The following is a 72,089-nucleotide window of genomic DNA, read 5'->3' on the forward strand; positions in this document are numbered from 1 at the left end:
TGTGACCTGGATAGAGCATAAACCTCCCATGATATTTCCCAGCATATTTGATCCACAGAAAATGCAATTTTCAGCTCAGGCGTTTTATTCTTCAGTGTAAACCAGCTATGTTTTTTATTTTTTTTCAGACACCTCTGAAAAAGTGTTTTCATAAATAATACATATATTATAAAATTTTGACTTGGCAAGATTGAGTCCCTGCGCCCCACGCCCCCACCCCGTGCAGACTCTGAAGTAGTAGACTCACTCGGTGCCTTGTGGAAGCTGTTGGCATTCCAGAGCCTCCAAGTCTTTCCCCAAGACAAAGAAGAATTTTTTTTTCCCTTAAGTATAAGACAAAGAAATATCATAGGCCATTTTGCCAGAACTCAAGGGGAAAAGTGATGGAAGGTCGCAAGCTAGTGTTCATTAGTTTCCAATCCTAAGGCAAACCTTGCTAATTACCAGACATCAAGAGTGGAAAATAGCCCCCCAGTTTCTTCCCTTCAAAGAATGAAGATGAAAGAGAGACAGAAGAAGGAAACCTCTGTACACACACCACACACACACACACACACACACACACACACACACACACACACACACGGGCTCGCACTCACTGGGAGGAGGAGGGGCTGGGGCGGGAGGCGGGAGGGAGCAGGTCTGTGCAGGGGAGTGCGGGAGCGGGGGAGTCTGCCCCTCGGACCCCAGCCGTCCGCACCCACGCGCGCGGGGGCAGCCCAGGGTCCGAGCCTGCGGCCGGGCGCAAGGCGATCGCAAGTTTTTCCCGCCGCGGTCTGTGCGCTTTGTCCGGGCGGGCGTCGGGGAGGCGGCGGCGGCGGCGGCGCGCGGGGGTCCGGGTCCCCCGCCCCCGCGGCGCGTCGGGGAGTCCGGGGCGCGCGGCGATTGGCTGTCGGCGGCGGGGCGCGGGCGGCCCCCGAGCTTTGTCTGAGTTGGCCAGAAGTTGCCGAGCCGCGAGCCCCGAGTCGGCGCTGGCGGGGTGCGCGCGGCAGCCGAGCCGCGGCCCGCGCAGGGGGGCGCGCCCAGGAGGACCCCGGGACTCGGCGCCGCGCAGGTCTGCGGGGGAGACGCGGGCCGGGGGGCACCCCGGGGGGCGCGCCCGAAGTTGCGGGGCGCGGCGGGGGAGACGCCGGGGCGGGCGGCGAGAACTTGGCGCGGGCCCGTGGCGGGGGTGGGGGGGAGACGCGCCGCCGCGGCCCCGGGGACCCCTCCCCAAGCCCCCCACCCCGGCGGCGCCCCGACCCCGGGCTCCGGCACGATGCGCGCGCGGCTGGCCCTGGCGCTCCTGCTGCTGGCGCTCGGGCCCCGCGTCCTGGGCAAGAATCTGAAATACCGGATCTACGAGGAGCAGCGGGTGGGCTCGGTGGTGGCCCGGCTGGCCGAGGATGTGGCCGACGTGCTGCAGCGGCTGCCGAACCCCGCCGCGGTCCGCTTTCGGGCCATGCAGCGGGGCAACTCGCCGCTGCTGGTGGTGGACGAGAGCAGCGGGGAGATCAGCATCGGCGCCCAGATCGACCGCGAGCAACTCTGCCAGAAGAACTTGAACTGCTCCATCGAGTTCGATGTCATCACGCTGCCCACCGAGCACCTGCAGCTCTTCCACATCGAGGTGGAGGTGCTGGACATCAACGACAACGCGCCCCGCTTCTCCCGGCCGCTCATCCCCATCGACATCTCCGAGAGCGCGGCCGTGGGCACCCGCATCCCGCTCGACAGCGCCTTCGACCCGGACGTGGGCGACAACGCGCTGCACACCTACTCGCTGGCGCCCAACGACTTCTTCGACATCGAGGTGCGCACCCGCACGGACGGCGCCAAGTGCGCCGAGCTCATCGTGGTCCGCGAGCTGGACCGCGAGCTGCAGGCCGCCTACGAGCTGCAGCTCACCGCCTCCGACCTGGGGGTGCCCCAGCGCTCGGGCTCCTCCATCCTAAAAATCAGCATCTCGGACTCCAACGACAACAGCCCGGCTTTTGAGCAGCCGTCCTACGTGATCCAACTCCCGGAGGACTCCCCGGTGGGCACTTTGCTCCTGGACCTGAACGCCACGGACCCAGATGAGGGCGCCAACGGGAGGATCGTGTACTCCTTCAGCAGCCACGTGGCCCCCCAGATTATAGAGACTTTCCGGATTGATCCCGAGAGGGGCCACTTGACTCTTTTCAAGCCCGTGGATTATGAGACCACCAAATCCTACGAGATTGATGTACAGGCTCAAGACCTGGGTCCCAATTCCATCCCGGCGCATTGCAAGATCATCATCAAGGTGGTGGACGTGAACGACAACAAGCCTGAGATTAACATCAACCTCATGTCCCCCGAAAAGGAAGAGATTTCTTATATTTTTGAAGGGGATCCTGTTGATACTTTTGTTGCTTTGGTCAGGGTCCAGGACAAGGACTCTGGGCTGAATGGAGAGATTGTTTGTAAGCTCCACGGACACGGCCATTTCAAACTTCAGAAGACTTATGAAAACAATTATTTAATACTGACCAATGCTACCCTGGATAGGGAAAAGAGGTCTGAGTACAGTTTGACTGTCATCGCGGAGGACAAGGGGACCCCCAGCCTCTCCACGGTCAAACATTTCACTGTGCAAATCAACGATGTGAATGACAATCCGCCCCACTTCCAGAGAAGCCGATATGAGTTGGCAATCTCAGAGAACAACTCGCCAGGGGCATACATCACCACAGTGACGGCCACTGACCCCGATCTCGGGGAAAATGGGCAAGTCACCTATACCATACTCGAGAGTTTCATCCTGGGCAGTTCCATTACCACCTACGTCACCATTGACCCATCCAACGGGGCCATTTATGCCCTCAGAATTTTTGATCATGAAGAAGTGAGTCAGATCACTTTTGTGGTGGAGGCGAGAGACGGAGGCCGCCCCAAGCAACTGGTGAGCAATGCCACAGTCGTGCTCACTATCATCGATGAAAATGACAACGTCCCCGTGGTCATCGCACCTGCGCTGAGGAACAACACAGCTGACATCGCCATCCCCAAAGGGGCGGACAGCGGGTTCCATGTCACCCGGATAAGGGCGATTGACAGAGACTCCGGTGTGAACGCTGAACTCAGCTGTTCCATAGTGGCAGGGAACGAGGAGAATATCTTTGTCATAGATCCGCGGTCATGTGACATCCATACCAACATGAGCATGGAGTCTGTCCCCTACACAGAGTGGGAGCTCTCTGTCGTCATCCAGGACAAAGGCAGCCCTCAGCTGCACACCAAGGTCCTTCTCAAGTGCGTGACCTTTGACTTCACAGAGTCAGTGACAAGTACAGCCATGACCTCCGTGAGCCCAGCCTCCTTGGACGTGTCCATGATCATCATTATTTCCTTAGGGGCCATCTGTGCCGTGCTGCTGGTTATCATGGTGCTGTTTGCCACTAGGTGTAACCGAGAAAAGAAGGACACCAGATCCTATAACTGCAGGGTGGCGGAATCAACTTACCAGCACCACCCAAAGAGGCCGTCCAGGCAGATTCATAAAGGGGACATCACTTTGGTGCCTACCATCAACGGGACGCTGCCCATCCGCTCCCATCACAGGTCCTCTCCGTCTTCATCTCCTACCTTAGAAAGAGGACAGATGGGCAGCCGACAGAGTCACAACAGTCACCAGTCACTCAACAGTTTGGTGACAATCTCCTCGAACCACGTGGCAGAGAATTTCTCATTGGAACTCACCCATGCCACTCCTGCAGTTGAGGTAAGTCATTCACTGGACCAGTTCACTGAGAATGTTGGCCTTGGTGAAGAATGCATTTGTGCGTGCGTGTGTGTGTGTGTGTGTGTGTATGTGTAAGAGAGAGTTCTTAAACCTTTTCATACATGTAAAATCATATTAAGTATCTGTATCAAATATATTCAACACAAGTTCCACAATGTATATGGAGCAAGCATACTAGTGTTGTTTTTTCCTGAAGATTTCTATGTACACTTCTATGTACATAGAATTGCTGTGTATACTTTTGGAAAAATGAATGTTAAACTTCTAAACACTAATTAGAATCCCCTTGCTTCCCTGATGAAGAAATCCAGAAGCCCCAGATACAAATGCTTGCTTTATTGTTACAGTTGTGGTCTCCCTTGAAACAGAAACCCCCAAAGTCCCCTCCCGGTCCATGTGAGATAGCTTCAGTTTTTGCAGTGTCCTGCCATATGTTTAAATTGCACATGCTTGAATGTTGGTTGTGTTTGTTGTTTGTTTTCATATTTTCCATTTGTGCATTTAATTATGTTTGCTGGGCACTTTCATCTGCACTATCACTATAATCACGGAAGTATTTAGCAGAATCCTCTTTCCAAAAGGGAAAGTCAGTGGTACTGGCTAATCCAAGCCTCTCTGAGCTGTCTTGTCACTGCATTTGGTGGGGCTGCTTTTCTGCACTGTCCAGGCATATGAAATCTTTACTGTGGAGAGAACTTGTTCGTTTGCTTGGGAAGTAGCGGCAGGAAACTGCTTTTCCCTGGCTGAAAGCTTGTGCATGTCTGAGGGCTGGTTTCCAGGAATCAGTTCTGTCTGTTTGGTCTCCAGCAGGTCTCCCAGCTTTTGTCGATGCTTCACCAGGGTCAGTATCAGCCAAGGCCAAGTTTTCGAGGAAACAAATACTCCAGAAGCTATAGGTATGAGTGACCCTCCTCTGCCCTATTCAGTCTCAGATTGCTTGAATGCTGAAGAGTAAAAACTGCACTTTCCCCTCTTGTGTCTGTCTAGATATGCCCTCCAAGACATGGACAAATTTAGCCTGAAAGACAGTGGCCGTGGTGATAGCGAAGCAGGTGACAGTGACTATGACCTGGGGCGTGACTCTCCAATAGACAGGCTGCTGGGGGAAGGATTCAGCGACCTGTTTCTTACAGATGGAAGGATTCCAGCAGGTAAGACGTTGGGGATGGAGGAAGCCTTATTTTCCATTCTGCTGCTCTGGTAATGTGAATCAGTCTTTCCCATGCTTTGTGTTTCTTCACTGTCCTTGGCACGAAACCACCTGTAATTTACACACTATTGATGGTGAACCTAATGCGACCCAGTTGACAGGGAGTCTCTTGAAATTCATAGTAAGCAGCTGACTGAGAGGAAGAGTCAGTGGCTTGCTTAGTGGGACAAGAAAGAAGGGATGGGAAGAGGAGGCTGGGAAGACAGATTATTCCCCTCCTCCTTCCTTTTTCATCCAGCCCTGCCTCAGGACACTCTTGAGCAACTCTATAAAATCGCTGGGCGGTGGTTTTCATTCAGACAGACTGTTTTGGTGCCTTGTGGTGAACAGAACTATAATTTGGAAAACACATTTCCTGTGATGGGAACCAAGTCACAGAATCAGAGATGAAAATACACCAGGGCATGGTATACTTTAACAACTAAAAATAGGAGAAAGGCTACATCTTGGCCGGTGGTAAACAGAGAATCTTTCTGCCATCTTTCATTTTCTGTCTGCCTGGGAGAGGAGTCTGGCTAGCAGTTCAAGGAGGGGATGGCGAAGCCCACGGCTGGTTGCAGGAGATCCCGTTAAGTTAGGAGCCACGTCTTCCTCAGGCTTCCTGCTCTCTAACTGTGCAATAGAAACTCTCCAAACCAATTGGGTGTATACTGGGTCATGGTGGCAGCCCTGGCACCAAAGCCTATCATGAGAACTCTGGCCTAGGGAACACATCCAGTGGACTCCGGGCTCCTTTCATTCCTGCGTCCCACTAAATGTTGATGATATGATTGCCATTGGAATGCTGGATGAAAGAAAGGCATAAATGATTCTGCCGAGTTCTGTGGGGCATCTATCTGCCACGTACAGAGAGGGAGGGAGATTGGGGAACAGCCACTAGGGAGTTTCAGGGAGCCACAGAAATGCTGCCTGTTCAATAATAGTAACTGTCCTTCCTGTAAGGCATTCTGGCAGTGGGAATAGAAGCCACATCCCTGCTGGCATCAGATGAAGGAGCCAGAGAAGTTAGCCACGATGGGCCAGCCCGGCCTGGCCCCGTGGAGGTCTGGCCCTGCCTTGCGGTTCCTCCAAACTCCAGTCTGCTGAAGTTAGCAGTGGGGAGAGAAAGAGTCAGGCTCACATGGTCCTCCTCTTTTTTTTTTCTTTGATTTTATTTTGCATTTGAAAATAGACACATTTTCAGGGTAACAAATGGGTGCCCAGGTCAACCAGTTTGTACCTGGTAGATGTGAGATTTAACACCCCCCAGCCTTTAAATATTAATGTCAAGATGGATTAATGTAAAAATCCATTTTTTAAAATAAATGAGTGACAAAGTTATCCTTCTAAAGTCTTTTAGGAGACTTTCCTTCCATGAATGATTATGTGCTGCTTGTTGAGTTATATGCTCTTGGAGCAAGAGACTGTTCCTAGCAGGATGGGTGTTGGGCATTGATGGCAACTCTGACCTGGAGTTTCATGTTGGCACTGCCATCCAGGCTGTCTTTTTATTAATTCAGTTTAATTCAAGTAAGCTCTCTTAGTTACCCTAGACCAATTTGAAGAGAAATCTGTCAATCTAATGGAATATTCTTGATCGTGGGAAACTTGCTCAAAAAGCAGCAGACTCATATTTTTTTTCATGAAATGAAGCAATTGACTGAATTTATGCATTTCTATTGCAACTTTTTACTTACTTATATAATTTTAATTTTGAATAGTGATCCTTAGTTTTGAATAATTTTCAGAAGTTATGTTATTTGACAAAGTAGGAAAATAGCATCATGAACATAATCTTATATTGCATTAACAAACATTATAAAGTATGAGCTTTGTTAACTAGAAAGTTAATTTATTAGCAGAAATAGAAGATGAATAACTACAATTAGAGGACCTTGTCATCTGTGGACCCAAATGCCTAAGGACCTAAGGTTCTTTAGAATTCTGAAATGGACCTTTTTTTTTAAAAAATAACTGATCATACCCTATTTTTTGAAACTCAAGATTCTCTTTCAGTTTTTCCTCTATTTTCAAAATTACCACTAACAGATATAATTACTGGCAAGAGGGTTGCATCGTGCCTGAATTATTATTTTTTAAGTTGGAGGATAAAATGTTGTCAGTTTAACAGATGCAAACCATTGAGAACATTGAATCTTATTGAGTGAATGACTGACTAAAGATTCCTTCTAAATCTTGTTTCCTTTCAAAGTTAGTCTCACCTTTAGCTACTTATCAACAATAACCTTCAAATATATAAATCCTCATGTGAAAAAGTTTATATTTATGTGATTCCCTCGTGAGGGTGTGTGGTAGAGTGGTGTTTCTGGTACCTGGTGCTATATTCCAGAATGTACATTTGTGTCTTACTAGCTAGTATTGACAGGGCTATGCATATTGAATGTTTATCTATTCAGACTTTACTACTTCTTAGTTTTTTTATTCACCTTGCAACTTCTGCTTGGGATATAAAAACTGAGTTTTCAGAATTGTCTTCCCAGGAAAGATCCCAAGGAATATAAAAGGCAAGTGTGCATCTGAATGCCATTAACAGAAATCAGTCCAGTTCTCTGAAGTGTGTGTATTTTTAGGACTTAAGAGTCTTATTCCAACTCATTTTCTGCATTAGACCGTGATCAAATATAGATTATGTGATGTTGTATTTCCCTGCCAGAGGGTCATTTCTGGTTATTCAATTCTATTAATTCCCACAGAACTATCCTGAATTCTGAGCAGTAAAAGTAACATGCATTTTTGTCTGTTGGCTCATGTTTGTCAAAATACTTTCATCCTTATTCATTCAGTTTTGAATAATAATCTGTCCAGCGGTAGCAAAATCTTCATTTCCCCAGTTAGCTGCTCTGACATGATGTGAGCTTTCTTGATTGAGTTCTTGCTGCTTCTCTGTCATTTGTGATTGCTTCATTCATAGCTCCCTCTTAAATTCTCTGTTCTCTCCTGGCTGAGTTGTTGAACTTTCCTCTCTGTGCTAGCTTCCAACTGATACCCCCAAATTTTCTCCCTTCGTTGAGTATTTCTTTTGTACATCTCAGCCACATTTCTAGAACATTCCAATTTACAGTATTTGTTTCAAAAGCAATCATTGACTTTCGTTGCCTAGCAACGCCACATTCAACGTATAGCATGCCCAGGTCAATGAAATCACTCTTGGTTATTCTCTGTCTATTTTAACTCTTTTTTGGATGGGTTGTTTTTCAATACAGCCATCTCTACACGATACACACACATCATTATTTCCAATGCCTGTTAGTGAGCCAGCAAGAAATCTTTCTTCTCTTTGCTTTGTCTTCTAACTCCTAGTTATTTCTCGGTATGTTTCAAGTTGCCATTTTTTGCTCTATTTTTATTTTGGGGATCCCATCTAGTGTTGCTTGAGTCTGTGTTCAGGGGTCATTCCCAGTAGTGCTTGGGGGATTCTAGGGTGCTGGGTTTTGTTCGTGCAAAGCATATTCTCAGCCTGCTGAATGGCCCCTCAGACCTTCACATCACTCTTGAACTCCTTGACCCTCCTTCTCTGCTCTTTTCTACATATGTGGGATGTGTGTTCTACCTTATAAAAGTGGAACACAGTTTAGATACTTATTTTATTTTCTATCATTATTATTATGTTGGTTTTGGGCCCCACCTGCCAGTTCTCAGAGCTCACTCCTGCCTCTGTGCTTAGGGATCACTCCTTAGAGGGCACGGGGAAGCATATGGGGTTCTGGGGATCCATCCCAGGTTGGCTGTGTGTAAGGTCTTAGCCGCTGTGCTCTCACTCTACCCCCATATTTTAGATACATAGAGTCTCATTTTCTACTCTTGACTCAACTCAGAACTGGATATGACACTGCTCTAGAACAGAGAGCGGAATACTGCTGAGTGTAGACTCACCACTCAGTAACTAGTGACTTCACTGAGGTTTAGGCATGGTTTTCCTTTTTTTTTTTATTTGATGCTTTTATCCCCTACCTATCAGGGAAGAATGATGGCAGAATGGCTAGCCATGTCATGCAAAGAGTGCTTTTCTTTCCCTACACTCCACTCCCCCAGAGGACATCTAACAACGTGTTCCAAGAAGCAACAGATTAGATACTTGCACCAAGTACCAGCGAGTCCTGATTCCTTGCATATGGCATGGGGCATCCTCAGTTCAGGATGATATATGCATTGGGCACACTTACAAACAGCGGAGTCTCCAGGGAAAGGGTTGCCAGCAGAAGTAAAATTGGGAAAGGCCCTGGGTAATTTTTTTCCTTTCTTCTCCATTAGTAATTTTGCATCAATATTTTCTAAATTTAGAATTTTTTGTGCTAATATTTTTGGTCTTAGCTAAGGGATATAGCATCTACTGAAGTTGTAGCAGTGCGTTTTCTAATATAGAAAGCCTAACGACCAGCATTCTTTTTTAGCATGCACTGTCATTTGAATTGCTTAGTTTGTGTTATTGGTGATTTCCGTTCTATCCAGTTCTGTAAGAAGTATATCATTTTTAGGATTCTTAGAAACCAATGAAATTTCCCCTTTTACCCTGACTGTAAACATAAATACAAAATAAAGTCAAGCAAACCAACTTGTCCTCCCCACAGAGCAAAAGACCAGAAAGCAAAGGAAGAGGCACATTGGGTTTGTCCCCTTGTGTCCTACCAGATACAAGGAAGGCAGGTCTCATTTTTTCAGAGACCAGGGAACTCGGAAAAACATTCATGACCACTTGGTTGTTTCACTGATTCAAAACCTCCTTTCTATTAAAGTATTCCAGTTACTTTCAACCCTTTTTAGGTTTTGCCCACCTTAAATGATGAACAAGAAGAACTGAAAAAGGCTTCCAAGTGGTAATAATGCCTGAAATCAGGGCATACTGATATTCAGATTGTCCCTGTGTCTGTAAAAGTGGCCCTCTCATGGCAAATCTATACCCTAGCTCTCAGCCTTCACCCTTTCTCTTGCCCCAAAGTGATTCTCAAAGAATCTGTGTCTACACCGCTGTCCACAAGCTCAAAATTCCTCGAAATTTCTCCCCTGCTCCAATCAGATCTCCTTCAGGACTCACAATTCTTGCTCTTACTCTTGTCCCATAAGTTCCTTTGCTATGTAATAATTCAGTCCTGATTTCATGAACTGTAAGACAGAGCTGACTCAAAGGGTCAAGCAGCAGGACCCAGGGGTGTCCACCACTTTTTTGTTATTCTTTTGGGCCACACCCAGCAGTGCTCAGAGCTTCTTTCTGTCTGCACTCAGGGGTCACTCCTGACAGGGCTTGTTGGGGCTGCCAGGGATCAAACCCATCAGTTGTGTGCAAGGCAAGAGCCTAACCTGTTGAGTTTTCTCATCAGCCCCTTGGAATCAGGGCTATGCCCAGCAGTGCTCAGGAGTTATTCCCGACTCTTTGCTCAGGAGTGACCTCTGGCGGCACTTCTGGGACCATATGCAGTGCCAAGGATTCCAACCAGCTTTGGTGTATGCAAGGCAAATGCCTTACCTCCTGTGCCCCACTTTTTAAAATTCAAATCCCATTGATTGGCTATTGGTTTTCTAAATAAAGTTTCAGAGTCCAGCTTCTGCTTCACTTCTCATAATTCCAGTGTCCTTCCGGCGGTCACAGTGCCTCTCGACTCTGCCCCGAGCCCATTTCTGAAAGGTAACGGTTGTTACCCAACTTCATTTGTTTGTACATTTATTTTACTGTCTAAGAACATTGAATAGGAGGCCTAGTAATTAAGTTTTTGGGTATATAATATGGTATTGTTAACTGGAGGTGTAATATTATGCCCTGGTTCTCTAGGAATGATCCATCTCGCTTGATTAACACCTTATGATGAGGAATTTCTCATTTTTGCTCACCATGTCCCCTGACACTGACCATCCCACTCTTGTGTTCTATAAATCTGATCATTTTAAAATACCTCCTAGGTGTGGAGTCACTTGGTATCTGGCCTTCTAGGATCAGCTTATTTCACCAGCATAATATCCTCAGAGTTTGTTCAGGTAGTTGTAGATGGCAGAATTTTCAAGGCTAATTTACCGTTGTGTGCATGTATCACATTTACCTGTATCTGGGCACTTACTTTGTTTTCTCATCTTAGCCGCTGTGGATAGTGCTGGAGTGAGCAGGAAGTGTCACTAGTCTTTGAGGTCCTGATTTTAACTTCTCAAACGTATCCCCAGGAGTGAATCGTATGTTGTTTCTGCTTCATTTGGGAAGCGTCCCTGTACTCTTCCGGGCAAGGGTCAACACCATTTTGCACCCTCAACCAGGAGCTATGCAAATGTTGTCTTCCTCCAAAGCCTTGTCCATGCTTGTTGTTTCTTCCTTTGAAAGCAGTGCAGCCCTGACACTGATGAGATACCTCGCTGTGGTTTTGATTTTCACTGCTCTGGTGAAAAGGAAGTGCAGGGTGAATTCTTGCATGTAAACTTTCTTCCTGGTGCCCTTGCTACAGGGATACAGCAGTCAGCACTGTGGGTCCCTTGCTCTTGGCCTGAGATCTGGTGCCATTCAAGAGTTCAAGAGCCTTTTAAACAATAACTTGGGAAGAAAATAAACGTTTCTCAAGCACCCTGATCTGTAGGACTGTGAAAATAAAGATCTGGTGGTGATCAGTTAGATTTTTGTTGAAATTTATGGACATTTCTTTGACTCGGTTTATTTTTGTTTTTGTTTTTGCTTTTTGGGTCACACCCAGCTATGCTCAGGGATTACGCCTGGCTCTGCACTCAGGAATTCCTCCTGGAGGTGCTCAGGGGACGATATGGGATGCTGGGAATCAAACCCAGGTCAGACCGAGTGCAAGGCAAACACCCTACCCGCTGTGCTATCGCTCCAGCCCCCATTTCTTTGAATTTTGTGCTTTCTGTCATTTGCACTGGAAGAAAATCATAGTATTAAAGGAAAAAACTTGCTGCTGAAAGAAGTGGAGAGTTTATGGAGTCTATTTTCCATCTTCGCATTTCTTGATTGGTAATTGGGAAATAGATTCCCACGCCCCCTCTTAACTTTTCTGCTTTTTTTCACATCATCTCTCTTTTTTTTTCTTTTAAAATCATCTCTTATTTTGAGTGTGGCAACTCACATTTCAGTGAGAATATCGTAACATCTGCAATGTTTAGCCAATGGATTTTTCAGATTCTTCCTCTTTTAATGACTTTTCCATTTCAATGAAGTTTAGACCTTGAGAAAGTTAGAGAAAGCACTCTTCACAGGGTGAGTGCGGAGGCAAGGACCTGAGGGTGCTTTGCACGTTGTTTGGAAGTCATAAGTCACTAAACAATACAGGATGCCTTTATGGGAAATTAAGAAGCATAATGGCCTAACCTTATTGTGTTCTCTTTCTCCATTAAAGTAAAGTAGGTCACTTAAGTGACTCAAAGATATGACCACTCAAGGATTCCCAGGTAGCACTCTGAAATGATGAATTTCACTTAATAACTCTGGACCTTTTTTTGTTACCGTTGTTGAGAATTGAAGCTCAGCACATATTTCCTCATGCGCGCCTTAGCTCTTGGCACTCACTCTCCCTCCTGCCTGTGAATCCACGTCTCATGCCATGAGCGGTACAAGGGTGGTTCCTTAGGAGGAAGGGAAGAGGACTGCAGCGGGCAGCTGAGACTTGCAGGGGTCCCTAGACCATTGGTCATCTTAAAGCCTTCTCTTTTTCCGTTTTTAAAATTTTTATTTACTGTTTGGCTTTTTGGGGTCACACCCAGAGATGCTCAGGGGTGTCTCCTTGAAGCCTCTTCTAAAGAAGATGCACTAAAGAGCATCGGAGGCAGAAACCAGCGAGCATTCTGGGTGGACTTTCGAAGGTGGCCTTGGGTTGACTGACGCTGAGACCGGCGCTGCCCGGCTGCCCCTTCCCTGGCTTCTGATATGCCCCTCTCCGTCGCCCTCGCAGCCCTGCGCCTCTGCACGGAGGGTTGCAGGCTTTTGGGGGCTAGAACAATAGCACAGCGGGTAGGGCATTTGCCTTGCAGGCGGCCAACCTGGGTTAGATTCCCAGCATCCCATATGGTCCCCTGAGCACCGCCAGGGGTGATTCCTGAGTGCAGAGCCAGGAGTAACCCCTGTGCATCGCCGGGTATGACCCAAAAAGCAAACAACAACAACAACAACAAAAAAGTGCAGACTTTTAGTCCATCTCCAGAGATGCTCAGGGGTGACTCCTTGAAGCCTCTTCTAAAGAAGATGCTCTAAAGAGCATCTGAGGCAGAAATCAGCGCACAGCCTGGGTGGAGATTCGAAGGCGGCCTTGGGTTGACTGGCCCCAGGGACCGACCCCCACTTCTAACGCCCCCCTCTCCCTCGCTCCCGCAGCCATGCGCCTGTGCACGGAGGAGTGCCGGGTGCTGGGCCACTCGGACCAGTGCTGGATGCCGCCGCTGCCGTCGCCGTCGTCCGACTACCGGAGCAACATGTTCATCCCGGGCGAGGAGTTCCCTGCGCAGCCCCTGCAGCAGCAGCCGGCGCCGCTGGCCGGGGCCCCGTCGGGGCTGGACGAGGACGCGCCGGGCGCCGAGGGCGAGAAGAAGAAGAGCTTCTCCACCTTCGGCAAGGACGCGCCGGGCCCCGAGCCCGCCGACGGCGCGTCGCTGCTGTCGGAGATGAGCAGCGTGTTCCAGCGCCTGCTGCCGCCCGCGCCCGCGCCCGACGCCCCCGGCCCGGGCCCCGGCCCCGGCCCCGGCCCCAGCCCCGGCACTGGCCCCGGCCCCGGTCCCGGCCCCGGCCCCGACGGCGCGGCCGAGCCCCGGGACGCGGGCGGCTCCCTGGAGCGCCGCAAGGGCCCGCTGCCCCCCAAGGCGCCCGCCTACCCCGCGGGCGTGGCCGCCTGGGCCGCCAGCACCCACTTCCAGAACCCCGCGGGGGGCCCCGGCGCGCAGCCCGCCGCCAAGTGGCTCCCGGCCATGGAGGAGATCCCCGAGAACTACGAGGAGGACGACTTCGACAACGTGCTCGGCCACCTGGCCGACGGCAAGCACGAACTCATGGACGCCAGCGAGCTGGTGGCCGAGATCAACAAGCTGCTGCAGGACGTGCGCCAGAGCTAGGGGCCTCCCGGGCCCCCCGGGGTGGGGGGCGCCCTCCCTGCAGCCGAAGGGCGCGGCGCGGCGGGCGCAGGGCGCGGCACTGCAGGTGGGCGGTGGGCTGGGGAGGCCCTCCCCTCCCCGCCACCCACCCCCACCCCATCCCCATCCCCATCCCAGGGGGGAACTGGGCGTTGCCAAATCGTTTGCATTTATCCTAAATGTGTCTGTGTATATGGAATATTAAATACTGTATTTTCGTATGTACACAATGCAAGTGTGATTATTTTAATCTGTATTTTAAAAATACATTTGTACCTTATATTTATGTGTAATTTAACAGACAAATTTTATTTTTTTACTCCCATGGCAAACACGTCTCTCCCGATCATGTAGGAAACACTAGCCCCTGCCCCCGCTCCGATGCATCGTCCACCCAGCCAGGTCCAAGGCGGGCGCGCTGCGCTCCTCACGCGCGGGGAGGACGCTGCTCGGCTCCAAGCGCCGCCCCGGCGAAGCATTACGTGTGCGGTTCTTAGTTCCATTTAAGCGGCCCAACTTGGTTTGGAATACTTAAAAATAGTTACGCATCTATGAAACTGTTATACAATTGTTATATTATTATATCATTACTGTTGTTATTATTGTTGTTGTTGTTAGTATTACTTGTTTCTGGGAGTTCAACTCATAACGGAAAAATTGCAAAGCGAGATGAAGTCATATGGCAGGACTGGGAATTGTTTTCCATGAATGATGAGAATAAGGACAAAAGTCGCTGCTTCTTCCAGGTTCTTACCACTCCCCAGAGGTCCCACGGACCTGCTCTGGAGTCTGTTTGCCCCTAGTCTTCAGAGCACTTTGTCTACTGATAATTCAAGGTAAAGAATGAGTTTCATTCCATCTGTGAGTTAAAGAATGAGAGTGTGAATTTGAATAGCACAAGTTTTAGTGGACAAAGGCAAGTCCTTCAGTGGCCCTCCCTGGGCAGTAAAGACCCTCGATTTATTCCCAAGCCATTCTGTTTGTATCCACCCTGGTCCTCTCACAGTACTTGAACACTTTTATCTTTTGTGACGTTGCAAATTTTCTTTTTTTGGCTATAACTATTCACTTTTAGCTTTGGTCTCTAGTGCATGCTTTCCTATTTTTGCTTTACTTTTTAGTATAAAAACATTTATGAAGTTATGTTGCTTTTGGTTACTGCAACTCTGTTTTGTTTATTGTGTGATGAACGACAAATCCTTTATTTATTGTGCTATTATCTCTCAATGTGGAATGCTTTGGAAAAGGAGATTGTTAAAATGACTGTTCTCGTTTATGACCAAGCTTCTCTTAATGTTATTTCTATAAATACACTATCTTGATTGTATTCTCAGAAGATTTTGCTGTCAGTGAAAATAAAAGGAAAATTAAAATCAAACTAAAGCACTGTCAATAAATCAGTCCTTATAAATATATGGCCAAAAGTTAAGCACGCAGCTTACCATCGTGAGAGGTATAGACTTCCTGGGGTCCCAGTATCTCGGCAAACAAGAATAATACCATGGCAGAAGAATGAAGGAATCAATGCAATCACCGCATTTTAACTAGATTAGATCATTAAATACATTTAATCTAATAAATATTAGGTGCTGAAGAGATAGTACAAGGGTTCAAGCATTTGCCCTGCTCACAGCTGACCCTTGATCATCTATTTTTTGTATTTTGTTTTGTTTTTGGCTTTTTGGGTCACACCCAGTAATGTTTAGGGGTTACTCCAGCTTCCGCACTCAAGAATTAATTCTTGCCAGTGCTCAAGATGCCAGAGATAGAACCTGGGTTGGAAACACCCTTTCCCTGGCCGTATTATTGCTCCGACCTCAGCTGACCTGAGCTCAATCTCTAGCACTCCAATGGTCCCCAGACACTACGGGGAGTGATCCCTAAGCAGTGCTCTTATAGACCCAAGCTTCTGCAACCCCTTAAAATGTAACCAAATAGTTTGAACATTTTTCAAATAAAATTAACTCTTTTCTAGGACATTTTTACATTATGTCAAGAAAAGGTATCTATAATATTTCCAAGAGTTTGGGAAAAATACCTCTTGACTAGTAGGGAATTTAGTATATATTAGGGCTATTAAATGCCCTACAAGTGCTAAAACTCAAACATTTTAATTCTCATTTTAATACTACATCACATAGAAATGTGCTATCTTTCAAAGAGACAGTGTCTTTGATAGGGCTTTTGCAATTGTAAAAGAAAATTTCAGTTATTTTTTTCAGTAGATTACACACACAAATGTTAACCACAGTTAAATACACTTTGCTTTTCAACTTCCTTGCAGTGCATATTAGCATTAAGAAAAAGACTTTTATAACCACAATGCTCTTAATTTAAAAACACCAGCAGTAATTTAGGAAGTAATGATGGAAATGAATGTTTGAATAATGCGAAGTAAATAAAGTGTAATATATTAAACACAAAACCTTTGTACATCGTCCATACACTAAGCATTACATGTCCCCAGTTTTTACTTTCTTAAACTTATCCACTTCTTATTTCTCCATGCTCTACAGGTTAAGAGTATAACAATGATTTTTTATTTTTTATTTTGCTTTCACCATTGTTCCATTCACAGGTAATATCTCAGCAAATACTGGAGTACATGGAACTTTTGCCAACCTACATCAGAAGTTTTATTTCCTCTTCTCTAGTACCTTTCCCCTTTATGCCATCCTACAACCAAAAAAAAAATTTTAATTAAGGAAATTTCTGTATTCATTAATTCCTTTGACCCTATGGAATTCTCTCAATGTATCTCAATAACAATCACCTATGAAAGAAATGTGCTTTTAAAAATATCATTCAATATTAAGTCTGTAGTTTAGGAAGCTTTCTTTTCAAGTATTTTTCTTTTTTCTTTTTGGGTCACACTCAGCAATGCACAGGGGTTACTCCTGGCTCAAGTACTCAGTAATTACTTGTGGCAGTGCTTGGGGGGACCATATGAAATTCTGGGAATCAAACCCGGGTTGGCCGCTGTGCTATCGCTCCAGCCCTCTTCAAATATTTCTTATGGGATGATTGGAATGGGCTTTCTTCAAATTCTTAGAAATTCCTTCTATTATTACTAGTTAGTCAACTAAATAGAAGATGTGCTTATAACTTGGTTCACTTTTTAAATTTTTGCCCTCCAGTCACACATATAATTTACCACTTGTCAATAGATGACTATTAAAAATGGGTTATACTTAGTCACTTGCTGACTTGGTAATGGCTTACTCATTTATTAAGCAAAAATTTTTTTAGCTCTCAGTTTCATAGTTTTGATAATAACTAATGTCAGGAAATATTCAAAACAAAATTGGAATGATGACACATTGAAATCAAAAGTGTTGTGAAACTATTTACAATTAGTTGAATAGATGAAAAATGTTTCACCTGACATGGAAACTTTGATTTCTGAGTGAATTTATAGAACATTTAAGACAGTTAAGGCAACTTGCCTTACCTTTGAGAAGTTTTTGATACTTTTCAGTTCAATGTACTTGGTAATGAATCATCAGGGACGTAATGATTAGTTGCAGTGAACTATGAATAGGCAACAAATATTGCTATCTTAAACCATTTGAACTTCTCTAATATCTGTGTTGTTTTTTAAATCAGTGAAGCCACCTCTGAAGGGCAAACTCCTGACTTTCTTAACTGTAGGTTAAAGTCACAAAATAAAGTCACCTTTTATTTGTAAATGTATTGTATTGTGAAAGTATCAAATATCATTCTGATTAGAATCATGTATAATACATTAGTATGTCTCTGGGAATGGCAGAATTCTATGAGGATGCATAAAGTTTTAATAATAAATTAGATCCATTTGGGGCACTGAAGGCTCTTCTGATTCAGTCTAATTCCTGGAACTGTAAGTCAATTTGCTGAAGAAACTGATTCACGTCTTAACACAGGACACTGTGACTGAAAAGACATTATCAGCCAAATTATGGTTTCAGTCTTCACCTGTGCAAACTGGAATCAGTATATACCATTTTGATTATAGAGCCTTAAGCAGTGTTTAAAGAACAAACAAACAATTGTGGCCTACATTTTTAGAAAAACAAAATATTTCAGTATCCTAATTATCTGTTTGCTTTCTCAAGCAAACTCCCCAAAATTTGCTCCTAGGTTTTTTTGGTCTACAGTTTCAGAAACACAAAATCTTTCAGCACCCTCCTAGCATCGACCTTCTCGAAGCCAATGCTGGAAAGCATCCACCACCCCCACACCCCCACACCCCCACTTGCAGTGCAGAGTGTAGACTGCTGCGCCATTAAATCATCCTACTGGTCCACACACCTGAGGGAGCGGTACCCCCACTTTGGGAAACACGGGTCTAATGACAACAACAACAAAAAAGTGGTATAGTTAGTTCTTTTATCTGAGCTTTTCCACATATATGAAAGTGTTAATATGCACTTCTCATTAATTTATAGTTTTATTGTCTGCTAGCATATACAACTTGCATAACTGTTATAAGAATTTATTTTATGGAGAACTGGCATTGTAAAAATTGCTACTAGAATTTACATACTTACTGACTTTTCAAGTTGCAATAACACAGCCTACCATGGCACTTTAAGAATCATAGTTTTCTATTTCCTTTTACGACCGCTGCAAGTTGCTCCTAATTCTTGTTTGCTTTCTCCGATTTTATCTCTTCAATTTATTTATTTTATGGTACTCTTCTTCCTTGATAATTTACCCTACTGTCCACATTTTATAGCAATCTTCTCCAAATTTTCAGATGTATATAGTTCTTCACATAACCAACTAGATTTCATCAATTTTCTTATGTCATTTACTTGTTATTCATATTATAGGAATCATATTTCTGAAATATGAAGCTAATACCTTTTTATTCTCAATAAACCGTACTCTTCAGATTCACTGGTTTAATGGATGGTAATTTATTCAATTAAGAACAAAGAGGTGATTTCTTTTGTTCTGTTATAAATCGAAAGTCCTTAACTGCCTAGGGACACTAAGATGGAAATCATGACTTACTAGTGTACAAAAATGTTTTTTGCTCTAACTATAAAGCACTTCTCTCCCTGTGTACTGAAGTTGGGCTACTCCAGCTTAAAATTTACTGTAAGTCAAAATTAAGTGCAAGTAATTGAATATTCAATAAGAAAGGTTCATTGCTCCAGAAAAGAAGGATGACTTAAGGAATTGCTAAAAGCAGAAAGCCCTTGAGGTCCATTTAAGAAAGTGAAATATTGAAAGTTGATGTCATATTTGTTTCCCCTCTTCCAAACAGTTTTAGAAAATACTGTAGGATGAAGAAGTTTCTCTGACCCTCCCTACACAGCAATGCATATATGGAGGGAGATGAAGTTATGGTGTGGGGCAGAGGGACAGAAGAATAGCAGCCAAACCCCTGCAACTTGTAGGAGAGATGCAGATAGTCTGACCTCAAATGGGGAAGAAGTTGATATTATCTAACTCAGAGAACCTCTGAGTTAGACTGGCTGGGGATAGGAGCAATCCATAGGACTTCCTGTCACCTTTGTTACAGAACTTGGAATAGACCCAAGACACACCAATAAGAATGTTCTGTGAATTCCAACTAGAACCCTGCCTTATACCCGGGTTCTCTTTTGCAAACTCATGCCTAGAGACTGGCACTGTAGGTTTTGGGAACTTACTCTGCCAAGTTTTGGTGACTGTCTAATACTGTAGAGTGGCAAAGGTCACGTGGCAATGACTAGTACCACTGTGAGAAAGGTCAGCGGAGGACCAATCAGTCTGATTGACAGCTAGTTCATAATGATTTTATTTGTCTCAGAGAATGCAAAAAGGCAGCAGAGAGAAAGTTCTCCAGAGCCTAAGTGGCAGGCCAGGAAAGGCCACAGGTGTGCAGGTACACACGTTACCTCAGCAGTGATGAGCACAGGACAGAGAACACAGAGCAGGTCCTGCTCTTTACAACCCCATCCTGACAAACTCACACAGTGGCTGCTCATTACAGAGACCCTCACATGTAATTAAGAATGTTTTTAAATATTTTAACATGAGCACAAAAATGTATAAATCTGTAACTGTACCCTCACGTTGACTCACTAATTAAAAATAAACTATAAAAAAAATAAATAAATAAATAAATAAATATTTTAAGATATTTGTTGGCTGTAGGGATGCATGTGAACTCTTTTTGGAAACCATATGCTACCCAGGGAGAAAGACTACAAAATACCACAGTACTGTAATTAAAAAAACACCTGAATTATTGCCCATGCATGCTTAACCGTTAAGCCTCAAGGAACGATAGAGCCATAAAATCAAATCAGATTCCACATTTTCTGCCAGAAGGGTTGGAACTGAAGAAACACAGGGATCAGATAGGAGGGCATCAGTCTATTTCTTTTTCACTTTTCTCATGACCATTTTGGAATTGAAAAAAAGAATTCTTAAATTTCATTTTGTCTGGGGCAAAATCTCGTGTTGATGTTCCAGAACCAACCCTTCTGGAAAAGTCTGCCCTTAAATAAGTCACAGAGCAAGTGAGCACTTTGCTCTCGACACTTGTACTATAATGTTAATAATAGTAATAACACGATTCACCTCGAGGGAAACAAATAATGAAACCTTTAAATTAGACGAGGAAAGCGCAGGAGACGGAGGAGCAGCAACCATCTGTTTTCTTGTGTCATTTCCCCACAGAAGAGCCTCCGCTCAGGTGCAGAGATGGAGAACGAAATAATAAGTTTCTTTCTCATCTGAGATTTTAGCAGGTGGATTGAAAGGAAAATAATTTTACGTCAGGAAGAGAAACGACGGTTTGTAATGGGAGCAGAGAAGGCAAACAGTTCCAGAAAATGTATTTTACATGAGCAACTTCTTTCTCAGTGCAAAAGTTTCTCCTGCTTGAGGATCGCCCTCTCAGCGGACTCTCCCTCACGGACCCGTTGGTTCTAGAGTCGTCTTGAGAGGGAACTCCTGCCCAGCCAATCACAAGGTGCGGGGCCGTGAAGAAACACGAGTGGCTCGCTCAGTCTCACAGAGGCCCAAGTCCTTTCTCCGACAGCTCCTTGACGAGAAACAGTCCCGTGGCTTCACGGCAAGGCTTTGACTGACTGCTTGAACGTTACGGTATGCAACCCTCTCGACCCACAATGAAATCTGTGAAAGGTTTTATTTTCTTAGTTTCTTTTTTAATTTTATAAATTTTGTTTGAGGGCCCGTGTCTTACCACACTCCGAATGACAGGGCTTCGTGCGTGCACTGTACCCGCCGCCAGAGTTCTGGGCTTCTCCTACCGTGATGTCAGTGTCCTCAGCCCTTGTGCCTGTCCCAAGGTCACCTCGGTTTGCAGGACATTTCTCATTTTAGGTTGTGTTTGCCTTGTGATAGCCTAAGTATGAGAGATCATTCGGCATCTGTCGCTCTCCTCTGACTAACTTCACTGAACATGACCCATGCATGGAGTGGCGAATTGCATGATTTTATTTTTTCTTGACTCCTAGTCATCTGTTGTGCATATGCACACAATAGTAGTCGATTATGATTATTATGTTTATATACATACCATAGAGCTCTATTGGGTATACAAACCAGTTTCTTCATGCAGTCGTCTGTCCTTAAGCACTTGGTCTACCCACATAGTTTAAGAGTTCCTGCGCTATGAAAACATCTCTGCAAAGCATTTGTGGAATTTCTAGTTATTTTCTGTTTACTCCTCAAATTCCTACACACCCAAAGATCTCTGTACCTTGGACGAGAGGCTATATATTTTTAATCTTCATTTATTTTTGTATCTCTAATTATTATTTTATGATATCTCAAGATTCTATAAAGAAGCAAAAAATAATTTATAAAAATATAAGAATAAAATAATTTGTAAGAAGAACATTTAAATCCCATGCAGGGATCCTTCAAGGCTGGAGGTAGGGGCAGGGTGAGTAATGGCAAAGGTTCGTAGATAGTTATTATTAGAATTAATTTTCAGAGTAAACCTGTCTATTTCTTCCCAACTTCAGATCTATGGCAGGACGTGCCTCTTTGTGAGTCTTGAGAGAGGTGTAGGTCAAAGTAACCCAGAGAGGAGTGTTGAATGTGGATGGCAAATGAATTGTCCTCTGTCTTTTTTTTTTAGGGGGGGTCACACCCGACATTGCACAGGGGTTACTCCTGGCTATACACTCAGGAATTACCCCTGGCAATGCTCAGAGGACCATATGGGATGCTGGGAATCAAACCCTGGTTGGCCGCGTGCAAGGTAAACGCCCTACCCCACTGTGCTATCCCTCCAGCCCCAGAATTGTTCTCTGTCTTGATTGGGTGGTACATTATCTTTGTCAAAACTCATACGAATGTACATTTAACATCTGCATATTTCAGTTTTGTGAATTATGTCTCAACAAAATTGAGAGGAGAAAATTGCAACTTAAAAACATGGCTAAGAAACAACATCAGAGATGGGTCTGGGCCCTTGCTGACTGGAAACACAAAAGGTCTCTACGGAGCGCCTCGGTGCAGAGACAGCCCCAGGCGGGCAGGCTCATCCCAGCAGCGCTGCTTAGGCTCCTTTCACTCCTGAGCCCGTTTAGCCTGAGAAATTTTGACATAATACTGGATATACAGGAGCCTCAACTAGGTGTAAAAACCCAACATTTTCTGTGAGTAAATATAGAGCTTTATTTTTTTTTTCTTTTTGGGTCAGACTCGGTGATGCACAGGGGTTACTCCTGGCTCTGCACTCAGGAATCACTCCTGGCGGTGCTCGGGGGACCATATGGGATGCTGGGAATCAAACCCGGATCGACTGCATGCAAGGAAAACGCCCTACCTGCTGTGCTATCGCTCCAGCCCCTAGAGCTTTATTTTAAAAGCTATTTTGGGTCTGGCCAGAGTGATGGCACAGTGGGTAGGGCTCTTGCCATGCGTACAGCCTACCTGCCTTATGTCTCCAGCACCCCACAAAGCTCCTCGGGGCCCGCCAGGAGTGATCCCTGAGCACAGAGCCAGGAATAAGCTCTGAGCAGTGACTGGAGTCAACCCGGGCTTGGCCACAGACAAGACAAGCAGCTTCCTCCTAGAGCACAGAGCCCGGGATCTCTCCAGCCCTTCACAACTGCGGCAGGCAAAGAGAAGGGCCTCAGCCCTCGCACACCACCACTGCAGTGCTCTGTAGCAAGTACGGACATAAATGTTTGAAACCAAGTGCAAACAAGTGTATTTTGATAAACTGAAGTCCTGGCTTTGTTAATTTGGGGGGGCACACATGGTGGTGCTCAGGGGAACATATAGGATACTGGGGATTAAGCCCGGGTTGGCGGCTTGCAAGGCAAGTGCCCTACCCATTGTACTATCTCTCCAGTTGCCAAATGAGACATTTTTGGAGTCCCAAATTAAGTTTATTTGTATGCAGCTTTCTCATTGCTTTAAAGAATAGTTTTATTGGTAGATATGTTAAGTATCATAAAATTCACTCATTATAAGTGAATTGCTGAATTTTAGTAAAATTTCATAATTGTGCAACTCTCGCCTCAGGAAGCATAAGAATGCCTCCAACATTGCAGTTCCCTCCTGCTTGTTTGCATTTAATCTGTCCACATCCCTGGACAACTACTTTGCTAATTTCTGTCTCTTTTTTACCTTCCTATAAATTTCATATAAATAAAACTGTGTGATAGGTAGCATTTTTATCTGGCTTCTTTCTCTTAGCATAGTGTTTTGGTATTCACCCCTGTCATTGTATGTTTCAGAATTTCAATCCCTTTTAATTGCTGAATAATAGTCCATAGATTGAATATCTGACAGTTCAATTATCTGTCACTATGGGCATTTTATTGTTTCTATCTTTTAAAACTGATGCAAATTACACTGCTATGAATATTTGCATAAATGTCTTGGTAGACCCACATTTTTATGTCTTTTGAACAGATGAACAGATGCTTAAGTGAAAGACTTGCTGATTCTTAAATTTCATTTAAGAATGAAATTATGAATGAATGAAATTATACACATATATACTATAGCATATATACATTTGCCATATACATATATACATATATGTATTGGAGAGGGGGCAGGTTGAGTTTTTCTCCCCGCTCCAAGCAGAGCCCTGGCAGCCTAAAACCTCCAGAACCCAGCCACAGCCATGCTCAAGGCCACTCTCCACCCACTCGGATGTGCCTCACGCAAGGAGGAACAAGCAGAGGGACCCAGGGATGCAGGACCTGGGGCTGAGATCTCCAAGCCTGCTCAGATTGGGATTGGGCCTCCTCCACCCAGACCCCCCATCTTCCAGTAGCTTGACAGTCACACCCAGAAACTACCTCCCCCGCCCTGCAATGTAATCCCATAAACAGCCAAGATCCAGAGACTACATAAAACAAAGCTCCTGGAAGTGTGCAGCCGCAAAGCAGCCACATGACCTCTTATAGTCTAGCCCACAGATGTGCCTAAAACAGCACACATGTGTTTGGTTTTAACATACTTGCTTGTGTTCTCTGATATACATTTGGTGTCTCTCTGGGAGAGCCCGGCAAGCTACCAAGAGTATACCGCCCAGACAGAAGAGCCTGGTAAGGTCCCCATGGTGTATTTGAATTTGACCCTGTAGTTTATTCATATGCCAAATAGAGTAACAATAGCAGGTCTCATTCCCTTGACTCTGAAAGAGCCTCCAATCATTGGGAAAGACGAGTAAGGAGAGGAGAGGCTTCTAAAATCTCAGGGCTGCGACGAATGGAGACGCTCAAGCAAATCAATGAACAACGAGGTGACAGTGATGACAGTGATATAGTGAAGTCCTGGCATTTATTTGACAATGTATTTGCAATATTTATTCCTATTTTAGGGCAAATTATTTTTTAGCTATGAATAAGTGACTACATTTAGACACAAGAGGTAAAAATACTGACGACAATGCAGCAGTCTCTTTGCTACCAGGTTGTACAACACCTAAATTGACAAGGAAATGAAAACATGTCAAATCATTTTGCTACATGTATTTACAGGTAATAACCATTGTGGTGTGAAAAAAACCCACAAATTTACCTAATTTGTCTCTGGCTTCAGAGATTATGGAACCAGCCAAACTAAAATGACATTTTAATACTAAGCATGCAGTGTACTGAGGAAACCAAAGTAATATCTTTTAATATTCAAATAAAGAAAAAGAATATTTTAATGAAAAAATTTGACTTACATCTTATGAGACTTCTTATTTAATTAGAGAAACGAAAAAGTTCTACACTGTAGGATAAGATCTCATGTTACATACTGCTATTAAGATGTCAGAAATAGTTAATAGTTTAAGTATAGGAATTAAATTCATGAAACCCCTTTACCAAATGGTACTGTTTTCAAGAATTTCTAAAATTAATAATGCCCAGCTCCAGAAGTTTATAATAAGGTATAAGGGCTGCCCAAAGTTTGCAATTCAGTTAAATAAAATAATTGATTTTTTTCTAACAGGGTAGTTATTACTTTATGTAAGGTATGTTTATGAAATATATATGTAGGAATTACTGTTATTATCCTTTTAAAGGGCACATACATTCTATATACACACAACCACACACATATCTCAAACCCAATCAATTTTTCACAAATGAAGGTTTACAATAGAAAAAGTGCATTGGAGTCTGTAGGGATGGTGCTGCAGAAATGTTGATTCAGAAAGTTGCAAATGGAGCAAATGCAGCTGCAGCATGTAACAATGAATATTTAGGTTTTACTCTCTGTGTGAACCTTTGGATAAACATAATCAAAAAAAGTCAGCAGAATTAGCATTGTGCTTCATGATACTATAAAATGCCCTTAACAGTTGTGTGTTTTCAAACCTTTGCAAAGACAAATATAAATGTTTATTATTACAAACAGAAGTAAGGTTTTACCTAGGAAAACAACGTTTAAGTGCATTATTGAAATAGAAATGTGATGCTTTTACAGTTTTGATTGAACAAGTATCTGATTTTTAAATATTTTTCATAATTTATGGCTTTCAAAACTGTTCTTTATCAGATTGTTTTTAAAAACTCAATGGTCAAAAACGTCAGTTCAGGGAAAAAGTGTAACATTTATGTTAAAAGATAAAAAAATGTTTAAAAGTTGAAAAACGAAGACTAAGGTGAAAACTGGTTCTTCAGAAATGTTAAGAGCTACATATTATTTTATGATTGAAAATAGCTTACTCAAAGATTTTATTGTAAGAGTTATGATTGTTCATCTGAACTATGTGGTAACACAGTTTCAGAAATACTTCTCTTCAAATTTTGATTCTACAACAAGTTGGGTTCATAAACCACACTCCATTGAAATGAAAAACGCCAGCCATCTGCCAGGAAAAGGTCAAGAAGAATTTGCTGAGCTCTAAAGAAACATAGGTTTGAAACAAGCTTTCTAGAAAAAAACATTAAACAATTTTTGACTTGGGATAGGACAGAGTTCTCAATAATTTCCAAAATGGTCCTTAACATACTTCTCATATCCTGCACTACGTCTTTATGCAAAGTGTTGCTTCCAGCTTTGATGGTTATAAAATTAAATGAGAAGTCAAATCTTAAGGACACGGAAGATGTTCTATGTTCTACAGGATCAAATATACAGCCAAGGTTGACTTCTTTATTTAAAAAGAAACCAGCACATCTATTGCATTTGTACCCACATTTGCTTTCATTTTTAAGAAATGGTTGAGATATTGTCTTTCATTCTGTGTGCTGCAGCTTATCCCTAGCACTTCCAGGATGCCCCTAAACACAGAGTGACCATGAGCAGGGAACCAGGAAGAGCCCCAGATCTCGGGGTGCAGGCCAAAATCAAAATAATGATAATAATAATGATGATGTTGATGATGATGATGATGATGATGATGATGATGATGATGATGATGATGATGCTGTTAAATTTACATGTGTGCTAAAATTTGGGTTGGTTTTATTTTTTATTTTATTTTGTTTTGGCCACACCTGGCACTGCTCAGGGCTTGTCCTGGTTCTGTGTTCAATGAACAGTCCTGGTGTGACTTGGTGGACTTATGTATCGCCAGGGATCAAACCTAGGTCTACTATATAAAAGACAAATGCCTTACTTACTGTACTAGCTCTCCAGTCCCATATGTATGTGTGCCTTTGTGTGTGTGTGTGTGTGTGTGTGTGTTTGTGTGTGTAGAGTGAGTAAGAGACAGAGAGAAAGAATACACTAAGATTTTTAGCAATATAAAAAAGGTAACTAAGTGTGAAACACCTGTAATAGGTCAAAAGCCATCTTCCCAAATTAGTGATTACCAGAAGGAAGAGGGAAGAAGTGAGGGTAATTCAAGTTGAATTGAAAGGGTCAATTACACGGTGAAGGAGGAAATTAGACTTCTAGTGGTGAATGTAATGTACTATATTCAGATGTTGGTTTATGATGCACACCTAAAACCTAAAGCCATTTATAATCAAATGCTGTTTTAATAAAAGTGCTTTTTATTGAAATTTCATGAGAAAATAAGCTGGGTTCTCTACAGTGTGACATGGTGGTGACTCAGTTCTATGACTTAGCTGCCTGAGTACTCATTATGACTTTCAGTTTCCTAGGAGAAGAGAATTATCAGATGAGATCTAACCTTGCTCTATGCCATCATCAGGGGTGAGCAAGCCATCATGAACTGAAAATAACATTTAACTGGAGGCCTGATCCATTATTAGAAAAACCTCTAAAATTTTTGGGGAGAAAGTATACCTTTCCCCTAAAATGCTGTTCCCATAGCTGTGTGGTGTCACGCATAACGTTGGCAATAGATAGAGTGCATATCCAGTTATCTGACGGAACTTTTGGAGCATTTCCTGCCATTTAGAATCTAAGAGAACTTTGCGGCTTACCCAGAACTATCACAGGATGATTTTGAGCAGTGACAAGACTGTTGCTCCAATTTTTTAAGCAACGAAACAGCTAGAAGAGCTGTCAGAATGAGCATTAGACCCAGGCCTGTCAATTTAGAACACGTCCCATGTGTTAGCCACCCAATCCCCCTGTAGGAAAGGAGGAAACACTTGTGAGATGAATAGATTTGCTTCTTTGTTCAAGTGAGTCAGTGCTGAAGTTTGGTGATTCATAACATCAGTCCCGCTATGAAAGAAAACAAGCCAGTAGACAAATGACAAAACAAAGCAAAAGCAAAATGTGATTTCTGCCTCCACAGTCCTCATTTTCATTATAACTCTCAAAGACATGGCATGCAGTAAGGAAAGAAACATCATATTGTGGGTCTACAGAACATCTGACCTTCTTTAGAAAGGCTCTCTAACCCCCATAATTTCTTTTAATATAAGGGATGCTTTCAATTCATTTAGCATCAAAAAAAAAACCCATTAGTATTTAACTCTGAATTTCAATGAAAATACCCAAATACAAAAGTTCCCACTGACTCATAGTGTTGATGCTCATTTATAATATGATTCACAGTAACTCGTTTATCTCCTTCTACAAGAAAAAAATGTGATTTAATCACATCTCATTTTGATTTTTAAACATTTGCTTGTTTTATTTGAGAATTCAGAGTAAGTTACTTAAAAAATGTTTGTCCTTCAATGTTTTACAATTTTTCCTACGTAGTTCTCAAATGTGTTTTTCATTTTAAAATATTTTTACTAAACTCATAAAATATAAATTATATAATGCTGAACCACCGGTTTAGATAAAACTTAAACAAAATAGAAAAACCATGATTGCTGGTGCTTAACAACACATACATATTCTTACTATTCTTTATCATGCTGCTATAATTATTATAATTTAAAAGTGGTAGAGAGTCATAAATCTCCCTCTCTTTCTTTTTTTTTATTTTATGACATTTCTGACTTTTCAATTCTATTTTAACTTTGGAATCTAGGTTCTAAAAATATAGTGTTGGTATTTTTACTAGGATTAAATTAAATTTGTAGGTTAATTTAGGGGCAAAATAACATTCCTTTGATACTGCGTATTCCTTTCTTTTTCCTTTGTTCCACAGCTACACCCAGCCATGCTTGCCCAGGACACATGAGCCCTGAGAATGACACCTGGGCCTTCCACAAGCGAAGCTGCACTCAGCCCTTTGAACTAACTTATGGTCCCGAAAGCTGACTCTTCCTCCAGAAATTGTCTCTCATTGTGCTAGAGTCTCTTTTAACATTTCCCAAGGGCTTGTACACCCATACTCTCTCTCTTACAGATGAGATTTTGCACATGTTTGCATTTCACACTTAAATTTTGGGGCTCTGTTTTTGTACTTTATCAAAGTCAAAGTACTTTATCCCCATCAGAAGTTCATTTAGCCCTTTGGCTGCCAGGTCTAAAACTGTGCCATCTCCTTACTGATCACAATACTCCTAGTGATCTTCCTAGATTTTCCAGATAGTGTTTTCAAAGAATGATGATTCAAAATGACTCTGCGAATGTTGTGTCTGACCCCATTTCTTAATGTTTTTCCTAGGATTCCGGTCAAGTCCTTCCTGAAAAATACTATAATAAAAAACTGAGAGAACAGAGTCTGTGGTGGTGCTTTTTTGGTTGCTTATTATTTTTTTTTTTTTGTAGAGTGAGGGGATTCCAATTTGTGCTGAGAGATTCTAATAGATTCCTGACACCTTGTCCTGCTGCCTGAGGAACACAGTGATGCCGGAAGTCGCTTGCTAGTGGCTCACACATGCTGTGCTCAGGGGTCTTCTGGCTGCCTTCAGCGATTCAGGGGGTACCAGAAAGTTCTGGGGTCTGACTAGGTAAGTCATATTCAAGGCATCAGTCTCAACTCCTGTCCAATCTCTTCAGCATAATTTCTAAAAAAAGAAACATTTTAGAATTGCTTGATTCCTTCTCATTCAACATAGAAACACTATTACACTTATGCATACATAGTTACATAGAATCTATCCTACATCACAATACTATCTTAAACCAAAAACAGAAGCTGAATTTTATTAAAAGCAATTTTGTTTTGCATTTTAGAAAATGTATAGGACTGTCTCCATTGACTTGATAAATATGTTGATTTCTAGTTACAGTTACCTAATACTTGCATTACCATTCCAGGGCTGTGCTGTACACTTTGCTTTTTATTAAATACTCAATTATTCCAGTTATCTTAACCCTGTTAGAGTTTGAATCTGTGTGAAGGGGCTGTGTGTTTTGAGGGTGTGTGTTTCTGTAATAAGACTTTTTCTACAAAAGAATAAGCATTTTTCATTTTTCCCACCGTGCTCTGAAAAATGGAAGTTTCCCTGCAGTTTTCTGTTACTGTTACTTCTGGAAGAATTCCCCCGTGAAAGCATCTGGGCAAAAGCTATCAGAGAAATTTATCTCTCGAACGGTCAATGGCGCATGAAGTTTCCCAGACCAGCTTTCTTGGGTTCATTTTGTTAGTTTGCATTTCCAAGAAAAACATTCACTTCATTCATATCCTCAACTGAAACCGCAAAAATTTGAAAAGATCACTTGGTTATAATTCTATGAATTTTGACAACATCTATAGTTACTTCTTTACTGTAATTGATTTGTCTTCCTTAATGTTTTAATTCCAGGTCTGAAGAATTGGTTTTGTTTACCAGATGGAGCCAGAAACACTTCACACTTCATTCTTCATTTTGATTTTTACAACTCTCTCCTTCCTTTACATTTGTCTTTTTTTGTTCCTTTTCAGAAATCAGATGTCTGCTACCAATATAAGTTGTTCCTCCTCCTCTGCGCACATCTTATACCTGTATTTCATAGGTTGAAAATACACGTGTTATTAATAGGGGCCATGTCTGATGATGTTTGTCTTTCTTAGGTGGTATCTGGGCCCAGCAATGGGATGTTGCTCACTGCCCAGTGCTCAGGGGTCACCAGGGCTATGTCCAGGGTCTAGGGGACCATGGAGTGCGGGAGTTTAAATTCAGGTTAATCATGTGCTTCACGTATGAACCATTGGAACATTCTTCTTAGCCCCAGCATGAATATTTGAATGTACGTACATTTCTAGTTTCCAGTTTTCATTACATTTTCTGGTTCACATGATATGTGTCTGAAAAATGATTCATTTTCTCTTAGATTCTACTTTCTTTTCACTGACATCTATCCCACTACACTGACATTAAAGCATTCTAGGTCCTCTTCTCCACTTCTTATGCTCTTAATACCACAGTTTGTAGTTTTTACTTTGTGTATTCATTAAAATTATTTTAGCCATATTTATAGTACTTTTGTCCTTTGATCTCTAGAGTTAAGTGGTTAATGCATCGTTGTATTTATAGGGTTGAAGTGTTCTGAGTTTAACCGCATACTTCCTATACCATCTGTTTTCAGTCATATGTTTTCTTATCACTAATCTCCCTCCTTTTATTTCAGCTTGAACAACTCCTTTCAACATTTTTCATAAAGCAGATCTTGTGGTAATAAACCCCCACAACTTTGGTTTGTTTTGGAAGGCCCATATCCCTTCATTTCTGAAAGGCACCTTTATGTGATAAAACATCCATGCTTACCCCTTGTTTTTGTTAAGTGTTTTGGATAATATACAATCTCTAGAGCCGGAGCATTAGTAAAGTGAGTAAGGCATTTGCCTTCATGTGACCAACCTGGGTTCCATCCTCGGCATCTCATATGGAATTGTCCCATCCAGGAATAATTCATGAGTGCAGAGTCAGGAATACCCCCAAGCATTGCAGGGTGTGACCAAAAACCCCCCAACCTCTCCCCCCAAAAACCGCACAATATACAATATACACTTACATATGAACTCGGCAACTAAGTTTACTGCTGAGGAATCCTGGTGCAACCTGACATCCTGATGGCAGTTGTCTTGTGTGTGACTAACTTCTTTTCTCTTCTGCTTTTCAATATTTTCTTTGAAACTTTTATTAGGATTGTTTTGGGGAAAATCTCTTTAAAAAAATATTGCGGAATGAACTTCCATGAACTTCATGCATTTGAGGTTCCTTGTTGCCTCAGGTTCAAGTGTAAGTGCCAGGACAGGCCACGAGAGTGTCTGGACAGGGCAGTGTGTTCACATGTGGCTTTGCCTATGAAGGAACGTGCTTAGCTATTGGCACCCATGTCAGGGCAAGAGATGGGGCCAGCAGCAACATCCAGGCATTGGGAGCAACTGGGACAAGCTTACAGGGATATGTCTGATGATAAGCCGTGATGGGAAGCATTCAAGTCTGGCCGCAGAGACTAAGTTATAATGCACATTGCATTGCAATTCAGGGAAACAGAGCTAGGTTATCTCCTGAATACCCCCTGAAGTGCCTGGGTAAAGTCCTTCATAAGGCCCTTGTGTGACTTCAAAGGCTAGCTGTGGCGAGACATGACAGGAAGTCAATGCGGGCACTCAGGATGAATTCTGACATGCATAGTCACAGAGACTGCGGCTGACTCTGTAGTACTGCCCGATACATCAAATCTCAGTGCAAAACCCTGCTCAGGAGTGAGCCGCTGGAGAGAGCCTGATGTCACTCAAGACCCCGATGGCATCCACAACTATAATCCCAAGGGCCAGAAAGCGGAGTGCTGAAATCCACACGGGGGTGATGCCGAAGGCTGTGAGGATTACGGCTTTCTAGGTGACAAACGCCTACAGTATTCTTGGCACTAATGTAGTCAGTGACTTAAGATCCCTCAGATCATTGCCCTGACAGTGTTGACTGGGGCTGGGTGGGTTGCTTCAGTGATGACTAACTCACACAGTTGTTCAGTGGAGGCCACCATTTCTAACTCTGCAGGAGCTCCCCAGGGCTGGCCACTGTCTTGTCTCAGAGCCAGTGATCCAGGAAAGAGTGAGTGGTCAGAAATGCACAGGCCCATTTTTTTTTAATTAGTCACCCACATTGCATGATGTGACCATCACATTATTGTTCAGAAGTGAATCTTCTGTTCTACCCAATATCAAAAAAATTGTAGGCACAAAAATCCACTGCTGCCCTATAATCACAATATTCGGAGGTTCTTTCATATGTTTAACTCTTCACCCTCACCCTCTTGCTCACTAATAGAGAATCTGGGCTTCTATCTTATAATCTTCTCCAGGTTCTTTTTATTGATCTGTTAATTTCACAATATTGGCCCTCTGCTATCCAGACAGATGCATCAAAATGGATGAAAAGAGACGTGATTTTTTCAGTTTAGATTTGTGTTCGTAAAATGAAAGATCTAAGTCAAACTGCTCTGACAGTGTCTTTGATCCTGGGGCACCTGGAAGTGTTGGGCAATATTCAGAGTTTTGATTTATTGAAAAACACATGCATTATTACATCATACATTCATTTTATTGTGACAGTTGTTATATATATGTGTGTATATATACATATTTGCTTTTGGGGTCATATTTGGCGATGCACAGGGGTTACTCCTTGCTCATGCACTCAGGAATTACCACTGACAGTGCTTGGGGGACCATACGGGATGCTGAGAATCGAACCCGTGTCAGCCGCGTGCACGACAAATGCCCTACCTGCTGTGCTATTGCTCCAACCCTGAGATATTTATTTATGTGATCATCTTAAGCATACCATAAGAGAGGTAGTTTTAATTTTTAAATTCTTATTGTTTATTATTTTAGTAATGAGACACGGACCAGACAACTTGAAAAGAATCAACTTCAAAAATATTGCTTATCACGGCTAATTGCTTTTTTGAGAAAACTGCACTTTTGTAAGCAGCACCATTTTGAAGGAAATGATAAGAAAATGTTATGCATACTCTTATATTTTGCCTAAAGAAAATGGGTAGAGCTTAATGAATTTAGCCTTTAGATTGGGACAGGAAATGTCTGAAGAATACAAATCGTCTCATAGTAGAGAAAAGGGTAGTTAGCAATTATTGCTAAAACCTTTGCTTCCCTGCTCCCATATTTTAATGCTAAGACATCTGGAAAATTTAACCTTTTCCCCTCAGACAATACTTTGTCTTGATATTTTGAATACCTGAAACTTCATGAAAAGATCATCATCCATTTATCTCATGAATGAATTTTCAAGGAACCAAAGTCTTAAATTTTCCACCTGCCCCGGATCATAACTCGCCCCCCTGCACTTCTAAGTAGCTAGGTTTCATCACTCAGATCATACACTCTTTTACCAAGCTCAACATGGCTTAGTTTTCTAAGGAGATTTTCCTTCTTCTGGCATAAATATCAAAGCAAAATGTTGACTCTGTGCACTGATGGTTATTTTTAACTTTCTTAAGTAAAAATGAAAGAGTCAAGATATATGCCAACGTAGCTATTGCAAAAAAAGAACCCAAAAAACGAATAGTCCTAAGCCGGTTTAGTAATATATGTTTAATGCATTTCTTTCCCATTTGCTGGATCCACCATGGGGATCTTAGCATTTTTATTTTCTTGCAGGTATAGAATGAAATGGCAAGGGGTTATTTCGGGGCAGATTTTTGGGAGAATAATTTGAATTAGCATAAAGTTAACATTTCCTAAATGGTTACTTCAGAAACTAGACCATTAACCTTTAGAAAAGACAAAAAAGAAATATATTGGGGATTTGCTCTCCTATTATTGGCTTCCTAAGAACTTGGAATAAGAAGCATAGCTCTTGAACGGGCTAAAAGCAGTACTATTCATCAATAGAAGTGAACAAACCTCCTAATAAAATATTCTCACCTATAAGGCAATCCTCTCATGGAATGCATTTAAAAGTGTTATCTAGAATTATGAAGTAAAACAGTATACAATTTAAAGATAAGTATTTTGAAAAGTGAACATTTGTTTTAGAAGAAATCATGCCATCTGATCAGAGGGATAAACTGTACATATTTAGGCAGTTCATTTTAGAGAATAATGCTGACTTCAAATTAAAATATCTGTTTATAGATGAATCAGGTAGGACTGTAGCGATAGCACAGCATGTGGGGTGTTTGCCTTGCACGTTGCCAACTTGGGTTCGAGTGCTCTGTCCCTCATGGAGAGCCCTGCAAGCTACCAAGAGTATCCTGCTCTATGGCAGAGCCTGGCAAGCTACCTGTGGTGTATTTGATATGCCAAAAACAGTAACAAGTCTCACAATGGAGACATTACTGGTGCCCGCCTGAGCAAATCGATGAACAATGGGACGACAGTGTGACAGATGAATCGGGTAAAAGCAATAGAGCGTCCAACCCCCTCTGAGTGTGTACTAAGTAAACTGCTTGATTGAATCCGTGCATTGGTGAGAATTCTACTCCATTTTGTGTGAGCAGCACTGGTCAGGTATTAGGGAGAAATGGTAGGATTTGTTCACAGGGTCGGAAACACGGAGGTGCCCCCGGAGGATCTGCTATGTTGAGTGTGGGATCTGGCTCTTGTGCACCCGCCTCTGAATCTGTTGCATTGAAACTAGCCGTGGGCTTCCACGTTTGACATTCCCTTTCCGGCCGCGCTGAGGTTGAGCTCACGGAGCAGCGCCGGAAGCCTGGAGCACGCCCTGTCACAGCTGCACATGCAAGACTCAAACATCCTTTTTGACCATCTGCAGGAAGTGTCTGTGCTTCCTGAAGAAGAAACTATCTATATTTCTTGTCCAGAGGAGGGGATGATCCTCAGCCTCTATAGAATTCAACTAAAGGCATATTCTCGCCATTGACTAATGTGCCCAAAACAGCAACAAGCCTCACATTGGAGATGTTACTGGTGCCCACTCCAGCAAATCCACGAAGAACAGGACAACAGTTCTACAGTGCTACTAATGCCATTCTCCTTCTGCCATTCCTCCTTCCCTCCCTCCCTCCTTCCTTCTTCACTCCCTCCCTCCCTCCCTCCTTCCCTCTTCCCTCCCTCCCTCCCTTCCTTCCTTCCTTCCTTCCTTCCTTCCTTCCTTCCTTCCTTCCTTCCTTCCTTCCTTCCTTCCTTCCTTCCTTCTTCCTTCCTTCCTTCCTCCCTTCCCCGTCCCTTCTTCCCTCCTTCCTTCCTTCCTTCCTTCCTTCCTTCCTTCCTTCCTTCCTTCCTTCCTTCCTTCCTTCCTTCCTTCCTTCCTTCCTTCCTTCCTTCCTCCCTTACCCGTCCCTTCTTTCCTCCCTCCCTTCCTCCCTCCCTCCCTTCCTTCCTTCCTTCCTTCCTCCCTTCCCCGTCCCTTCTTTCCTCCCTCCCTCCCTCCCTCCCTCCTCCCTCCCTCCCTCCCTCCCTCCTTCCTTCCTTCCTTCCTTCCTTCCTTCCTTCCTTCCTTCCTTCCTTCCTTCCTTCCTTCCTTCCTTCCTTCCTTCCTTCCTTCCTTCCTTCCCTCCTTCCCTCCTTACTTTCCTTCCTTCCTCCCTCCCTCCCTTCCTCCCTCCATTCCTCCCTCACTTTCCTTCTTTCCTTCCTTCCCCACACCTAACCCCACCCCCCAGTATGCAATTGCTGGAGGAACTTTGCAGTATATTCCATTTAGACTTGACACAAAATGATCCTGGATTTTTTTATGCTGGATACTGAGTCCAGTGACATGTGCTTATAAGAGAAGAAAACAATAAAGCCCCAGAAGAGGGAAGGAGGCTGCGTGAAGAGGGAGGCAGAGGCTGGAGCTCTGTTCCCAGGCTGCCTACCATCTCGGCAAGCTGCGGAGTCCAGGAAAGTCTTCCTGCTGGCCTCCAGGGAAGGGGCACAGTCTGGCACACCTTCATCCTGGGCTCCTGTTTTCCAGTGTGATAAGAAAATAAAGCCTTTCGATTTCAGCCAGCGTGCATGCACGTATGTGGCGATTTGTCACATAACCCCAGGAAATAAACTGGGTGGGAAGTCTCTTCATTGAGTATGCAGGATGCATAACTTTTTGTTCTCAGTTTTCTTGCTCTGGGTGAAACTGATTGCAGGCAACAACTAACATTCAATTTCACAGACTAGTAGCTGTATCTGCTCAAAAATTTGATTAAACCACCATGTGTGGCTATCACTGGACTCAATTTAAAAACTTGAACTTGGGATATTTGGCCCACAACACAGCTTCTAAATGGTCCTTGGTTCAGTGACTTAACAATAACAGGAATTGAGAGATGCCAATCGCTAAGAAATTTATCTTCTTAGGGTGTTTTAATACCTCTAGAGAAGCGGCCTCTTTATGAGTAGTTTTTTTCCATTTTCCTTTGAGAGAGTCAGCCATTTGTAAATATGTTTCTAATCTGATCTTGATCATTTACTCCTTGAAATAAATTGTCCTGTTAAGAACAGATGACACATTCAGTATGAAATTGGTCATTAATGTTGCTTGAAAGTGTACGATAGAAGCCAGTAAAATGGTTGCTGTGAATTGTATTTTGAACTCATCATTATTCATATTAAAAACATCAATAGCTGTATTTTACACACTGAATGTTCACATTTAAAGTAAAAATCAATTTCTGTTTCCTACACTCACACGGGTTGTAGCTGAATTTACTTCGAAGCAGCATTTGCAGAGGCTGTGGTAGAGTTAGATGCTCTCTCCAGCAACCCTAATCAATTTGCTTGGACATAAAATAAAAGTTAGGGATTCAATGATGGCAGTGAGCCCATCTGTAGAACATAACACTGAGTTGGTTCCCTTACGCCACTGAGAGCTGCTTCTGTAACAGGTTCTCAAATAATAAATTTCCAAATCTTGTTCCAGACCCATATTAATTGTGGAAAGTGTCTACATGTGATTCTATGGAAGAATTCTAATTCCCATGTGGAGATACATAGTTTGCTCTAATGTCCTCAGGCTTGCCTTCACTTTATTTTCAGAAACTGGGAAATGAATGTTGATCTCTTTCTTTCATATTCATATTCTCTGTGCAAGATAAGCATTAAAGTGAAAGAAACTGTTTTCTGCAATAGGGTACAAGGATGCATTATATATTTCAATGCAGTTTTGTTAAATTAATGAGAAAAAATTATTGGAGCTATCTTCTTGGTGCTGTGCATCCATAATACTTCAAAGTAATTTAATATCAATTTGAAAGTGAGCTCTAATTTTTGGCTTAAAATATGATAGCCAATAAAGTTAAGAAACAACTTTAGAACATAACTTAATAGTTCTAAATTTTAAGAGGATCATATAAATTTAAGCACTCATTTAACTCATCTGATAGACATATTTTCCCCCTTCAATTCCACTTTTATTCATATTTCACATTTTCCATAATTATTTGTACTGGATAAAAAGATAGTTTTTATTTTCAAGTAATATTTGTTTATAACTCAATTGAGTGAGGAATTAAAATAATAGAATGTTAAAAGAGCACAGTAACATGATCTCTTTTAATAGCATTAAAACATTCATGTCATTTGCTCAAGTGGACACCAGTAACGTCTTCATTGTGAGATTTGTTACTGTTTTGGGCATATCGAATATGCTATGGGTAGCTTGCCAGGCTCTGCCATGCTGGTGAATTATTCTCGCTAGCTTGCCAGGCTCCGAGAAAAAAAAAATAATAAAACATTCATGTCAGTCTTTCAATCATTAAGATTTTGAAATCAGTATACTGATTCATTTCATTCTTAAAAGACTGATATTTTAAAAAACGATGATATATATTTGACTTATGAATATTCTTAGGGAAAATATCCACTTTCAGTAATTTTAATCTTAGCTGAAGTCAGAAATTTTTTAATTGTATAATAGTTCATTAAGGACCAATGTTATAACGTAATCTCAATACTAATTCTTATCAAGATTATTCTTTAATTTTATAAAAAATGGATAACGAAAACAGTCAAAATTAATCTTACCCCAAATAGTAATGTTTATCCCATACCCTAAATTGGGAAAAGTATCACAGTGTTTTTTTGGAAAGAAACAATCTCTTGTTTGAAACAAAAAATAAAGAAAATTTTTGTAGATAAATAGTGATGGTGATCACAGAACAAATACAATTGTCACTGAAACCCAGACCTAAGCATGGCTAAGATAGTGAAATAGGTATATGTTACCTCAGTAAAAGTAAGAGAGCATTTCTGCCTCATTTTACTCACCAGTAAAGAAATAAGTCATCATTGACATTAGCTGCAGTCCTGTCTCTATGGGCCACCGTTTTATTGCCCTCCGAAGTGTTATCTTGGACAAGCAACACGGAATGGATGAGTGGAGTTTGTTTGAATTACTATACTGCTTTCTTACTTACAAAAATATGCATTTGCTGATATTTGTATTTGATTTATGGATTGTGTGATCAGAAAATATGTATATTCATAAATTCTTGATGCTTGCATTTACAGTCAACTGAAATTAGAGTGCAGTTCCAATAGAGGGACTGAGATCAAGGAACACTCATGTTTAAAATTGTTTCCAGGGTTGGAAGGAGAGAAGGTAAGCTTTCCAGCATTCCCTTTGCTAAGGACAGAAGGGGCCCTCGAGTCTGAAACACATCAGATTAAAGCATTTCAGCCAACTTTGTGATATCTAACCAGTACTTGTTTGCCATAATTCTTTCCACAGAAAACAAAACACGCCCTTCAGCATGATGTGACGTGATTGTGTGATTGAATGTGCTTTCTTTGCAACTCTAAAACAAATTTGTCATTCAAAAGGGTTTAATAAGCCTTTTACTTTAATAAAAAGGGAATCACCTAGGGAAACACTAATACCAAAAGAAATCACTCTGATTCAAGAACCCCTTCTCCCTTTAGCTGTGATGGACGGATGGGTGGACGGGGTGTCCTTAACCCCATGCCAACTCATCCTTTGTATTGAGGAAGCAAATTTACTCTTGCTCTGGGGATCTCTGTTCAATAAGCACATTTCTGCTCTGCACAGCACTAATGTAAAACTAGCCAGAGGATGTAACTGATTTCATTCCAGAGTAACTGGATATTCAGAATAACTGCAGATCCAGATAGCTGCAAGAAACCTTGATACCTCCAGTCTTCTGATAGGTAGAAGCAAAAGCTAGACCCCACTGCACGTTTCCTCTAACTCCCCTTGTTCTTCTTCCTTAACACTCATGGATTCTTTTTGTTTCTTTGATTTTGATTGTTGGACCTCTCCTAGCTGTGTTCAGGATTTATTCCTGGAAGGCTTGGGGAATCATACGGGGTATTGAGGATTGAATCTGGGTCACCTATATGTTAGGCACTGACTCGGGCTTCTTTAGCCTATTCCTGATCCATGGTTCTAGAACGGCAAGGGAAATTGTTATATTTTCTATATGATTATTATTTAGAAAGATACTCTCAGCTTTATTAGCAATAACTGATCCCCCATTGTGTACTGATACTCTAACATAAGGTCCTGTGGGAACAATTGGCTTAAGAAAGTATTTGTTACTTTGCTTTCTAAAATGAACCCAAATTTTAAAAAATCCTTGTATTGCAACAGACTGATATATTTCATTAAAATATTAATATTCATAATAAGGACTATGAGCAGTTTCTTTCTTTTAGAGGCATTGGAGTCGATAAAGTTTGAGAAGCAGCCTGGTTTGTGGGGCACAAATTACTGCTCTGCATTTTGGCTCCTCATGAGAATTAAATCCAATGCTATTGGCTCATAAAATACAGTTTTAAGTACTGCACATATCAAGTGCTTATAATAATTTCTAGAATATAAATAATACTGGAGCTGCTTATAATGTAATCACCACCTGTTTTTAATATTTATTCAAAAGTAAGTTACCGTGTAGAAAAATATCATAACATTTAGTAGAGAATTTTTGTCTTAATTTTATTATTATTATTATTATTATTATTTGGTTTTGTGGCCAAACCTGATCATGGTCAGGGCTTCTTCCTGGATTTATACTTAGGACTCACTTTTGGTATGGAATTAACTTTAATTAATGTCATGTAATTAAAGTTCACTTTTGGCAGTGCTCATAGGACCATATGCAGTGCCAGGAATCAAGCCAGGGTCAGATATGTGCAAGGGAAGTAGAAGATCCTGTGTCATACCCCTCCAACATGACTCATGTGTTTCAACTTACATGTACTCCATCAATAACTGTTCAAAACTCCAAAATACTCCCACTGCGTTATGCCAGTTGGCCGTTGTTGATTTGACTTTTTCCAAATTTTTAATGATTTTTCCAAATTTAGTCATAATGCAACATCCCTAAAATAAACCAGTGTTTTGAGAGTTGTCTGTGTTCCTGGGCCTTCTTAATCATCTCAGTTGCCACTGGCTTTGGAAACTGGAGTGGAATGGAGGCTCCAGTTACACGATGGGACAGGGGTCAGCTCTAACAAAAAGATGAAATCTTGCAGTTTGCTGCAGCGTGGGCAGAAGTGGAGGGCATCAGGCTGAGCAGAGGGAGAAGGACAAGCACGGAATGTTCTTTCCCACATGCTGTGTTTGAAGAGAGAAGGGACTAGAGAAGAGCCACTGGTGATAAACTGAGCCAAAGAGCCTATAGCCCTGGGTTTACCCAGTGAACGGTGAGCGTGGGTGTGGGAGGGTCCTCAAGACAGTGGGACACTGAGGTTCTTGTTGTGAGTGTGGTGTAGCACATGATATTCCTGAAAACACTCATATTAGCAGCGCTATAAATCACAGTGCCTAAATAGAAATAACAAAGAGGTGGCTATTCAGAATTGGCTGAATGCTACTACTGCCAAGTCCTTAGCTTCAGCATAACCATGACAAAACTATTAGTTGAGATTCTGTCCTAGTGAGGGAACCCAAGAAAGAAAGCGTTACAATAACATTGAACTGAGGATAAAATTTCAGCGATGTGTCACGAAAAGGGCAGACCCAGACTGCCAACCCAGTCACGCTCCAAAGCTAATTTTCTTTCCATGACACCTCGCACCGACTTCTACTTTAGACATAGACTTAGGGGCTCCTGCCTGTGCCTTTGGAGATGTCATGTAATTAAGGTTCAGAGATCGTTTGTGCTTTTCAGCCTTTAGAAAGTGCCAGTGTTCATCATTTCAAAACCTTCTGCAGCTGGTCCTCTTCCTGCAAATGTGTGTTTCTGCAGAGACTTTGGCGCTGCTCCAAGACTATGCATAGATAAAACCGAAGGCCTGTGCACTGTCTCAGCTTCCCAGTCCACTCGAGGGCCCGAGGGGACATCCAATTTGTGCTATATTTATGTTTAGTTAAAATGACCTGGTTGAAAGTACCCTGCAGCTCCTAGCAGGATGCACTTTGGGAGGATTAATAAGTCAAAAAATAAATAAAAATCCCCGCAAACCAAAAATTCTTTTCTTATTTTTGGCTTTGTTTCAAATTGAACTATCAGCAGACAAATATAAAACAGTGGGATTTCTGTGTATATAAGTCAAGGAGAAATACTTATAATTAAAGGCTGGAGGTTGGTGCAGTCTATGAATTTCTTGGCTTCTGAGAATCTGGAGTAATTTTTTAATAGAAAAGGAACCAGAGTTAATAAACTCTCTGGTGACTTCTGGGAAGCCCAATGTTAGTAATAGCCGATCAATGGCGCTTCAAAATAAAGCCAAGCCAAGTGTCTTTGAGCTTAAGAGGATGTGCCCATAGTTCTCAGGAGTTTGGATGCAAATATTAGATTGCCTGGATATGATTTCTAGCTCTGTCCCTACTATTTGCAAGCCCCTGACCTGGTTATTTCATTGTTTCTGTCGTTAAGCAAGCAAGGGTTTCCTGTAAGACCCGCTTGTGTTGTTCACGTCACAGTGAATAGTGAGTAAGGAAAGAGGGGGGAGCTTTGCTTGTTTTGGGGTGGCCCTGGGTGCGGCCAGCCCTGCTCAGGGTCTATTCCCAGCTCTGTTTGGGAGTGAGCCTTGGCAGTGCTTGGGAGAACCCTCTGTGGTTCCAAGCATGGTGGCCAGGGGCCACAGCAAGAGACACGTGCCTGTCTTCCTTACTGTCTCCGCAGCCCACGGAAGGGGGCTTGGCCCCAGTCTTAAAGATGAACAGTTGAGGCTCAGCAGTTTGAAAGCAGAAGACACAGGTTAAAAAGCCCCATTCACGTTACTCCAAACCTCCAGAGTGAACTCCCTAAGACTAGCACTCCATTTAAGGTTGAGATGAGGGTAGGCATGACATTTTATAAATATCTTCCAGATATATCTGTAAAAATATAATATATATATAAATTATATATATGCATATATATGTATATAAAAGTACACAAGGCTCAACCCTTAACAAGATATTACAATCTATTATAGAAGGGCTTAATGGCACCCGGGTAAAATACAACAATCTCATACACTCTCCACTAAGGAAAATTTTTTGGAGAATTTTCAGTGGTTTATTAATAACAGACTGTAGCACTGTCCACTGTAGCACTGTCTCCCGTTGGTCATTGACTTGCTTGATGGGGCATCAGTAACGTCTCCATTGTGAGACTTGTTATTACTGTTTTTGGTATCTCGGATACATCATGGGTAGCTTGCCTGGCGTTGCTGTGCAGGCGGGATACTCTCGGTAGCTTGCGGGATACCCTGCTAGGCCGCGTGCAAGGCAAACACCCTACCTGCTATGCTATCGCTTCTAATAACGAACAACAAAAAATAAATTATTTTGTTTCTGCTTTGGGGCAGGGGTTGGAGTTCAGGATGGAAACATCCAAAATATGGTGGTGGAAGGTGTAATGGTGGTGGAATTGGTGTTCAAGTATTAAATGTAATCAAATATTGTAAACCACTTTATAAAAATAAATTTAAATTTAAAAATAGCACTGTAGTACTGGGGCTGGAGTGATAGCACAGCGGCAGGGTGTTCGCCTTTCACACGGCCGACCCATGTTCGATTCCTCCGTCCCTCTCGGAGAGCCCGGCAAGCTACCGAGAGTATCTCGCCCTCACGGCACAGCCTGGCAAGCTCCCCGTGGTGTATTGGATATGCCAAAAACAGTAACAATAAGTCTCTCCATGAGAGACGTTACTGGTGCCCGCTCGAGCAAATCCATGAGCAATGGGATGACAGTGACAGTGACAGTGATTGTAGCACTGCAGCACTATCGTCCCATTGTTCACTGATTTCCTTGAGCGGGCACCAGTATCATCTCCATTATGAGCCTTTTGTTACTGTTTTGTAAATTTTAAAATAAACGAAAATGTATTTCATTTAAAAAGTGAAGTTTCCAATGCATTGGTCACTGGCTGGCTGGTGAGCTGATTTAAGAATTACTTATTTTGGAGGTCTGAGAGTACAGTGGGCAGGGTACTTGCCTTCCAGGCCGCTGATCTGGGTTCAATTCCCAGCACCATTTTTGTCTCCCTATTACTGCTTTGACTAAATTTTGACTGTAGAGCCAGGAGTAAGCCCTGAGCACCACCATGTATGGCCCTAAAACAAAACAAAATAAATAATAATTATTTGTTTTCAAGTAAATGAAGTAGAAAACTCTATTCACTGTGTATTTTAGAGACTCTTCTTTGTATACACCTATGTGAAAAATGAAATATTAGGGCTTTGCTATTTTACATATATACTTAGATTTTGTTTTATTCATAATTTATAGCTTATTGTTTACCAAGATTACAGATATGCAGTAGAAATTAAGTTTAGATGCAAAAATCTTGGAAAACCTAATCATCCTTTATCCTTTTCATATAAAGTATATGATTATTTAAAGCTAAATGAACTTTTACTAATAAGCACTTGGAAAAGATTGAAATTAGACAAGAACCAAAGATGTACCATGAATCCTACCAAAGAAAGTCAACTTGATTATTTTATTGCATCTCTTTCCACTTGTTTCTAGGAAAGAACAGGGTACGTGATAACATTAAATTAGCTGATTTGTTTCTGCGAAGTGGAGAATACTGAAAAGAAATCCTAGGCAATATTATTTACACGTCTCTTTTCCTAGTTTGATACAATTTTGTACCCCAGGGAAGCAGCTTGCCCCCTTATTGGTTTGTGTGAATGTTTCTCTGAAAGGTAAATTAATTCTCCCCTATCTCTGCTGAAGATGGATTTCAATTGTTTTCATGGATACACGACTCTGTGAATGTGTCTGTCCCATAATCATTAGATTATTTGGAAAATCAGTCTTGGCTGGGGAGGTTTTGAGAACAGTTTCTATGGTCTATACATTCCAAGTACTTTATTTCTAGAGAAAACTCTAGAACATGTATTGTTTTTATATTATTGCTCAAATTTAAAATCCCCTTTTATTAATGGAGCCAAGCAAGGCAACATGCTTACAAGAGTCACACATAGCTGTATCTTAACATAGAGTCAGTCCTATTGCGTTTAGCTAAATAAATCATTGTGCTCAAGACAAACATTTCTTAAACATGACTTTGGGGTGGAATCCTGGTTTGATTCTTGTCTGCCCATGGACACATTGCAGGCCTCAATTTACCTGAGATCACTGAGAGATGGAGAGATACTGTAGAAGGTAAAATTATAAAAGCAAAGAAATAAGTTATGCTTCAGTAAAGTTTTAAATTATTCAGATATATAAAGATAGTGAACTCTGTGTGCCTGATTTGCTGTAAGGAAATATTCTTGGAGTAAAGATGATTTGAAAAGAAATTGTCATATCAAATGCATTTGCCCATTCTCTGAATAAAATCAGTTAAAAATCTCATTTGCCTTGATTTGGAAACTATCTGAAAGACTGTGTACAAGTGAAGGGAACTTAAAAAACTCATTTTAAGTGAGCATATAACCAGTAGTGAAAAAATCAGAAGACTGTCCTTTGGGACATGGGCATTACTGAAGTGGATACCAGAGAAACAAATTAAACCATCTTAACTCTGAGATCAGGAATGGCCAACTTGAGGGGCTGGAGCAATAGTACAGTGGGTAGGGCATTTGCCTTGCATGCAGCCAATCCAAGTTCAAGTCCCAGCATCCCATATGGTCCCCTGAGCACTGCCAGGAGTGATTCTTGAGTGTAAAGAAAGGAGTAACCTCTGAGTATTGCCAGGTGTGACCCAAAAAGCAAAAACAAACAAACAAACAAAAACCCCAAACAAACTTAAAAAAAAAGAAACAAAACAAAACAAAATAATGGTCAACCTGACATGTAGAAGGCCTGTGTAGAGGGCCTGATGGTATATGTTCTAGGATTTGTGAGCCAGATCATCTCTGTGACAACCACTCAATTAAACATGTTCAGAAGCAGTCATAGATGATCCACGTAAGCTTCTGGCTGTGGGTATGATTCAACAGAGTCGATGATTAACATCAGTTAATGTTTTGGATTCCCCGGGTTATTTTTCCTTGTTCTCGAGAAGTTGATGGTGGTTAGGACTTCCTCTTGGCTCTGCACTCAGGAATCACTCCTAGTGAGGCTCAGGGAACCACTTGGGTGTGTGGATTGAACTTGGGTCAGCCATGTGCAAAGCAAGCACCCTACTATGACTCCAGCCTGTCCTGAGGGACGACAGCATCTATGCTGAGCGACCTCTTCTGTTTGAGTTCTGTGCTTGCTTCCCTTGACCCCAGCCAGAGCAGATGGCTTAGATCTACTGTGCCCACTTGAGTTCTCCCCACGTCTATTCCCTCTGCTTCCTTGCTTTCCCATTCCCTCGTTGGTGGAGTGGATTCCTGTTGTGTCAGAGTCCTCTGGATCCCTTGGATCACATCGAACTCCCATGTGGACTTTTACTCTACAACATGGGATGACAGTTTTGATTTTATGCTGGAGGTAATTAGCATGCTGCATTCCGTACTACCAACTGTGAGTTCCATGAAAATAAGGGCGATCCTTCTTGCTTCCTTTCACTGTGCACCTCCAGAACCTATGGGACTCCTGCAAACAGCACCCTGTGCTGATGCAGTCAAGTTAGCTGAAAAATATTAGTCAAATTAGATAGCATGCTTCACCTCCCGGAAGGGAGCTACAAACAAAGAAATTCAGAATAAAAGAATATGAGGAAAAGCAGGACAAGAAAGAGGGGTTGATAGAAATGTGTCCCACACACAATGGTAGCGAGATGAGCCACACGTGACTGTGCTCAGGGGTCACTCCTGATGGTGCTTAGAGGTCGACATGTAGTTGGCTGCATAAAAGGCACGTGCCTTAACCCCTGTCCTATCTTTCTGGTTCCCCCAAATAGAACTTTCAACAATGATGCAGCTTGCCTTTCTTTTCTTTTGTTATCTTTTATTCATTATGAAATGGAATGATACTTTCCTTGTACTCTCTCGCTTTCCTCTTATAGCTAATATGAATTTTAGTGCAGCACTGAAAAATTTTCCATTTACAGATACTGTAGGACGCAATTTCTTCACATACAATGTGTGGACCAAGGGTGAGCTACTATGCACACGAGGGCAAAGGCTAAGAAGAAGAGGCTTTTATTTTCAGTGCCTTCTAAACTGAATTGTGGAAGAGTCTCCTCAGTCTTGAAACCAAAAACTACCTTGCAATAATGTGCTGCACGAGTGTCTGCCCTGTCACAGAACATTGCCAGCCACTTCCTTGGCAAATAACAGTCGCAACAACCAAAGAGGCATCCACTTCTGCAAGACTTCAAAAGTTGATGGGGAGAGATGCCCTAGAGCCAAAAGAGAAGACAGAGTCGCACTTTCATAAATATTCAGTTCCTGGAGATTAGAGAGTTTTCCCTCTTAAAGCACTAAGATGTCTAAACTGATCTTTTGTTGTTTCCTTTCTCCTCTAGAAGTTTTCTTCTTTACCACGTGACAGTATATTGATTTGCTAAAGTCAAAGTAGTTTGAACTTGGCAATCCATGATGATAATATTAAAACTTTATTTGCTCACAAATTCTAAGAACTATTATTTGCACAGAAGAAGTTTCCAGGCTCTGAGGATCTATTTCAAAGATTAGAGGTACTATTTAGGTACTAAGATATGTAGGTAAAACTCTAGAGACTTTTTCTTTATTTCAGATTTGAGAAGCAACTGCAATAGTTAAAATGGAAACAAAAATTATCTTGTTTTAAAATTATGCAAGCAAGAAAGATTAAAGACTCCTAGAATATCGGTGATTTAATTGATAAGTAACTCATAAAGTAAATAAATAAATTATATTTTATGTAGATAAGGATTTCTTTTCATCGGCAATAATTCTTGGAGGGGCAAAGAGATGGTACAGGGGGTAAGGTACTTACCATATGTGTACTACATCCCAATTCAATCCCCAGCACCATATATGGCCCCTGAGCATTGCCAGGAGTGACATTAGAGCACAGAGCCAGGAGTAATCCCTGAGAATAGTGTAGTGGTCCCAACCCCAAATAATAGTGATAATAATAATAATTTTATTAGGATTAGGCAACAGAATAAAAAAGGTTATAAAAATCTTTTGGGGATTATACTTTCCAACTAGAAAGCATGAATAATAATATTAACTTAATTTCACCATTTTGGTTATAGGACCCCATTGTACTTGTCAATTATAAAATAATCTGGGAACCAATATATAAAATAAATGAAATAAATCAATTTCAACCAATGTGTTTTCTGTGGCCTAAGCTCTGGAGTGAAATCTCAGTCTTTTTGTTTCACACAGTCGGAATTTTAGAGTTGACTTTAAAAGTAGTGCATAGCTAATCATTCTTGACAATAGTAACCTTAGAACTTGTTTAATTGTCAAAACAAAGGGAAAAATCTCAAATGGAAATTGATTTGCTTCTCTTGCTACCAAAGGCCTTCTACTTTCATTATTTCTAGTAAGGCTTAGACATTCTAAAACAATAAACTAATAAAAGAGTGCCTTCGTAAGTTACAACACAGTTCAATGGTGATAGTCAATTGCTATTTAGTAAGGGAAATGTGGGGCGCAAAAAAATCACTTCCAAATGAGCAGAACTGTGAAAATTTACCCCACAAGGATGCCATTGGATGGAGGTGACTCTCACACTTTGAACCCAGTTAAGCAAAACAAAACCTGAGCAGTGAATTCCTACATGAGCTTCAAAGGTCAGGACAGCCAATTACTCACAGTCAATCACACACAGCCAACCACACTCAGCCATCCACACACAGCCAATCACACAAAGCCAATCACAATAGCCAATCACATACAGCCAATCACACAAAGCCAATCACACACAGCCAATCAGACTGCCTGTGATAATCCAGCCAGTCAAATTAGGGTCATCCTTTTCTTCTGCCCGTCTTCTCTATACATTGTACCTCTTGGTAGTGTGCATGCCAGTGGAGGATTTGTTCCAATATATTTCAAAAAATAACAAAGCCTAAAACATAAATCTCTGGGAGCAATAAAGATCATCTATTTCTATTTACAGTATGTTCCACAAACTTGGCAAAGTTAATCTCTTGTCTCTTGATAGCCCTTTGGTTTCACCCCGTGCCTACACTTGGTTTCCCTTTATCTTTTTCCTGCTCGTGGTCAAAGGACAATTTTGACCAATTCTCCTTCATTCAACATTAACATATTAGAAATTTTCAGTTTAGGCTTTGTACAATCATCTGTTTCTTCACTTCTCTCCTCGACCTGTGTTAATTTACCTTCCTGTTTCCCTCTACTCCAAACATCACCCAGAGTTAAATTCTTTCCCTAGAAAGAATATACCCAAACTTGTGTATACTTATAATCCATCAGTGCCTCATCTTAAACCCTTCCTTGATCCATGTTCCATTCCATGATCTTTCTTAAGCAAAACGTCAATATCTCCTAAAGGGTCTCATGGACCCTACTAGAGGCCTTTCCTTCCCTCTCCAAATCACTGTATAAATTTCCCTTTCTTCAGTGGCAAAATATCACCTATTTTCCTTATTTTGATTCCTGAGACAATTTTTTCCCCAGCTCCAGGGTCTTTACAAGCAAACAGCCAAAATTTTTCTCTCACACTTTCTCTTTATTTTTCTCTGTTTATTTTTCATTCAGGTATCAAATATTTATTTACTCAGCAGAGACTTAGCATCTCCCTAAGCTGTTTGTGACTTAAGACTTTGCTTTCCTTATTTTTCCTTGGAAACAATGGAATGCTCATCAAACAGAGATGTACAGAAATATTTTAATGAATGACTTTCAATACTGATACATTCCTGTGTCTCCAGGAATTATGGGAGCCTAGGTCCAAAGTACCTTCCTCTTGAACATTTGCTGAATAAATGGGGGAAAAGGTACATTTTAAAGCTTGAAATCTCACAGCAATTCTTCAGAAAAGGCATTTCCATTTCCATTTTACTGAGTGATAGGGAACTGGCAGAAACAAACATTCTGCTTGTGTTCACAATAAACAGTTGGAACTTGGTGGAAAAACATAGCCTGTCCCCGTCGTGACCCTGTCACTTGCCATGTGTCTAGGTTTCCTCTGGAATGCAGGAGAAATCCAGGCTTTCAGGTGTAGGGATTCAGCTCCAGGCTGGCTTCCACTACTGACTCACTCTGGAATTTCAGGCAAGTCATTGAGGTGAAAAATTAGTTCCCTAACAGATAGAACAGAAGTGAAAATAAGAGCAACCATGTGACCTAATTGTGATACTTACATGAGGTACCAAGTATCAGTCATGGCTAAGCCTATTTAGACTCGATGACAATATGAAAATTCCTTACCCAAGAACTGAAGGCCCAGGTTGCCATAGGATGCCAAAGTTTACATAGTTTAAACTCATTCTCCTCTCTGTGCCAATACGGATCTCATTACTTTTTCTGTATTGTGCAAATATTATCTAGATGTGAGGAAAGACACACCTGTTTCTAACGAAACACACTCAGGGCACGGGTTTTCTGATGCAACTAGGACTATGCCATCCCCCACCCCACCCCAACAGTGCCCCCTCCCCTGGCTCCCAAGCTTTTATTTTGTTAAAGCACTATGAGGTACAGAGCTATTCATAGTTGGGTCAAACTCTGCCATTTTCACACAGCAGATAATTGAACTCATTTCATTGTATAAGCAATGTGAAAGAATACATATATTCACACATGCAACAACAAAAACACCACTGCAGAGCTTTTCATCCAGCCTAAAAAAGCCATAGTACTTAAGGCAACAGTCACATAGGTACAGATCATTGTTAAGGAATACACCTATTTATAAATTTTAAACATTTTCCAAGCCTTAGTCTCATATCCAATTTTTGCTGCAATTTTTTCTCTTAGCAATTAAATCACATTGTGCACTAGTTTACATGATATTATTAATACGTATGATCATCAAATTAGCGTACGATCATCAAATTAGCAATATAATTATAATTGGATTATAAAAAGAATTATCTAAATGCACGTTAAAATCATTAATTCTATATTATCTGAATTCATGTTAAAAGCATTCATTTTACATTATTGAACACTTATATTACAATAGTTTGCAATTATAAACAATACTCTAGTATTAGTAAATTTATGTTTCTCTTGTTGAGTCCTTTTCCTTAGAAAAATTCCCCCAAAGTGGGAAGTTGCTAGTATCCTTGCCAGTATGTTTCTTTTAGGCACAGGTAGAGTCTATTCCAAGAAGCTAAATGGTAACATGGAATTCTAGTGCCTCAATCCATAGATACATGTAAGAATTACAACTGCATGTTCATTGTTCAGAGAGGGTAGCCTGGTAAGTCTCTACATACAACCCATGAAAGTCACTTTAAATAATCCTCCTGAAGACAGTTTTTCATAGTATAATAACAGCAAAACCTGTGTGTATTTCAGAAGATACCAGATTTAGCGTCATCATAGTCAGCCAGCCAGAGTGGCATTAAAAAAGTACACAACTACTAAAGCATTCTCAGAACAATACTAGTTATAAGGGTAGGCTTTTTAAAAATTATTTTTTAGGGGGTGTGCAATTACTTTTTGAAAAGTATGAATAAGAGTCTGGGAATATAATTGGAAGCTAGGAAACTTCATAATTTTTCCCTTTCAAGGTCTCCAAACATAAGCTCTCATCAAATGCTCTCCCAGTCTCTCGACTATCCGAGGCTCAATCTTGGCGTTGTTTCCCATGTAATAGTTGTTTCAAGCCTAGGATCTGCCTATCTGAGTTAGAAACAATTGCTCCTGCCCATTTAACTTGGTCCTGAAATTCTCAGTAGAGCTTTGATTTGGATTAAATGACAAATTTCCTAGTATTACCTAAGTTTTAGCAGGACCCTTGGAGGGCCCTAGCAGATCATGGTAAGCCTGCAGGATATAACTCGAGATATCTGGATAACACGTCATATACAAAGCAAACGTTTTATTATAAATTCAAGTTGTTAAAAATCTCTCTAAGTAAAATACACATTTTCTTTTTATAATTAAACTTTAACATAAACCCAAGTTTTTTTTCTGATGTAAAATAGGACTAAGTTGTGAACATTAAATCACCATTGAGCAAATATAATAAAATTAGAAAAAAACACTAATCAGAATGAATTTTTTATATTTACCTTGACTTTAATGCATTACTTAATGCATTAATTGCGGGACATTTTCATAAATGCATAAAATGTGTACTCCGAAGTACTCTGAAATGCAATATTTTATAGTGCCTAATTCCAGACTCAAAATTTGTAACTTGCCTATATTTACTATTTTTCAGAAACAATATATTCTCCTGCTACCTTCAACAGTGCAACTGCTAACAATTCAATCATCTTGTTTTCATTGATTTTTGGTATTTTTCTACAATGTTTGCAAAAATCAACTTGTCTCAACTGTGAGTTCAAATTTCAAAATGGAAAGTTTTTTTTCCTTTTTTCTCTTCTTTATAAACTTAATTCAACTTTTGCTTCTAATCTCCATAAATAAATGAGAACTCTCATTATCATGCTCTCTCAGAGATAAACCGGTTACCTAAGCCTTTAGTGGTACATTCTTGGTAACATTGTCAGGAGAATATCTGTTTCATAATTAGGTAATCTACAGAGGGATTTCACTAAGATGGGTGAAGAGGGAAGGTAGACCTAGCCCTTCATAAAGGACTTATTGAGGGAAGCTTTTCTTATTATCATCCTTGAGAAGATCTGTATTTAATTTCTTATGAGTTGGAAAGAAGAGAAATGTGTCATGCTTAATAATCCTTTTGAACTTTGAGCAATCTAGTTAATCAGGTTTATGTCCTATTTCCTGATCTTATAATTAAGGCATAGTACATCCACTACTCTTTTTAGAATCAATTTCCTCAATGATAAAAAACTTGAAGAAATTAATTTTAGCTTCACCAAATATATCTAATTAATGAACTGGACTTTAAAACCAGTAACTCTGTGGTGGAATTTAAAACAGAGAGAGAGTCATACTTTGGATTTGACAGTATACCAAATAGGTCATTCTAATTTTTGGATTTAGTGGATGGTTTGGTTGCCACTATTTTCCCCAAAAACTACTGAAGAAGCAGAATAAAAATTACCAGTATAAAAAGGACTAAAATAATTCAACCTTTTGAGACTTTATTAGGTGCTTCATAAAATTGAAATTTAGATATTTTATGTCAAAAACAAAATAAATAATTTTTAGGTGCTTGGAATTTTCAGTGGAACATGAAAATTTTATTATACTTAGACAAGAGCTGTTAGAATAGTTATAAATTAGAACTCACATTATCTTAAGATGGTGCACTAATTTGTTAGCCAAGATGCAAGAGCCTAAATTGGTGGGCAGAGACACATTGGAGGTGAATTTTAACTTCAGGTGGAAATCTCCAGATAGAGTAGAGGTATCTTATTCATTAATAAGTTCCCAAAGCACAAATATTTTGAGTTCCTTAAACACAAATGTCAAGGACTACTTAAAGAGATGATGCTTTATAAGTATTTGATGTATGGACATCTCAACTCTATGTCATATCTGTTCATTGCAAATCCAAGACTTTGTTTTCAAAGAAATTTCTCTATGAAGAGAGCCTTTCTGAAACATTTGTGAGGCATGGTAGTATTTCAGGAGGTAAGAAGTATATCATGGTTATTACTAACTAAAGAATGCATAATTTTATTTTTAGCTTGTGCTGTTTTAGGCTGTGTAATATTTCATGTGAAATAAATTGAACTGAGAAGAAATTTCAGATCCATCTCTGTAGGGTTTCAATAACAAAAATGAAAAACAAGTTTCATCGTATTTTCTTTCTAAATATTTACTGCTATCCAAAATATAAAGATGTACATAGCAGTAATAATATATGAAAATATGAAATGTGTGAAATATTTATCAGTATAGTTTCAAAATGAAATCACATGGCTAAATATGTGTAGAGTCAATACAATAATTAAAATGATTTTCTCTTGAATAGCTAAAGAGGCTATCTAGTAATTTAAGAATGAAGCAACCAAAAATACCCTTAATAATTTTTAATTTGCTACTTTAATTTTAGGAACTGGGCTGGAGTAATAGCCCATCAAGTAGGGCATTTGCCTTGCACGTGGCCCACCCAGGTTTGATTCCTCCACCCCTCTCGGAGAGCCCGGCAAGTTACTGAGAGTATTTTGCCCACATAGCAGAGCCTGGCAAGCTACCATGGCATATTTGATATGCCAAAAAACAGTAACAACAAGTCTCACAATGGAGATGTTACTGGTGCCTGCTCTAGCAAATCAATGAGCAATGGAATGACAGTGACAGTGAGTGATCTAATAACTGTAATTGCAATACTGTTAACAGTTGGGTTTCATGCATAAAATATTCCAGAATCACACCATCCACCAGGGTATCCTTCTCTCTACTACTATCCTAAAGTCCCTTCCTTCCTGATCAGACTCTGATAAACTTCCTACTAAAAACCTGTTTTCAATTTCTGTTGCCTTTGGATGTTTATTATTTCTTTACTGCTCCTTTATATCTACATATAATGGAAACATTCCATATGTTCCTCTACTTCTAACTTCACTCTGTGTTATAATTTCCAGATTCATCAATGTAGCAGCAAATTACATGATTTTTGTCTTTTCTTACAGTCAAATATTTTTCCTTTGTTTATATGTACCGTAGTTACTTTCTTCAGTCATTTTTTTCTTGGACACTTGGTTGTGCCAAGAGCCGGGCTATTGTGAATAGTGCTGCAATGCATATTTTCTGAATAGATTTTTGAGGTCTTAAATTTTGGGGGGGCCCTCACTTGGTGGTGCTCAGGGCTAACACTTAACTAAGCACTCAGGGATCAATTGGTGGACTTTGGGCACCATGTGGAGTTACCAGTTGAGCTACATACAAGGCAAATGCTCCACCTCTACCCACTGCACTTTTGTTCCAGTACCTCAACCCTTAAAATATTTTAAAAGCAACTTTACTTCACTTTGGAAGGATTAATAACCTATCGAAACTTGCAATTCATTTTCATAATGTTGAAAAAAATCTTGACCAAAATATGGTAAACCCTTTTTGAAAGTGTACAATTGCATTTGCTAGAATTGCTTCTAAAATCATTCAGTTGGTTATATCATAAAAATTAATGATATTTTTGCTTATTGGCATAAATCAAAATCGTATTTTAAAATTCTTGATTGTGTGCTCAAGTGGCAAACAGTGTTCAATGCACGTATTGTGACTGAGCACATGCATCTCTCCCAACAGCTTCAAGGACTTCTACAGATGAGGAAACTGAGGCCTAGAGAGGGGAAAGTGATTTGTGGAAGTTTGTTTGGGTAGGAAGTTCTAGCCCTGTGCTGGAGCCTGGCTATCTACAATCTGAACTTTCTGCTTGTCTGTCTTTCCAAATTGCGGTGTGGAGGATGATCCTTTAAAAGGTAATACATGATTTGAGGAGAGCTACAAGAAAATGAATTAACTAAGACATTTATTGTGTGCTGTCCAAGTAGCCTGAATAACAAATAAGACAAGGTTCAGAGGCATTTTCAGGCAGTTACTATGGACATCAGTAGATCACAGATGTATGCAGTAGAATTCCAGTTTGAATGCTGTGCTGTAGTGATAAGGAATAGATTTTGGAGGCTCCTGTGAGAAGCCTCTGGAAAGTTCTGGAAAATTGAGACTTGTGTTGGATTTTCTTATGGAGCTGAGAGAACTGTAAAAGCCAAAGAAGCAAAGATAGAAGAGTTAGTAAGGTTCAGTAGCACTGACCAGGACATTGGGTCCTGGATAACACTACCAATGACAAAACTTGCCACGACCTTGAGAAGTTTCAGGCTACTAGCTGTGCTATGAGGTCTCCGTTATCAGGTTTACAAGTTCAGACACATGTGACTGAGCATTAAAGTTATAATTAGAACAAGGTGGGGAGTAATGCAAAGGCAGGGATAGGTGTAAAGAACAAGCAAGCAATAGTAGCAGGTGATTCCTTATGACAGTAGACAAAGGAATAGACACAGAAAAGGTGAGGTTCCTTCCAGAGCAGTGGAGAGTAAAGAGGGGGTGCGGGAGGATGACACAGGACTCCAAACAGGAAACATAGCGTGGGACAACAGTGAGATGTGGTACAACAGTAAGACAGAGCAGCAGCATCGGGATTAGCCTTGGCTCCAGGAATGCCAAAGCTTGTTTGGTAAACTAGGTGCCAACCTATTGGTGATTTTTCTGGGTTTTCAAAAAATTCTGTTTGCGGACTCTGTTACTTTCTTTAGGTATTTTAAGATATTTGAATTTTATTGTGTATTTGATTCTGACCATTTTTTATTTAGTTTCCTCCTATATTACTCATTATGATATGTTCTTATTCTCCCAGGCTTCTGGGAGAATTTTAAGATGTCATGGCCACAAAGTAGCCGCATGACATCTTATAGCCTAGTTCTCCCTCTGGGAGAGCCTGGCAATCTACTGAGATTTTCCTGCCCGCATGGGAGAGTTTCGCAAACTCCCCATGGCGCATTCATATGCAAAAACCAGTAACAATGATGGGTCTCATTCCCCTGACTATGAAAGACCCTCCAACGCAGCACCATTGGAAAGGACGAGTAAAGAGAGGCTTCTAAAATCTCAGGGCTAGGATGAATGGAGACGTTACTGAGAGTGCTCAAGAAATTCTACGATCAATGGGATGATGATGATGATGTTCTTATTCATGTCTACTAATTTGTTTTTTAACTTTCTAAAGGGCTGAATTAGAAAATAAATTTAAAAAAAACCTTCACTAGGATAGAGGTAAGGAGACATATAAGGATAATGAGAAATTGGTGCTTAAATTCTAATTGGGTTGCCATAGCGAATATTATAAACTTGACTTTTAACACTGTTGCTAGAGAGATTCATTTGCCAAAGACATCAGACAGAGAAATTTTCAATCCATATCCTTTCCTGCATCACCTTTTTCTTTCCAATACATTTTCCAAAATTTGACTTTCTGCCAAGATGGCAAGATTTTTCTTTCATTTTTTTCTTCTATTCTAACCAGAGACCTTTATTTATAGAATTTCCTCAGACATAATCTTTTGAGTGATTAGCATTAAGTCTGCCATCGGAAAGAGAAACAGGACGGAAGAGAACACGACCCCTCATCTAAGAAAGATTTGCCCCCACCCTGGAATTCTCAAGTGTGTGGCTTAGAGAGAACAACAGTCCATTCAATTATTTATGTTTTCTAATTAAGCCCTGCTGATTGTGCTGGAATGGGGACTTTATTTTGGAGAGAATGTGCTCTTAATGTTTTTTGCTACAATAATAATTTGTCTGAGCATGACACAAGTCTCTTTAGGATCTTGAAAAACCTACATTTTGGGTTTCGAGTTCACATACAGATATTATCGGTCATGTTAGAGATCTCGAAATTGTTTATTGCTTGTCTTAGAGCAATGACAATGGCATCTGACTTTCTGCCAATGATCTCTATTACCTCCATTAAAAATGCTTGGAAATTGCAAAGCCAGATTCTGTTGCTATGCAGTTATTTTGCAGTTGCTGTATAATACATTAAAATTGCATTTCTTTCCAAGCCAAGCAAAGTGATTTTAATATCACTTTTATGTGTTTTTCTCTTCTTTAGTTTCTGGGTGAATGAAAGTGTGTCATACATAAAAACTGGCCAGCCTTTATTACTTTGGGCAATATTTGTTCTAAAATAAGTTTTTTTAAACCTGGAAATTTTCTTACAAAATCTTTTCATTAAATTTCCCTAGTTAAATTCCCTTAAAGCATAATTAACGAATAATTCTTCAAAGCATTGACATTTCCATTATTTTGACCTTTTGTTCTTAAATCAAAATGATTATATTTCTTAGTCTACCATTTGCTTAATGTTTGTCTTCTTCTTGGTCCATTTTTTAATTGATCACATAGCTTCTTCAATTAGCACTATAAAATAAAAATAATCATATAAAGTTATTGTATTTAATAATACAAAGTAAATCTATTACCAAATAAATCTAATTTAAATGTGTTGGGTTTGGGGGACACATAATATTTTACAAATACAAAACAAATATTCTAGTTACCCTGAATAAAATTATAGTGACAATAGGATAGGTCATATTATGGAGTAATTCTACTTGGATAGTGCTTTTAATATAATTACATCAATAAATTGTCTATTTCTTCATGAGAAAATAATTTCATTTTAGTGTTTACAAAAAATTCTTACTTTTGGACTGGTTTTACAATTTGAGAAAGAACACATTATTTCTCATTTTTTCTCCCTATAATTTAAAATGTATACTAAATTTCTCTCTCTAAGATTTACCCTAAATAAACTGGCATATATTTATTAAAAATGGAAATTATAGATGTAGGTAACATCTGTTACAATAACTATGTTCTATAATATTTATTGTTATATCGATATAATATGGGACATTAGAATTAAATAGAGAAATGTACATAACATTCATCAGATTTTATCTAACCTGGGACTCTAATTTAGAACATTGTTCCATCTTTCCTTTCTAGTTTATGCTCTTCAGACAATCTACTCACAAGATATGTTCAAGTACAAGTGTGCAGACTGTTCTCACTTTCCATATTTCTAAGATGTTTCTTAGAAATGCACTTTTCTTATTTTGCATTTAACTGGATCCTCCTCAATACACTCAGGCATCAACTTTCCTGAGACTATTTCTATCTTTCAGTCAGACTTCCACCAAGTTCTTCTCTTACCTGGGGCTACCCATACTACACACTCATAACACTTTATTGTTCCTTGAAAAAATCTAGACAGAAAATATCTTGTAAACAGAGACTGCCTGTTTTTTAAATATTCCTTCACTACTTGTGATTGGAATATAATAAATGCAAAAATACCAAATCTAACACAAAATAAGTCAAAGTTATTAAAGAAATAAGCAGATAGAAGAGAATGACATCGTGCTGCTCACATTCCTCATAATTTTATTCTTACTCAAAGACAAATCATATTGTAGAATCTCAACACTGAAGCATTAAAGATATAATTGCAGCATATATATGAGTATAGACTTTGTCTTGGAGACATGGACCCTGACACTCTCACATGTACTTGGATCCCCTCTTCCTTTCTTTTGCAGAAATATCGCATGATGCTACCAGCCCATCTAAAGTAACGCCACTCCAGAATCTTGCCCCAAGGAACCTTATGCTTTCCACTCACACTAAACTGAAAGCTTTCTGAAGAACAGAACTTCATCCTGCTTCTCTTTACTGTTCCTGGTCTTAGTGGGTTTACATGAATCTGGCCGACATCCATTCCATAAAGCTTATAAAAGTCCACAGAGAAAACATTGATCTTGGAGGGACATCTGTCTCTAGTACAAGCTAGCCTTAGTGACAAAGAGTGAAAAAGAACCAAAGCAAATATTATCCAATAAAACTTTATTTGCAAGGCCAGTAGCACACCAGAGTTTGCTTGAGGACTACAGTTTGCAAGGTAAGTGTTATTGAAAGTCAAGACTCAACTGAGGTCAATGATAATGAAAAACAAATATCTCCCTTTAGGGAATCACTCCTGATAGGCTCACAAGGAAATAAGAAGGTGACAAGGAAATAAACAAAAGAGGATTCCTGAGTGTTGAGACTCCAACATTGCAAGACTCTGGTGCCACTGAGAGACGCAGGCAGTGAGGAAGAGGCTCTTTGGCATCTGGAAAGGACTCTCTGGCAACTGGAGCAGGCGCTGAGCAGGGGAGAGTGGAGTGGGTGAACAGTGCATCAAACTCGGATCAACCAGGAGTACTGTGAACAGTACTATGACAGTACTCCATCTCTGAAATCTCCCCGATCCTGTTCTACTTGGCAATGAGTTTCCATAAATTGGTTCTAACTTTTCCATTTTGACATTACAAATAATAAAGAAAGATATGAGCTTTTTTTAATGGTATAGCACACCGACTGTGGTTTTATTAGTGTTCTGTACAAAATGCATTGCTCTCTCCAGCCACCCGTCTGGAATATCTCCCAACAGGTGCTGTTACAAAAAAGAGTTATCTTGCAAATAATAGCATATATTTCTCTAAAAATAAGCCTGTCCTATATGGCACTTGGCAATCTGACCTTGTTCTTTTTTTCTTTATTCAGACTTCAAGAAAATTTAATTTTGATGTTCAGCAGTCAAATTGAAATGAGATTAATTCTAAACTATTCCTCTCCCTTTCTGTTCCCGGGCCTGCAAACCTTAGAGCACATTTCCATTAGAAACAGACTTGTCAGGTGGGAAGGGAAACTGAATAAAGTGAGGCAGCAATGGGAGAAGACAGGCTCCTTCACCGAGTCTGCTTCCTGGAAAAAAGAAAGGAGAAAGATCTAGGAATGAATTATTCAACACTATACTGGAAAGAGTCCGTGGCATTGAAATAGGGTTTAATACACCTCATGTCTGCTTGGGGAAATTATTTTCACTTCTATTTCTTGGATTTCGGTAACACTTCCTTGTTAAAACAAGAGCCAGAAAGATTTGTTTTAAAATTCCACTTCATTAAAAGAGGTTTTTGAACATCGCAATAACTTTCTGTTGCTCAGAAAGCTGAACCCGAGTGAGGCTCAGCTGCCGGCTTTGTCTCCTAGAGCTGGGACTCAGACCTTGGGGCTCTCTCAGGTGCCCCTGCTGATCTCTCCCTCCGCAGTTCAGCCCCCAAGGAACCTCTCAGCAACACTGCAAGGGACTTTCGAAACAATTTCCCAAGTCCTGGCACAACTAGACTTCATGCATCTCCTGCATGGTCTTCCTACTGCGAGTCAACCAGGAGACTTCTCCAGAAAAGCATATTATATTTTCAACACCAAGAAAAATGTCTTCTCTTGGAATTTTTTAGAAAAAAAAACTTTGAAAGAACTGTATGCATTTAAAAAATCAAGGCTGGGTACATATTATCATATACCATGGTTGCCAATACTAACCTCTTTTCTCTCTCTCTATTTTTAATTGAATTACCATGAAATGCACAGTTACAAGGTTTTTGATTGGATGTCAGTCATACAGAGTTTTGACACGTGTCCTTCGCCAGTGTATATTTCCCAATTTCCCACCACCAATGCCCCCTGTTTCCCTTCTGCCACCAGCCTCACTCCCCAGCCTGTCTCTATGACAGACACTTTCTCTCTCTCTCCCTCTCTCTCTTCCTCTCTCTCCCTCTTTCCCTTTCTCTCTCTCATGAAGGCGGGGGTGGGGGTCCGCGGCTCAGCTCTGGTGGCAGTCTCACAGGGCCGGCATGAGCTGGATTTGGAAAATGGTGCTAAGGGGACTAGGATCCCTGTGCTAGGGGACACTTCCATTTTTGCAGATCGGATGTTCTGTCCACCCCAGTTCATGAGAGAGAGCCACTGGACGAGCCTATGAACCTTCATCTGGAGACGAGGAGCTCCTGGTCCTGCTAGGAGAGGAGGGTCCATTGCAGTGACCTTGTCCCCGCTGGCATTGTCCAGTCCCTTGACGATAATGACACGTTGGCGCTCTGCTTTGGGCTGTTTCGCAGGCAGAGGAGTCAGCCCTGGGTAAGAAAGAGCATGCAGGGTGGGTCCAGTGCAGTTTCCTTTGCTGCCCATGACCACCCGCTTCGTGTCCCCGCTGGGGTGGCCCTGAGATTGGCACAGAACTTGGCTAACAATTAGGCATGAAGTTATTAATGTCTGCTGTGTTTTTCAGGGTCTCTCCTTCAAGGGATGCTGGCTTGTAGGTGTCGATGTTTCGTATGAAAATCCACTGAATTTGTGTCCATTTCCGTAGATCCTCCATGGCCCTAGCCCAGTCCTATTCATTCAGGCTGAGCGCTACTTCCTTCTGGGCCCCTGCCAAAGTGCTACAGGTTAAGTGCTGTGGAAATATCCACATAGTCACCTCCGGCTTTTCTTCCCTGCCAAATGGTGCGGAGATGCCTCTGGCAGTTCTACCTGACAGAAGGTTTTTTTTCAATGTTTGTTGTCTCTCAACAATCTCCTTGCAGATAGTTGGGGTGCAGTCACCACCCAGGTTTGCTTGCACACGAAGGTGCCCCATCACGAATTGCTCCCCATGCAGCTTGTCACAGGCACAGCCTGTGATCTGAGGTGCAAGGTGCAGTGTGGCTCTTAGATGCACTTTGGGAAGAGGGAGTGACCATCTGGGCTGCTGCCCATCTTCATACCCCTGCAGTCTCCTTGTCCTCATCATCCCTCTAATCATTCCTACCCTTTGCCTCCCATTTCAATTTGGCTGTGGATGAAAGCCATTGTGCCTGACTCTGCGAGGGGTCCTTCTGATAGACCCCGCCTGTAACGGATATGCATGTTCCACTTTTGCCATGTAGCTTTCTCTCTCTGCCAGAGCCCCTTCCAAGCCCAGGTGCTGTTTCTTGATAGATGAATTTTTTTTTTTTTAATGAAGAGCTTGGCACCTTGCACTAAAGGAGTCTTTCAAGGACCCTTGTCAGAAACCGTGCTTGTGTCTTGTCACCTCTAAACCCTGGGCATCCTCCAGATGCGGGTGTCCAAGTGTCCAAGCCTGCACTGTAGCCATGGCCAGTTGGGAAGCTCTGGGCTATTAAGAGTCCCTCAAGGCTGAGAACCTTCTGGGTCCCTCACCTCTGAAGTAGCATTTCCACTTGTGGCTTTGTAAGAGATTCTTCTAGACACTGTGCTTCTCTGTGTGTGTGTGTGTGTGTGTGTGTGTGTGTGTGTGTGTGTGTGTGTGTGTGTGTGGTGGGGGGATGCAAATGAAGCCATGGGGCTTTAGTCTTCACTCTCCATGTCCCATTTGACTTCTATTGCCCATCACATTATCGTTTTACCTTCCTTCCCTCTGTTGTGGAATCATCTAAACCCACTGATCTTTATAATTTTGCTGCCACTCCAGTGCTTCCTCTCCATCTTGGGTTCTACTCACATTTTTTAACCTAAGCTTCTTGATGATTGAATTATCAAATGATGGAATGACCCTAGATCCATATATTATTTTTATGGTGCTGGATTCACCTGGTCAAACACACAGCAAGTGAACCAACCCTCAAATTCATCTCTTTGTTTTTGTTTCTTAAATTGTGTCTGTGTCAACATGTCCACATTGCCCTCAACAGAGACATCAAGTGATGATTAGAGGGGATTGAGGTTCAGGATAATGTCCCTTAGCGTTCAAGGCAGAGGTCTTATGAGTACAACAAAAAGAGTTCACAGAACCTTATAGTTCCTAAACCTTGAAGAGTGGGAAGGGCAGAACATAGTGGGAAGAGCTGAAGAAATCTGAGAACTCACCTCACATTGTAAAAGTGCTCTGAACAAAAAGTATTTGGAGAGATCTAGAGAATGATTTTTCATTAAAGGAATAACATATTGAGAAGAAATAGTCTGCTCTTGGTATCCCTGATATACGCAGTCAGAAAGCAGGAACCTGTAGATAGAGTCTGCAGACAATCTGGTGGCTGTCCTATTGAAGGTTGTCAGCTTTCTGGATCAATTTGTCCTCTGTACTGGAGGTCTTAAGTGTATACCAAGAACAGATGCCACAAGGGGTACTTACAAAGTCCATTGCATTCAGTAGGTTGAAAAATACTATGTTTCAAAGGCAGTTTTGTTGTTACTTTTACACTGCCAAGGATTAAACCTAGGATATCAAACATTTAATGCTTTGTCTAGGCTATTTTGATAAGGGGGAGAGATCTCCAGAAACAGAAGAAATACAGCCTGGCATTAAACTTGAATAAGGAAATGCCAGGTAATAAGGAAAAAATAGGTTACAAAAATTAGCTGAGTGTCTAATAGACACATTTTAGACTATATCTAAAATATTAAACATGTCCAAGAAAAAGCTGAAAATGGAAAAATTCAGGTTGCATTCTGATATGTATTCATGTTCCAAATAGATTTGATATGGATATAGAGAGATTTACAGTGTTGGAAATAGATGGTGTAAAACATACTGTGTTTGTGGTTCTACAGTCATTTCATATCCTTGTATGCATGTCTCTTTTATGTTCTATGTGTCAAGAATTATAATAGAAAAAAAATCCCAGGCAGCTCTTAATAGTGGAAGAATGCAGCTAGCTGTGAAAATTAACAAGATGTAAGGAACATATTGAACAGAAATAATAAGAACTTTAAAAGCAAAAACGGGATTGAGGCTACTTTATGTGAAAATATTTTGGAAGAAAATCTTGAATCTACATAAAACTATCAGGGAAAAAGGAATTTTTTCACAATAAGCTAGAATAATTTAATCCACTGAATATGACACACAGGGCAATACAATGGGATTCAAAACTCAACCTGAGATCTTTCCACAGTGTTGAAAGCACAACTTCCGTAAGTCTAACCCTCTGGTAGTAATTGAAAACACTGGACAAAATACAAAATTCAATGAATAACTCGAAATGCATGGGTAGGCAAAGGCAGGTAGTAGAAACTGCAGTAACACCTGATTTATAGTCTTATATGCTGAAACCTAAGTAGCAACTTCACAATATCTTTCCGTATACCTAAAGTGACAGCAATGATTATGGCAGTGCAAACTCTGAAAATGGGGGTCTGATGTAGTTGTCATGGTGACTCCCTGAGAGATTTTGTCGGAACCCAAACTCTAAGGAACAACTTGAGTTCATAGTGGAGAGAGCCAACCACGTAGAATTCACCTCTCTAAGTTCTTGAGTGTTGAAAAGCTTTAAGGATGATTTTTCTTCCTCCACCATGGATACCTACCTTTTCTTCTGGATAAGTAGAATGAAGAAGTGGAATTATAGTCTCAACCCTAAGAGCTGTGGAGGCAGAATCGGAAGCAGAATTATCATTTCAAGACAGCAGCTTCTGAAGACACTATAGAGCTTCCCGTTAATCTAGAAGAGGTCTGTGAAGAGTATTAACTGGATCATGGAACCAAGAAAATGTTTAGAAAGGACTTCTTTGTAAAACATCAGGCTTCCTAGAACTGAGTAGGGGATTTTCTAGAAGTTACAGTTTAAGGGTAAAAATGCACACACACTCCACATGCTAATATACTGGAGAGGCCTGTGCGGTTCAGTTATTCCTTTATTTGCGATATTCAGTCTTCATCCTGCTAATATATATTTTTAAGTTTAAGAGCTACTTCCACAAATCATAATTTACAGTGACATAGAAGAGCTTAATTGATTAAATGAGTTAACAGGAAAAAGGGATCTTTTTAAAATTATATTTTTCATATTGCATAGGTTTTTTTTGTTTGTTTGTGTGGGGGTCATACTCAATGGTGCTCAGGGGCTACTCCTGGCTCTGAGTGTAGGAGTTGATCTAGACAGTTCCCAGGGAATAATATTTGGTTCAGGGGATCAAACCTGGGTTCCCTCATGCGAATCAAGCATTCGGCCTCTTAGCTATCTCTCCTACCGCAGGCCATATAGGTTTTGAAAGCTGCCACTCACACATCTTTAATCTGTGCTGTATGTTTAATCCGGACAGTTGCTAATGGTATCACAAGGAAGAAATTTTCAAGCCTTCATCCTTAATCCCACACAAAATGAAGCATAAAGGCAGGAATCCAGGACCTAGGGGAGTAGAGCAAGAGGCCAAGGAAGATGGTCACAGTCAGGAATATGTCTAAGTGTCAGTTCATTAGAAAGGTTTTCAGTTCGGAGAGTGGTAATAAATACAGGATGGAGGGGGATGAAGACAAACCAATAGATAGTTATTGTAAGACTGTCAGTTTCCCAAACAAAAAATTATATGTTTGGCTTTCTTTTATATTTTGTTTGTTTGATTTGGGCCCACACCCAGGGCTAACTCCTGGCAGGACTCAGGGGACCATTTGGGGTGCTGGGATCAAACCTGGCTGATCACTTGCAAGACAAAGTCCCTACCTGCTGTGCTATTGCTCTGGCCCCAGGAACTTAATTTATAAAAAAAGAAATTAAAGGAATAAGATAGAACATCCAGAGTTGAAAGTCAATGAGTATATTAAAATGGTAAATAGAATAAAATATATAGGAATGAATATTCAAATGTTAAAATTATTATTACTGGGGCTGGAGCAATAGCACAGCAGGTAGGGACTTTGCCTTGCACGCGGCGGACCCGAGTTTGAATCCCAGCATCTCATATGGTTCCCTGAGCATTGCAGGGAGTAATTCCTGAGTGCATGAGCCAGGAGTAACCCCTGTGCATCACCAAGTGTGACCCAAAAACCAAAAAAATTAAAAATAAATAAATCAATCAAATCATTATTACTGATTGAATGAACTGATACATGAACACAAATTAACCAAGGTGACTTTGCAAAGATGGTGAATTCCAGGTAGCTGGGTAACCAGGAATTTGTGTTTCTGTAGACTTGTGTCTGATATTATCCATTTCTCTGGCAAAATTCAACAAAAGAAATGAAACCAGGCTGTTTCTTGAATATGTGATGTGTAATCTTTGAGAGTATAAGGCTGCTAATAGTATAAAAGTTCTATTATGCATTTAATAAACTGGGAGTCCTTTAATTTAGGACTTCATAGGACAAAAAATATACTTGTAAACACAGAATAAATCCATTCAAAATAAATATCCTCTATATTTTCTGAACTCTTTTTTCATCTTATTTGAACACTGATTGTCAATCCGATCTTCTGTGATTCATTAAGTATAGCTCTAAAGTTCTCTCATGCATAATTATTTTAAAAAATACCAATCATGTTGCTTGAAATTATTTAATTAAAATTCAATGTGAATAAAATGGAAATTAGCACAAGCAATAAAATGTTGAAATATAAGAACAAGGTAAAAATGACCACTTGTAATTGTTTTTATGATTTTGAGAACACAAAATATTATAATGACCATAAGAGCAGGATATTACTGCAAAACACTGTCCTCCAATTAAATCTTAAAGAAAACTTTGAAGATTACAGTTCTCCCTGTGAGAGAAATGCTTCAGTTCATGTGAAATTATTTAATTTTTATCCTAGAGTAGCTTGATTGTTACAACAAAGATGAAGGTTGCTTGAACACTCACTCGAAGAGAGCCTGAATTTGCAGCCAGAATTGTTGATTGGCATTTTATTGTTGAGTGGGGCATTCGTTTCCCATTCTCCAGCATTCTTATTCTGAGAACACCATTCCATTGCTAAGTCAGGAAGAGTATCACAGTACGCTCCAGTATAAGACGCAAATCCCGTCCTTGTTTATTTTTCTGTCAGAAGCAAATGTGTTTTTCTGAGTTATCTAGCAATTTGTTTCTCTAACTTTTCTGAACAGCGTCAAACTTTGAGTAGATATCAGTACTTTTGCTATAGGATGTAAAAAAATCTATCTTGACATAGCTGAAACCTTAACCAATAATTGTAAAATATTCAAAAATAAAACTCCGCCTGCCAGACATGTCCCCATTTGGGAACTTGGTTTGGCTTCTCATACCCTGGCATGTGAAATAAAGTTTCCACATTCCCAGAAACTTAATGGTAATTCCACATTGCTGTCTCTCTCTGGGGATCCACAGCGAATGTATCAAATGGCAGTCTCTCTCTGAGTTCACATTCATTTAAACTCTTTCTGCATCTGGAGCTGTGTTTGTATTTCTCATTCCATAGTATTTTCCATGAGCTCACAGGCAAATTCTCTTGATCTGATTGATTAGCTAATTATGAAAATCTCAGATCTGACATTTAGTAAGTGATGCTGGTGGCAGAGGATTTAAAGACATTCATACTGGTATTGATATAAAACATTACATATAAATAAAAGTATATCCTCTAATTTAAGGTTGGGGTTATACTGGTGGTTCTCAGAGGCTGTTCCCTGATCAGTGCTTGAGGGTCTTTCCTGGGTGTGTGTGTGTGGGGGGGGAGGCAACATACAGTGCTGGGAAGCAAACATATATGCAGAACATTTGCCCAATCCACTTTGCTCTCTCCAGCTCTAGACTCCAATTTTATTTATTCCTTCATTTATTTATTGTCTCTCTGCTCTTTTATCAGGCAAGCCTCTTGTCAACTTGTGTACTAATTTTTATAATGTCTTAAAGTATCAAGATCAGTATTAGTAAAATCAATGTTAAGTTTTCTAGTTTGGTTAAATAGTTTGCTATGCACCATGAATCAATAACAAACATGTTTAATTTATTTTCTTAGATATGCTGGTAAAGAGCTTTCAGGGGAATGGCAGGTATAATCTAAGCACATGTATTTTAATTTCTCACATTAGTAGAACAAAGGTAAGAAATAATAGCCAATCAGATTTGAAGCATGATCTCATCAAATGGCTTCAAAAGTGGAGTCTCAAATTTACCCAGCAGGTTTTCGGGAAAGCAGAAACCAAAAAACAAGTTTCCCCTTGCCCAACACCTGCATTATCTCTTGTTCTGCAGCATAAATTGATGACGTAATCAATGTAGGCTATGGTCATTGTAGTAAAACTCTATGCCCATTTTAAAGATAGCAAGAGGAAAAGAGTGATAAGTACAAACCCTTATGAGTAACTGAACAAAATGGAAGTAAAGTGTCCTTTTTCCTCTGTATCAAATGATAAGGCAAAGGGGCTTTCTCTTCCACCTTCAGTCATAAGAGAGTGTCTGAATGTTTCATTCTCTCCAACCTCAGGTAAAAATAAAAGTCCAGAGGATGCAGGCATATTCTCATAAAGTGAATAGAATCAGAAAACAAGCATTCCAGTACCAAATTCACAACTCATTGGTGAAGCAATAGTGATGGCTACATGGATTGCCCAAATCACTCCACTGGGTAAAATTTATACATACGTTGGAGAAGACAGAAATATTTTTGACTTGCTGAGTTATATGAGACATGATTTTATGAGATTTGACACCAGAATACAAGTAAGTAAGTAGTATTCCATCGCTGTGGAAAAGATAATGCTTTATGAAGATCTATCTCCATTAGAAGTCACCCACCCCCACATTGAAAAAGCTTTTCAAATTCATCAACTCTTTCCTTCCATTACCTATCCCACACCTCATGATGGTCGCTGTGAATTCATGTAAAGAGATGAGAGCATTAAGCCTGAAACCTTCATATTCACTGAAGGGTTTGAAATTATTATACTATAGGAATTTTTTTCATCTGAGAATTTATCTTTGGTCTCAGCCCTGATGAATAATGAGAGAAGCAATGTTATAGAGCGATATATTGGCATGAGATCCTTGCTTCAAAATGAAGAGAATCAGACATGAAACCTTTCCACATCATGTTCACGGAGAAACCAACTGCTTCCCTAAGCACAATGGAGTTTTGTACAGAATAATGTCATTGCAAAGGAACATCAATTGTTTCCCAGAGTAGCATTGAAGACAGAGAGGAAAAATTCTTTTTGCTACAGAAAGGAAGGGTTAGAGACTCCTGAGAATCTTTGTGTTCCTGAGGTCTAACCTGATTTTTGTAAGGCATTGTCACCATGACTTAGAATGCATACACTACACCATACTATACCTTTTATTAAGTCCTTATATATAATCTATCACTGTATCACAGCCATTCCTTTGATCATCAATTTGCTCCAGCAGGTTCCAGTAACATCTCCATTTGTCCCTTTTGTGTTCAGGGTCAGAGGAATGAGGCCCATTATTGTTACTGTTTTTTGCATATCCAACACAAAACTGGTAGCTTGCCAGGCTCTGTCGTGTAAGATTCTGCATCGCTCTCTTCAGGAACTTTGTTTTATAGTCTCTGTATCTTGGCTGTTGATGAGATTACATGGCACCAGGGACAGTTTGTGTGTGTGACTGCCAAGCTACTGGAAAACTGGGGATCTGGGTGGAGGAAATCCGAGTCCCAATTTGAGCAGACTTTGAGACTTCAGCCACAGGTCTCGCATACCTGGGTTCTTCTGTAGGTTCCTTCATACGTGAGGCTTGTCTGAGTGTGTGGAGATTGGTCTTGAGCACAGCTGTGGCTGGGTTCTGGAGGTTTTTGGCTGCCTGAGTTCTGCTTCAGGTGGGGAGGGAAACTCAAACTACCTTACTCCAAGGGGGCCTTGGTGAAGACAGCCTGGTGCGGGGGCAGGAGATTCTGTGTCGCTCTCTTTCGGGAGCTTTGTTTTCTAGTCTCTGGTTTTTGGCCATTGATGAGATTTAATGGCTTTAGGGGCAGTTTGTGGGTGTGATCGCCAAGCTACTGGAAAGCTAGGGATCTGAGTGGAGGAGACCCAGTCCCAATCTGAGCAGGCTTGGAGATCTCAGACATGGGTCCCTTTCTGTTTGGGTCACACCTGGTGATGCACAGGGGTTACTCCTGGCTCTGCACTCAGGAATTACTCCTGGTGGTGCTCAGGGGACCATATGGGATGCTGCAAATCAAACCTGGATCTGCCTTGTGCAAGGCAAATGTCCTACCTTCTGTGCTATTGCTCTAGCCCCTAATCTATAACCTCTTAATAGTATTTTATAATATTTTATATGCATATATGAAAAGAAGGTAGTAGATTCAAAATGTATACCTTATTGAATGAAGAAGATGAAAAAATGTTGAAATACATTTCTATTATTTCTGTACAATTTAAAAACAAGAGCTTATATAAAGGTACATGTATACTGTACCCGCAACTTTCTGAGCTTTTACTCTGACTAATTGAAAAATATTTAGGAATAAATTTAATCCTGAAGGATAGGAGAGGATATCTTTTTTTGATAATTTACAACCATGTACATAGAATTTTCCATTTTATTTTTAATGCATTATTAAAAAACTACTAAGTATTTAGAAATTATTGGTCTGAGGAAAATTACAATAGAAAAATCGAGTCCAAAAAGCGTAGTCTGAAAAATTAAAATCAAACTGGGTAAAATTTTAAAAATTCAATAAAAAAATCACATAAGTCATTGTTCATAACCAGAGAAATGAGAGAAAAGATACAGCCATGAAACAAAATGAGTAGTCAGAGTGCTGAAAAGAACTCTGCATAAAGTATAGACATGCATGTTTAAGTGTAGGCACTTTTAGAATTTTTTAAAACACTCACTTGGAAGTTTCAAAAATGACATAGAAGCAGTTTCTTAGAAAATTGGGAAGTGAAAATCAGTGAGAAACATTTAAGGGAAATTGAGACAATTAGAGCAGGATAAATCCATGATCTGAACAGATTCAGAAGGAAGAAAGATACAAATAATGAAATAAATCTTTGAGGGAAAAGTTCACAGGATGATGGGACTGGTTTCTTTTAGCTTCCAAGACACCACCTAGCTCGTGGTGCCACAAAGACCCGCCTCTCACACCTTCATTTTCGACAGCTCAAGTGTCACAAGGCTCCACCTGGGAAGGGGACAGAGGTCACATGGGCAGGAGTCAGGTCATATGTCAGAGAGCCCAGTGGCTGCCCAGGTGAGCAGGAAGAAATTACAACACCAACTTCACAGTCCAGAGGGAAATTGCTTCTAGAATTAGATTTTAGATGGCTGAGTCATTCAATCTGTCATCAATCAAAAGTGAAGCACGACTTTTTCCCAGGCCTGTGTGTTTCGTGTTTTATTTATTTATTTATTTATTTATTTATTTATTTATTTATTTATTTTTCCTCCAGGGTTTTTCTGGTTGATGATTTCAGTGACATGAGGAAGTCAACAAAGAAAGGAGAAACCAGCACGATTCCTGAGAACATCCCCTGGCAAAGAGCTGCAGCAGAGAAAGGCCATGTGTTTGTTGACATTATCCCACCACCAGAAAGGCGTTTGGGCTTGTTCACCCCCACGCACCACCCCCAGCTTCTTGTTCCCTCCAATAACCCCAGGATGGTCACTGAGTCTAGACCCCAGTTTGATTGTTTCTGGTCAGCTTGCTTGCTTCGGTTGTTCAAATTCAGTGTCTCAGAGGAACAATTCTGTGACTATGTTTTCCTTCTGAACCTTCTTAGCATCCTCACTCTACTCCTACCCACCAGTGTTTCACAAGGCACCTTTGCATTTGCCGAGCAACATTCCAAGGCATGGAGAGACTGTGGCTTCATCCACCTGGCACCTGCTGTCCAGTGTTTGGGTCATCTGCATGTTTTGGTGATCGTGAGTAGCACTGCAATGAGCGTAGGGATGCCAATGTGCTTTCAAGTTAGCATAGAAAATATCCTTATCTTTGAAAGCAAGAGTCTCGCCGAAGAAAATACTGTCCTAAAGTATAAGACCATAAACTGTGGCTCAGCTTCTTGCTTTTACAGGGCCTAGTAAAATCCTGGATATTAATAAAAACAAATCAAAATGATGTATACAAAATGATGACTTGAAACTTAA

At 40.8% G+C, this 72,089-nt stretch overlaps 1 protein-coding gene and 1 non-coding gene across 3 annotated transcripts; both read left to right on the forward strand.

Moving 5' to 3' along the window:
* The first annotated feature begins 1,119 nt into the window (after positions 1 to 1,119).
* Positions 1,120 to 15,377, forward strand: PCDH18 (protocadherin 18). 2 transcript variants are annotated; one of them, XM_055144888.1, is made up of 4 exons: positions 1,120 to 3,724; positions 4,553 to 4,641; positions 4,733 to 4,896; positions 13,249 to 15,377. In XM_055144888.1, exons 1-4 carry the CDS (start codon positions 1,259 to 1,261, stop codon positions 13,977 to 13,979), a joined length of 3,450 nt encoding a protein of 1,149 aa, XP_055000863.1. In that variant the 5' UTR covers positions 1,120 to 1,258; the 3' UTR covers positions 13,980 to 15,377. The 2 variants fall into 2 exon arrangements, with proteins under 2 accessions (XP_055000863.1, XP_055000864.1); XM_055144889.1 differs by having other exon boundaries at positions 4,556 to 4,641.
* Positions 15,378 to 39,148: 23,771 nt separating this feature from the next.
* Positions 39,149 to 39,275, forward strand: LOC129406690 (U6atac minor spliceosomal RNA). Its single transcript, XR_008631165.1, has one exon. It is a non-coding gene; the product is annotated as a U6atac minor spliceosomal RNA (small nuclear RNA).
* Positions 39,276 to 72,089: the final 32,814 nt, after the last annotated feature.

Source organism: Sorex araneus, chromosome 7 (genome assembly GCF_027595985.1).
Source record: "Sorex araneus isolate mSorAra2 chromosome 7, mSorAra2.pri, whole genome shotgun sequence".
NCBI classification, from domain to species: domain Eukaryota; kingdom Metazoa; phylum Chordata; class Mammalia; order Eulipotyphla; family Soricidae; genus Sorex; species Sorex araneus.

What these genes read in the sequence shown, in the direction of transcription:
- PCDH18 (XM_055144888.1), top strand. Translation starts at nt 1,259, where the DNA reads ATGCGCGCGCGGCTGGCCCTGGCGCTCCTGCTGCTGGCGCTCGGGCCC. An exon ending in ATGCCACTCCTGCAGTTGAG is followed by an intron (nt 3,725 to 4,552) that starts GTAAGTCATTCA and finishes TTTGGTCTCCAG; the next exon opens with CAGGTCTCCCAGCTTTTGTC. An exon ending in AAATACTCCAGAAGCTATAG is followed by an intron (nt 4,642 to 4,732) that starts GTATGAGTGACC and finishes GTGTCTGTCTAG; the next exon opens with ATATGCCCTCCAAGACATGG.